Raw genomic sequence first — 72,089 nt, 5'->3', positions numbered from 1 at the left:
CTGTATTAGCAAATGCTGTTGAATAGGACAAATTACTGCTTTATATAACTGTAATCAGGCATTGGAACCGGGAAAGCATTAAAGCTAGCAGAATTTTAATTAGGAAGGCCTAACAGCTTAGGGAGAGCAGAGAGTAATTTATTAGTAATTGCTACCAATTAATCACTGACTATCATCCCGCAGCACTTTACTTGAATTATTTTATTTGCGTAACAACCGTACGAGAGTGGGCTTCTCCCCAAAGCCGCTCTGTCTCACCCAAATAAAAATGGGTTATGCTGGAGTTACTGGAATGTTAGAGGTTCTCTCTCTGCTTGGCACATCTTCCCCACTCTCTTTCAAGATCTGGCTCGAGACTACCTTCACCAAGTGGCAGTGCACAATCGTCCTGGTGTGCCCTTACCAGAGGCCATTCCAGCAGTGACCACTTGGCACTGTCGTCAGAGGCTTCTGCCTGACTCCAAGTACATGGTTTACCCTGCCAGGACCTGGCCAGGATGCCAGTAAGTAGAGGCTCAATTACCACCCAACACCTGTCGTCTTCTAGATTTCATCGGTGCAGCACTATCCCACCCCTTCTCTCCTCTAAGTGCTTCCCTGGCCCCAGGAGACAAGCATTTCCATTTTACAGCTCAGGGGAGGGTGGTGGACACATGGTTAAAATGACCTCTCCAAGGCAGTGCCCAGCCTCTGACTCATGTGCCATGCCTCGCCCAGGCCGACGTCTCCAGAGCTGGAGGGGGATTTGGATGCTCTGTTAAGATCTATCTGCCTTACTGTTAGCTTGGAACAGCTCCACTCCAGGATGTCTAGCTTAAGTTTGGGGACTTAATGTTCGTGAGAAGAAAAAAATAGATTTTATTCTTGAGATGAGTTTTAGATTCAGAGCAAAACTGAGCAGAAAGTACAGAGTTCCCAGATAGCTCCCTGGCACCCTCCCCCCGAAAACAACCACCCGCACTATGAACATCCCACACCAGAATGGTACAACGTTTTCCAACTAATGAACCTACAAGGACTCATCCTCATCACCCAACATCCGCAATTTACGCTTGGGCTCACTCTGGGAGTTGTGCACTCTCAGAGACTGGACAAATCTGTGACAGCTACCCACCATTATCGTACCACACAGAGCAGTTTTGCTAACAAGTGCTGCCCCCCAAAACCCCGTGCTCCACCTCGACACCCCTCCCTATTTCCAGCTACCCCTTGGCAACCGCTGACTTTCTAATTGTCTCCTTAGTTTCACCTTTTCCAAAACGTCATATTGTTGGAATGATGCGGATGTAGCCGTTTAGGTTGGCTTCTCTTAGTGTGTATTTAAGTTTCCTTCCTGCCTGTTTATGGCTTGATAACTCATTTTCTTTTAGTCTATTGTCTGGATATACCAGTTTACTTATCCATTCATTTACTAAAGGAAATGACATCTTGGTTGCTTTCCCATTTTGGCAATTACAACCACAACTTACAAACACCCATGTGCAGGTTGTTGCGGGCACATACGTTTTCAACTCATTGGGGTAAATATTAAGGAACACAATTGCTGATTCACAGGGTAACGGTATGTTTAGTTTTTTGAAGAAACTGCCAAACTGTCTGTACCATTTTCTCTTTTCACCAGCAACAAATGAGAGTTCCTATTGGTCCACATTCTTGTCAGCTTTCGAAGTCAGTGTTTTTGGACATTGGCCACGCTAACAAGTGTGCCTCATTATTTACATCAAGCATTTTAGAAAGCTTAAAAATTCGTGGTAAGATGAGTAAGTTCTGGGGCTCTAGTGTACAGCATAGTGACTACAGTTAGTAATACTGCATTATATACTAGAACTTTGCTAAGAGAACAGATAGCTCTTCAATGTTCTCATCACACAAAAAAGTTAACTCTGTGAGGTGATGGATGTGTTAATTAGGTTGATTGTGGTAATCATAATGTATACCAAATCATCACCTTGTACACTATAAATATACATAATTTTTACTTCAATAAAATTGGAAAAGAATTTTTTTTAAGTATAACAAATGAATTAAGAAACAATGGGATTTGAGAGCTGGGAAAAAAAACCTTGGACCCTAATCTACTTCCCTCTTTCCCTCTCCTCCCCACCTCTATCACCAACACACCCATTTTATAAATAAACAACAGAGGCAGAAAGAACTTACTGGTGGTGGCAGGACAGAGCTCAGAGTTTTGAACTGGTAATCTTGTGCTTATTCCACATACAATAGTGCCTCTATTCTCTCATTTGCAAATTACACTTTGTGAAGTGGGGGGTCCAAGACACAGACCATCAAGGTTTAGCACCGGGTCTCTGTGCTCATACAGAGCTGGTGCTCACATATTTGTGGAGTGAGTGACCACGGTCTCTCTGGGGGCCTCGCTATGCTTTCTACATTAACGATGAACTGACAGGGTCCTCCAGAGGCAGGGGAACTGTACCCCTAAAGAATCAAGTTCCTTGCACAGAGGGATTGAAATTTGAGTTGCACTCCAGGAACTTCTATCAAAATTAGCAGATACTACTGATTTTTTTTAGACAGGGTAATTATAATTTGTTCTTATTTACCAAAGGATATCTCCTTTCTGGGGAAATATACCTTCTCCTTCTTCCTATCCTCTTTTTCCAAACCTGTGGGTCTCCCAAGCCAGTTTACCTGATCTGTTCAACATTCCTTGATGTTCCCACCATGAAAAGTTTGTGGTAGAGGGTGTAACAGTGAAATAACCTTGAAGGGTCTTTTTAAAAAATTGTTGTTCAAGTACAATTGTCTCCATTTTCCCCTCACCACTCCCCCTCACCCCACCCATCCCCATCTCCCACCCTCAATCTTACCCCTGTTTGGCTTTGTCTATGTGTCCTTTATACATGTTCCTTGATGACCCTTCCCCTTTTACCCCATTACCCCCTCCACCCTCCCCTATGGTTACCGTCAGTTTGTTCTTTATTTCAATGTTTCTGGTTGTATTTTGCTCGCTTGTTTGTTTTGTTGATCAGGTTCCACTTATAGGTGAGATCATATGCTATTTCTCCCTCACTGCCTGGCTTATTTCACTTAGCATAATGCTCTCCAGTTCCATCCATGCTATTGCGAAGGGTAGGAGTTCCTTCTTTCTTTCTGCTATGTAGTATTCCATTGTGTAAATCCTACAGTTTTTTGATCTGCTCATTTACTGATGGGCACTTAGGTTGCTTCCAACTCTTGGCTATTGTAAATTGTGCTGCTATGAACATTGGGGTACAAAGGTTCTTTTGAATTGTGTTTCAGGATTCTTAAGGTATAATCCCAGCAGTGGAATTGCTGGGTCAAAAGGCAGTTCCATTTTTAGTTTTCTGAGTAAATTCCATACTATTTTCCACAGTGGCTGCACTAGTCTGCATTCCCACCAACAGTGCACTAAGTTTCCCTTTTCTCTACAACCTCACCAGCACTTGTTGTTTGTTGATTTGTTTATGATGGTCATTCTGACCGGTGTGAAGTGGTATCTCATTGTGGTTTTAATTTGCATCTCTCTGATGGCTAGTGATGTTGAACATCCTTTCATATGTCTCTGGGCTCTCCCTATGTCCTCCATGGAGAAGTGTCTGTTCAAGTCTTTTGCCCATTTTTTAATTGGGTTGTTTGTCTTCCAGGAGTGGAGTCATGTGAGTTCTTTATATATGTTGGAGATCAAACCCATGTCTGAGGTACCATTTGCAAATATATTTTCCCATGCGGTTGGTTCCCTTTTCATTTTGCTGATGTTTTCTTTAGCAGTGCAGAAGCTTTTTATTTTGATGAAGCCCAATTTGTTTATTCTTTCCTTATGTTCCTTGCTCTAAGGGGCATATCAGTGAAAATACTGCTGCATGGAATATATGAGATTTTCCTGCTTATGTTCTCCTCTATGACTCCCATGGTGTCACAACTTACATAAGTCTTTTATCCATCGTGAGTTTATTTTTCCATATGGTATAAATTGGTGGTCGAGTTTCATTCTTTTGCATGTAGCTGTCCAGATTGCACAACACCATTTATTGAAGAGGCTCTTTTTCTTGCATTTTATGCTTCTGCCCCCTTTGTTGAATATTAATTGAGCACAGAGACTTGGGTTTATTTCTGGGCTCTCTATTCAGCTCCACTCATCTATGTGTCTGTTTTGATGACAGTACCAGACTGTTTTGATTACTGTGGTCTTGTAATATAGTTTGATGTCAGGTACTGTGAACCCTCCTACTCTGTTCTTCTTTCTCAAAACTGCTGTGGCTATCTGGCATCATTTATGGTTCCATATAAATTTTTGAAATATTCTATATTTGTGAAATATGCCACTGGTATTTTAATAGGGATTGTTTTGAATCTATTAATTGCTTTGGGTAGTATGGACATTTTGATGATGTTAATTCTTCCAATCCATGAACACGGTATATGCTTCCATTTGTTTGTGTCTTCCTTAATTTCTTTCTTCAGGGTTGTGTAGTTTTCTGAGTACAGGTCTTTTACCTCTTTGGTTAGGTTTATTCCTAGGTATTTTATTTTTCTTGTTGCTATAAAAAATGGGATTTTTCCCCCTGATTTGTTTCTACTTCATTGTTGGTGTACAAAAATGCTTTCAATTTCTGGATATTGACTTTGTATCCCACTGTTTTGCCAAATTCACTTATTAGGTCGAGCAGTTTTTTTGTGGAGTCTATAGGATTTTCTATGTACACCATCTTGTCATCTGCAATGGCAGTTTTGCTTCCTCCTTTCCAATTTGGATGCCTTTTATTTCGTTTTCTTGTCTGATCACTAAGGCTAGGGCTTCCAATACCATGTTGAATAGAAGTGGTAAAAGCGGACATCCTTGTCTTGTTCCTGATCTTAGTGGGAAAGCTTTTAGTTTTTGCCCATTGAGTATGATGTTGGCTGTAGGTCTCTCATATATGGCCTTTATTATATTGAGGTATGCTCCCTATACTCCCATTTTGCTGAGTGTTATCAGAAATGGGTGCTGTACCTTATCAAGTGCTTTTTCCTCATCTATTGATATGATCATGTAAATTTTGTCTTTGCTTTTGTTTATATGATGTATTATGTTTATTGATTTGCAAATATTGTACCATCTTTGCATCCCTGGGATGAATCCCGCTTGATCATGGTGTATGATCTTTTTAATGTATAGTTAGATGAGGTTTGCCAGTATTTTGTTGAAGATTTTAGCATCTATGTTCATCAGTGATATTGGCCTGTAGTTTTCTTTCTTTGTTGTGTCTTTATCTGGCTTTGGGATTAGGATAATGCTGGCTTCATAAAAAGAGTTTGGAAGTCTTCCCTCTTCTTGGATTTTTTAGCTCTTCCTTAAATGTTTTGAAAATTCTCCTGTGAAACCGACCAGTCCAGGGCTTTTGTGTGCCAGGAATTTTTTGATTACTACTTTGATTTTACAAGTTGTTATCAGGCTGTTTAGGCATTCTACTTCTTCTTTATTCAGTTTTGGGAGGTTATATTTTTCTAGAAATTTGTCCATGACACCTAGGCTTTCAAATTTCTTGGCATATAGTTGTTCATAGTAATTTCTTATAATCCTTTGTATTTCTGTGGTATCAGTTGTAATCTCTCCCTTTCATTTCTGATTTTATTTGGGTCCTCTCTCTTTTTTTCTTGATAAGTCTGCTTAAAGGCTTGTCAATTTTGTTTAACTTTTCAAAGAACCAGCTCCTGGATTTATTGACCCTTTGAATTGTTCTTTTAATCTCTATGTTATTTAATTCTGCTCTTATCTTGGTTATTTCCTTCCTTCTACTCGCTCTGGCCTTTGTTTGTTGTTGTTCCTCCAGTTCTTGTAGATGTAGCGTTATGCTGTTTATTTGATATGTTTCTGTCTTTTATCGGTAGACCTGTATTGCTGTGAACCTCCCACTCAGGCCTGCCTTTGCTGTGTCCTGTAAGTTTTGGACTGTTGTGTGTTTATTTTCATTTGTTTCCAGAAACTTTTTGATTTCTTGTTTGATCTCATTATTAATCCATTCATTATTCAACAGCATGGTATTCAATCTCCACGAATTTGAGTGTTTTTGAGTTTTTTTCCTTGCAGTTGGTTTCTAGTTTGTCTCTTGTGGTCAGAGAAAATGCTTGATACGATTTCAATTTTCCTGAATTTGTTGAAGCTTGTTTTGTGTCCTGTCATGTGGTCTATCTTTGAAAATGTTCCATGTGCATTTGAAAAGAATGTGTATTCTGCTTCTTTGGGATGAAAGATTCTATATATACCAGTTAAGTCAATTTGATCTAGGACATTGTTCAATGCTGCAATATCTTTGTTGATTATTTGCTTGGAAGATCTATCCATTCTTGCCAGTGTGGTGTAAAATCCCCTAGTGTAAGTGTGTTGCTGTGTATATATTTCTTGAAGTCCCCCAAGATTTTCCTTATATATTTGGGTGCTCCTATGTTGGGTGCCTATCTATTTATAATGTTTATGTCTTCTTGATGGATTCTTCCCTTGAGTATTATGAAGTGTCTCTCTGGGTCTCTTTTTACAGCTTTTGTTTTGAAGTCTATTTTGTCTGATATAAGTATTGCTACCCTGGCTTTTTTTCCTGTTCATTTGTCTGGAACACTTTTTTCTAACCCTTCACTTTCAGTCTGTGTAGGTCTTTTGTTCTGAGGTGGGTCTCTTGTAGGCAGCATATGTGCAGGTCATGTTTTCTTATCCATTCAGCTACTCTATGTCTTTTGATTAGAGCATTTAATCCACTTACATTTAAGGTTATTACTGATAGGTTCTTATTCATTACTATTTTACCCTCTTTGTAACTGCATTCCTCTCCACTTCAGAGCACCGCTATCCTGCACAGCTGATCCTCCACGGAAGATGGAGGTTAGTTGTCAGTGGTCACAGCCAATCCTTGCAGCTGACTGGCCTGGGTAAATCCCTCCCACTGACTTGCCAACAGCAACCAGGGCTCAACTACAAGCGGAGGGTATACTCAGCCCACACGAAGGTCACACTGCAAATACCCAGTGTGGGTAATAGGGGAGGCTGTGCCACTGGACCCTACAAGACACTTACTACATCAGGCCACACTACCAAGACATGGAGTCAAAGCAGCCCTACTTAATAGATAGAAACAAATACAGGGAAGCTGCCAAAATGAGGAGACAAAGAAACGTGGCCTAAAAGAAAGAACAGATCAAAACTCCAGAAAAAGAGCTAAATGAAAGGGAGATAAGTAATCTGTCAGATGCAGAGTTCAAAACACTGGTTATAAGGATGCTCAAGGAACTTAGTGAGGACCTCAACAGCATAAAAAAGATCTAGACAGAAACAAAGTATTCACTAACTGAAATAAAGAACAATTTACAGGAAATAACAGTAGAGTGGATGATACCAAGAATCAAATCAATGATTTTAAACATAAGGAAGAAGAAAACAACCAATCAGGACAAGAAAAAAGAATCCAAAAAAATGAGGGTAGTTTAAGCAGCCTCTGGGACAACCTCAAGAAGTCTAACATTTGCATCATAGGGGTGCCAGAAGGAGGACAGCAAGAGCAAGAAACTGGAAATCTATTTGAAAAAAATAATGAAAGAAAACTTTCCTAATTGCCAAAGGAAATAGATATGCAAGTCCAGGAAGCACAGAGAGTCCCAATCAAGATGGACCCAAAGACCACACCAAGACACATAATTAAAATGCAAAGGGTTAAAGATAAAGAGAGAATCTTATAAGCAGCAAGAGAAAAGCAGAGAGTTACCTACAAAGGAGTTCCCATAAGGCTGTCGGCTGATTTCTCAAAAGAAATCTTGCAGGCGAGAAGGGGCTGCCAAGAAGTATTCAAAGTGATAAAAAGCAAGGACCTACAACCTAGATTACTCTATCCAGCAAAGCTATCATTTAGAATGGAAGGGCAGATAAAGCGCTTCCAGACAAGGTAAAGCTAAAGGAGTTCATCACCAAGCCCTTATTATATGAAATGTTACAGGAACATATTTAATAAAAAGAGGAAGATCAAAACTATGAACATTAAAATGACAACAAGCTTACAAGTATCAACAATTGTATCTAAAACATAAAAACAAAAACAAACTAAGCAAACAACTAGAACAGGGACACAATTATAGGTATGGGGATCATGTGGAGGGTTATCAGGTGGGAGGGGGTGGGGGAGAAATGGTGCAGGGATCAAGAAACATAACTGTACAAACGAAAAGACAGGGATGTTGAGAATATTACAGGAAAGGGAGAAGCCAAAGAACTTACACGCATGACCCATAAACATGAACTAAGGCGGCAGATTGGAGGAGGGAAGGGGGATACCGGGTGGAGGAGGGCAAAGGCAAAGAAAAATTGGGACAACTGTAACAGTATAATCAATAAAATATACTTTAAAAAATTAAAAAATAAAAATATATGAAAAGTACTTAGTGCTACATGCAACTGATGCTATTAAATGGTAGCTATTACTTGGTGACTACGAGGCTCATGAGGAGCAGAGTGGAACAGTCCTTTTCTCCAGGCTCTCGTCACTCCTTTACACTTAGGAGGGGGAAGTGGGAGGCACTTACCGCCATAGAGGGAAAGACATGCATCAAAGTTAGGTGTGCAGTTGGTGACGTGAGTACATGGACCACCTGGGTTGAGGCAGGTGTAGCACTGCAGACTATGACCTAGAATCAGGAAGAAAACCCATGAGACTCTGGCAGACCAGCACTGACTTGCCCTCCTGGCTGTAGGAGAAAGCCCACCACCTACACGACGATGGGGCAGAGGTTGGTGGCCTTCCATTCCCACACAAACCTGCAACAGGTAAGTTTCTCCAAGCTCAAACTATAGTTCCAGCAACATTTTTTGGACCCTGATGCAAGTGCAAAGGCAATTCCCATCCCTGGCTGGTGTGACTCAGTGGATTGAGTGCTGGCCTGTAAACCAAAGGGTCGCTGGTTCGATTCCCAGTCAGGGCACATGCCTGGGTTTCAGGCCAGGTCCCCAATAGGGGGTGCGTGAGAGGCAACCACACACTGATATTTCTCTTCCTCTCTCCCTCTTTCCCCCTCCCTTCCCCTCTCTCTAAAAATAAATAAATAAACTCTTAAAAAAAACCCTCACACTTCCTAAAAAAAAAAATTCCATATTTAAAAATCCATGTAACTATTCAATGAATCATGTCAACTGGCAGTAATTAATCAGCACTAACATGATATAGTAAAAGGAAACTACCAAGAGAACAAGCTAACAGAATTCTATAAAAGCCTTCCAAGCAGCAAATGTGCTCTATGAAATCACATTCTTATGGACTAATAACCAGTATTTGGCAGTTGCTCTCTATCTGTGTGGGAAGACATTTCCAAAGATGAAATACCTAAAAATCTCATTATAGATCAGCATTAACAGATGGAGAAGACTTGTAACCAATCTGAGGCTAGGGAACACTAAATTTGAATCCCAGGTAAGCGAAATGTTATACTCCCAAAAGGAATAACTAATTATTTATAATTATCTGAATTGTATTTATTTGTAATTCAGATCTTCTAATTCTTCCCATTAGTAGATGTGAATTACAAATAATTGTGCTCAATCATAGTATTTCAAATTTTGTCAATTAAAAATTGGTAGAAATGTGTTTTCTCTTGTTACTTGTATAAAAGCTTACATAATATCCTGGGTTTTGTCTCTTGGCCTGCAAAGCCTCAAATATTTACTCTCTGGCCTCTGCAGAACAAGCTTGGTGATGTCTGGGGTAAGGTGTCATCACTGAGGCTGCTCCCTGCTGAGGGACTGACCTGTCACCAGGATCATGCAAAATCAAGGGACAGGCAGCAGCCGGACACCTTGAACGCAGGCAGGTGCGGCAGCCAGGCATTAGCAGTGACACTGAACACGAGAGTCAGGGTACAGCAGATGCAAATCGCCTCTGGTTCTCTGACTGGAAAATTAATTCTGCTCCCATTCACGTTCTCATGATTCATTTCTGCTAGCTAGGCTCCAGGCTTTGCTGGCTTAGTTTCCCTTCTCCGCTTTATATTGACAGTGATGAGAAAAAGATAGGTCATATTTCACATCTGTTACAGGGAGAGGCAGAGAGATGTAAGAGTTGCAAGACAATTTTCCTGATTCACGTAGACACATCTTTTCCTAATTAGAGTTGACCTTCTTCCTGCCACATGCCGTCTGATGGCACGTAATGTAATGAGTATTCGCCACGCATAGGCAGGGCTCCTTTATCCCCCTCTGCCTCTTCTCCCCAATGTCAGTGTTTGTTACGGCTGTGGGATAGGGGAGCCACAATGAGAAGGGACAAGATGCAATTTTTCTATTCTCTTCCCTGCTCCAGATGTGTGTACATGCTTGAGAGCAAAGAGTGTAAGAGGGAGGTATCGTTCCAGCCCAGGTATTTGTGAGGGCCATTCAAATAGGCTGCCCATGGCAGTGAATTTTCTCTTGGCTAGAGCCAGAGTCATCTGGCTTCTTGACAAGCCTTTATACAGACAGAGGAGCCGAAGCTCACACCTAGAACTTCAGCGGGGCAGAAATGTTCAGCACTAACACATTCGTTCCGTGTTCAAACACCTGTGCACCTATGAGCGAAGCTCTTCACCTTCACAGGATTGTTGTAAGAGGTAGGCTCAATGGTCTCCGTTGCCGTTTTTCAAGAGAAAACTGAGACTAACATGTTAACTAACTGGTCTGAAGTCACACAGCTACTGAGTAGGAGAGCCAGGACTCAAACCCAGGTTGCTAGTTCGGCCCCCCAAGTTTGGTTTAGCCAGGACATTTTTCTAATTGTCCTGAGTGGGAAAGAGAAGGAAACAGCACAACAAAAGGAGACCCAGGGCAGGGACTAGCCATAAGTCAGCAGTCAACTGTTCGATATTCTTGCTACTACGTCAGGGTAGAAGGATCTGCTTCTGATGCCAACTCTCGAGGAGGGGAGGGGCCTGTCACAGAACAGCTGATGGCCCAAACCCAGACCTGCTCCATAAACAGACTGCTGGAAACTGGGCACGGCCAGATTATTCTAACCACAGAAAATACACTGGGTAGAAGAACTCAGACACTGTGTTACGCAGTGTTGTAACAAAGGTAAACCAAATTACAAACCTACCCGGGCTAGAATTAACAGAAGTGGGAGGGAGGGGAGTCGGGACTTCTCTTTTTCTCTGAAATGGAGAGCATATTCAAATGTAACCTCGGGCTAGTTTTTTCTTTGCTGCAGTTTCCTCAACCACAAAAGCTGGAAGGATTGAGTGAGACCTGGCTGGGCACAGTCCCTAGTATATAACAGGCATCAATCAATGGAAGCCGCTAAAGCTACTTACGTGTAAGAAACGCTCCAACCTGGCAGGTAGCTTTTTTGTTGTTCACTGCATTGCTACTTCTTTCTCCGCAGCCCCCCTCCCCCCCAAAATGGCAGTGCCAATATAACACAGGCGGAAAGTGACATTTGATTGTTATGATGAAGCAAAGCAAGTCACACTGGTGTTCCTGGTGTTACAGAGGTTAACATGCAGGAACACACAAACGCCTCCAGGAGCCAGGGAGGGGTGGCCCGGTGGTGAAGGAGTTAAAAGCAGATGCTGTGGCACCAGGCTGTTTGGGTTCAAATTCTGGCTATGCCACTTTCAGTGGGATATTTTACAAGTTATTTAATCTCTATGGGTCCCAGTCTTGTCACTTGTAAAATGGTGATAAAAACAGTGCCTAATCCATAGGGTTGACATGAGGATTAAATGCGTAAAGACCTGTGAAACGTTCCGCGTAGGGAACAGTGCACAACCGCTGTGAGCAGCAGCTGCTCCTGCTATTACAGCATCACCATCCCTACCGTCCCGCAGGAGAAGCGTCAGGGCAGAAGGACTGAGTCCAGCACTCTAAAGATGGTGCCCCCAGCAGCTTATGGTGAGAAGGGCAAAACTTAAGCGGCTGAGTGTACCCCCCTGCCCCATCCCCCGAGAGAACAGCGCTGTAACCCAGAAGAGCTGTAACTCAGGAAGGCGCTCCACTGAGGGCAAGGCTGTAACGTAGGAAGGCCTTGTCACACAACCCTGGATGTGTAACATTGGAAGGCAAGAGAACCAAAGCCAGGCTGAGGCCAGCGACATCAGCTCAGTCTCTCTGAGGCCTAAGAAAGAGGAAGCATGTGGCCAAGGGTGCCTAGACAGTCCTGACCCGCACTCCCCTGGACCACTCACCTGAATGGCAAAGGACAGACAGGATGAGCAGGAGCCCGAGCAGGATGAATCCTTTGCTTCCCATTGTCTACGGAATCTGGAAGGAAGATACACGAAGAATCTCTTGAACCAAATAATGACTGACCACTGACCGGCGATCTCAGAAACCAAGAATCAGAAGGCCTAGGGGGCTTCAGGAGACACAGGGAAGGAGCTAGCAGAGCAAGAAAACAGGAAACGTGCCAGGCTGGGGTGCCATCACCCAGGGGTACTCTCGGGTGGGGCAGCACTTGGTCCCTCCTCCTGCCCCCAGACCTCCGCGTACTGGAGAAGGGCTGTTGATCCTGGTGAGAGGGGCAGCTGTGAGGAGTCAAAGCACACAGGGCCCAGAGTTGGGCTACCCGGGCCCCACCCTAGCTCTCACCTCTAATGGCCCCTCTCTCGCGCAGTGCAATTCTCGCTCTGCTGTAATTACACACTAAGCTGTTGGCTGGGCCAGAGCCTAGTGAAGGCCACTTCTCCAGGCCATGCCACTAAAAGGCATCCGAGCAAAGGAGTGACCCTGGAGGGCACAGACATGCATGCATTCAGCAGCAGAACAGAAGCACTGACTCAGCGTGCTTGGAAGCTCTGGTCCCCCCACTTTGGCAAGAATGATGAGGACTCGCCTTAGTTCACCCTGGGGAAGGAAAGGGGGTTCCAGGTAACTCTGACGACAGTCTGCATTACATTCCTACCTAGGTGCACAGGAGTGAGCATGGGGAGGGGGGGCAGGGGCTGAAATCCTCCAACCCTCCTTCTGTCTGCTAAGCAAGTCAAGATGCCGGGAGGCTTTAAATTGTCTGTGGATGAAAAGAGGGCCACAAACCAAGCCGACAAGCTCAGCAGAGGCCAGCATGGCGGCCTTACATAGCACAGTCTGAACATAAAACTTCCTAACTAAAAGCAGGTCTTGGCAGGTAGTCACATCCTAGGTGGGCAGCTTCCTTGACAAAGGTCAGTCTTTACCTTAAGGAGCCTGTCTTCTTGTTGTTATTGTTTGTTTTGTTTTTTGTTTTTAACATATCTTTGGAACTTCAGAGGAATTCACAGTAATCTCCTTTTCCAGAGCCCTCAGGGCACACCTATGACACCAGAGCACAGACCACAGAACCCTGTTGTTACCGAGTTCCCTGAACACCATCTCTATGTGCTGTCGACACGACCTATGCTGAACCCACCCATGTAAAAGAAGTGCATCTCTCCATTCTACTCTTTACCCAATCTCAGAGATTTCCCCACTTTGCTTTCTTCTGCCTCCCTAACCTACCACCAATGAATCCCATGTGACCCCTTTACGTCTCCTTTGAGTCTAGTGTGTAAAATAAGCTATAAAACTGCCATTCTCTGGAGCATTTTCTCAAACCATTGAGATTTTGCTTCCTGGCAATTGTTTTCAGTTTGGTTCGAAGTCATAAAAATTCTTTAGAGGTTTGGTCATTTGTTACATCAAGTCTAAACCATGCATTTAGTAACAGGTCTAGGAAACCTGTCAACCCCACCCTCACCTCCTTGAGCCCATCCTGAAACTAGGAGACAACAGCCTCTCTACACCGGGGGCTCCACAGTCTATTGAGTCCCACAGGCCAGGGGGCAGACAGACGGGGCTCTTCGTGGGTGAGGCCCCGTCCTCCTCTGGGTTAGGAACGTCATCTCTCACAACTTCAAAGGTCATCTGATGCTCAGGAATTGGCTGATGAAGGCCAGGAAAAGCTTGGGAAGCAGAAAGGGCAGAATCTGATTAAGTAAGTAGGGGCGTCTTCTCCTTTTAAGGGCCCACCTGATTATACTGTGCCCACCGTCACTGAATGCCAGCCTGCAGGCAAGATGACCTTTCTGTAGCAGCTTCCAATTTGTTAGCAAATACTAGAGCCAGTTGTTTGGCTGCACACTATTGATGTCACCTGTATTTAATCCTCATACAATGCTGCAAAATGTTTAAAGATTTTATTTTATTCTTAGAAAGGGGAAGGGAGGGAAAGAGGGAGGGAAACATCAATGAATGTGTGGTCGTTTCTCGTGGGCCCCCTACTGGGGACTTGGCCCCAAGCCAGGCACGTGCCCCAAACTGGCAATTGAACCCTCAAACCTCTGGTTCACAGGCCAGCACTCAATCCACTGAGCCACACCAGCCAGGGCACAATGCTGCATATTTAATCTCCACCTCCATTTATAAGGGAACTGAGGGCTGAGGAGGGGAACTAATTTATACAACTGTTGGAAGGTAGAATAAATAATGTCTTTCTTGCCCAAAGGTGTCCATCTATCTGTGAATACAGGAAACTTTACATTTCAAGTGACTTTGTAGATTACTTTAAGCTTCAGAGAGATGTGAAAACAGAGGAGGCAAGAGATTCAGAGTGAGACTGACTTCACTAACTGCTGATTTTGAAGACAGAGATAGGGGGCCAGCTGAGGCAAACAGGTGGCCTGCATAAGCTAAGAACATCCTCAACCGAGGATCAATTGTTCAGATAACCCAAAGGAGGGAAGGAAACGGACTCTCCCACAGAGCCTTTAAAAAGGATAACGGCCATGGGGCTGTGGCAGCTGTCTCAATTACAGAATTGTAAGAGTAATACTCTTGTGTCACGTATAGCAATAGAAAACTAACATACCAACCTCAGAACTGGTTGGCGTATTACAATATTTAAAACCAGGGCTGAGTTCTTCAACCACACTTAAGCTCTCTGGTGGGGAGACTTCTTGTGCACTCAGGTTTTGAAATAAATTTGCTAAGCGTAGGCCACCAGAGAAGAGAATTTACATTGGGAGATTCACGGATGCCCATGAGTAAAGTTACAGCTCCCGGGAGCCTGGGGCCTGAAAGGCTGATGAACAGTAAGCCTAGAAGTATCCTCAAAGATAAAACCCAAAGTTCTTCTTTTAGAGGAAATTAATGGAGGCCCCCAGGGTGGCGATGGGGAGATGGGGAGAAGTTGTTACCTTTCCCAAGGGAACAGGTTTGTTGCAAAGCCACATTGCGTGGATCACACTTCTATTTACCAGGGTTTGGTAATTCACGAGTACCGGTAGCTTAACATTACCTGGTGACTAGTAGTGTCAAGGGCTTGGAGGTTTGCCTCATCACCTCATAATACAGTGCCTGCTGCAGCCAGGCAGGCCTAAGCAAAGACCAGTTATTTGTTCACCAAGGTAACTGCAACATCAGCAGGGAGAGACAAATAGGAAACCACATGCATCACAGTGAACGGCCCCTCCCACTCTGAGGTTCCACTGCCAGAGTCAACCACCTGAGACTTCCCTAAACCACAGAAACCTGCAGCTTCCCTTGGCCGCCTCTGCAAGTCCACTTTCCGCAGGGCCTGTCATCACATAGAGTGGACTCACCACCCTGCCCTTGGAGATTATAATGGCAGAGCCAACGTTTAATGAAGATAATTCACAAAGCTCTGGGGCACAGGCCAAAAAAAACAGTCTTCTCCTTTGGGAAACCTCAAGCAGCTCAGGGTCTGGGTTTGTTTGTGGCAGTCTGGCTGAGGTTCTTCAAGAGCTGGCCCAGAACTTTTAATGCAATCTTTTTTTAAGAGTTTGTAGTTGGAGCTGTCAAAGACCAATACCATTAGCTACCCGCTTTCCTCACCCTAAAATCCATTTTATTTGGGCTTTTGCTTCTGAGCCACTCAGCCTAATGGGATGTTTTCTTACAGGAAAGTTCAGCAAACAGTCTCCTGATTCTACTTCAAAAATACAGAAGCCACAAATCTTAGGCATGTTGAGTCCACAGTAAGGCAACCTATCTGCTTTGGGATCATAAATTTCCCAGCATACTGGGAAATGTTGCCACCTCCCTCAGTTAACATTCTGAGCCCTGTGTGCCTGCCTTAGAGAACTGGGGGTGAACATGAAGAAGGCGGATCACAAGGGTACCCCAAATATTAACCACCACCATTTGGTCTCCACATACCAGGTGCCAAACCGAGCCCTTCCCGTGAATTATCTCATTTAATTCTTATAAGCTCTACATTTTACTGATTAAAAAATGACATCTAATAGTTCACTCAGGGCCCAGTGTGAGCTTGGGCACGGGCAAGAAAAAGTTTTGAAATACATTTTAATGGAATTAAACAAACAAACAAGGGGGAATCATTAAATCTCAGAGTTTCATATTGTTTTTGCTTCCCATAACACATCGGAAGACACAACAACCTGCCCACTGCCTGGGTTTTAAAGGTCTTAATCTAGCCCTGGCCATGGGTGTTTTACCAACCTGGGCCAGCAGCCTGGGCAGGGGTGGGGCCAGCCGAAAAAGCCATTTTGTTCTTCCTGACAAAGTTCGTATGTGTCAGGGGTGAGAAATGGAATATGTGAGTTAACACATTTCCAGGAGCCTTGAAGGGGCTGCTTCTCCTTAAACCATTCAAATCACTATTTAACATTTCTTCCAAATCCTCTGTCAGACTCTATGAAGGGCACAGCCCAAGCCGGCCCAAGAAAACAAAACCTCACACCAAACTTGGACTTAAAAGGTCTGTGTTTCAGCCCTGCTTTGTTTATTCAAGTTCAAAATTTACACCCGTAAAGAGAACAATGTCCTTGACCATTTGGGGGTGGCGTTAACCTCCTCTCATGGCGCGGTACCTTTTCCCTAAATTGCCCAGAGCTTCCCGTCCATGGTCAGGGTTCGAGGAAAATATTCCCGAGGGAATGGAGGGCACGGCCCGCGAAATTTGGGGGCTCGCTCTCCCCTTTTTCTTTGTCGTAAACAAGGTAAGTCGGAGTTGTGCCGACCTCTTTGGATAGCTTACAGCGAGCGACCGGGGGCCTCCGGTGCGGGGAAGGGCAGGGCGTCGGGAGGACACCCCAGCCCAGGGGTTCGGGAAAGGGCCGGGGTCGCCCCCAGGGCGCGGGGGCCGGCGGGGAGCGCGGGCGAGGAGGAGGCACGAGGGAGGCGTTCAGGTCCCCGGAGGCCCGTGCCCAGCCGCCCGCCCCCGGCAGATTCGCAGCGCAGTCCGGCGCACAGCTTGGCCTTACCTCTCGGCGGGCTCGGTGTCCGACTTCCCCGGTTGCGCAAGTTGCGCCGTCCAGGCCGATCGGCGGTCTTTATAGCCCGGACTCGGGAGCGCTCGCCCCCCCGCCCTTCCCCGCCGCTCGTCCCGCCCCCTCCCCGGCTCCCGCCCCGCCCCGTGCGCCGCGGGCCGCGAGTCACTGCACACGGCCTTCCACCCCGGTCCCGGGGCTGGGCCGCAGCCTCCCCGCGCCAGGGGAGCCAGGCTCCCGCGCCAGGCTCCGCAAAGCCCCACGGCCGGGCTTTTAAAATCCAGGCCACGGAGGTTGGTGGTGTCGTCCCGTTTGGTACGGAAACAAAAAACATGGAACCCCAAGACATAGGATTTCCTCTTTTTTGTTTTAGTTTTTCTTAAACATTAAAATGTATTTAAAAACTTTTTTGTGCCCACGCTAAGCTCGCGCTGGGCCCGGGTGTCGGGTTTATCCTGCCCTGTTGCAGCCTGGGGCTCCTTTCTGCTCTCAGGGTCTGGAGCCCCTCAGTGTCCTTCAGTCACAGCCATCCAAGCCTTGTGTTTTGTTTGGAACTAAGATAAAACTCCACAGAACCACCATTGAGGACGTTTTTACGTGAAAACGTAATTTTAAGTTTTTGTTTATCACTTGGAAAGTGTCTGGCGCCCACTGCAGAACTGGCTTCAAGAACACCATGGGGAGAGTGGGGGACAAAAGGCCATTGTACACGTCTCTGGCCTCTGTTGGAGACCATGAGACACTTTCCGGGGATCAGGGTGAGAAAATAATACTGCATCTCACGACTGCTTATGCTGAATCGAAAGGGGAAAGCAAGCAGGGCAAATCATAATCGATCATGATGTGCTTCCCACCGTGATGCTCTGATGGCTTAGAGATGTTGGGAAATGAGTTTCATTTGGCGTCTGCTTAAATCAGCTAAACATGCATTTCCAATAACAGCTTGTTTACAAAGCTCTTTCAGATGCATTATCTTATATGAATCTTATTAGCTGTTCCCTCCTTGAAACTCTCCTGGATTCTGAGATGCCAATCTCTCCTGGTTTTGTTTCCAGTTCCTTGACCTTTCAGTCTTGAGATTCTTTCCCACTACTCATTCATAATCTGCATTTCCAGGGTGGGACCGAGAATCATTGCTCCATGTGCTTCCTGGGAGACTACAGTGCATCCACGTTGTTTTAGCTTGGAGATACGTTTGTAGATGATTTGCAAATATTTATTCTCTAGTCCTGATCAGTCCCTCAATCTTCATATTCACATCCAATTATTGCTGGACATTTCCACCTACATGTCCCACAGACATTTTGAACTCAAAATATGTCCAAATCTGAACTCATTTCCAATGATCCACTGCTTTTTTTCTTCTTCCATAAATGAAACCAAAAACCTGGGAACCAACTTTGATTTTTCTCATTCCCTCACATCTAATCAACTCCTGCCTACGTCATTTGCTTATCTCAACTTCAGAACCTCTTCTACACCTGCCACTGCCCTAGTTCAGGCCTGCAGCATGTCTTACTTGGACCTTTTGGCCCTTACTTCGTACTAGGTTTCCATGCTGAACACATTAGTTCCCGAATCCTGTGCTCTTTCTCTACCTGCTGGAGCCCTGGGTGCTTCACCTCTTGTCTGATTTTATTTCTTATCATCCTTCCTGGAACAGTATGACTGCAGCTTCTATTTTGCAACCATGGGGTGACCTTTAAGACTAGTCTTGAGCTAAGGATAGCATAACAGAAAGAGGGAAAGAAATCTGTAATGTTGACACAACTGGGCCACCGTATCAGCCTAGAATTAGTCACCTCTGATTTATCTCAAGAGGAACAAAGCCCTAAGCTGTTTAAGCTATTTAATATCAGTTTCATCCTGACACATCAAGCTTTAGACCAATGGCTGGGCGTTCTCAAGAGACCTCAAAGCCAGCAATGGCCTTAAGTCCGTCCAATAATTAGATCCCCTTTATGTGTGAATACACATTTTTTGCCAATGAAATAAAAAAAAAAATTGAGCTTGTTACCAATACCTTCACATGAGCTAGAGGTCACACATCCAACATGCTAAAAGAACGTGAATTTTGATGAGAGGATAAACAAGCCTTAAGCATTCTGAGCAAAACTGGTGGGGTTGCAGGGGAGACTTGGGGCTGCGTGGGTGCTCTGGGGCTGCGTGAAAGGAGAGGTCATCCAGAAAAGGGACGCATGCAATGCATGGCATGGGATCCTGGGGCCAGCTTTAACTTGCAACATTAACTAGTTTTAAATTATTGCTTTACTGGGAAAATTTTAAAGATCAGTGCATTGATTAAAAAGAAGAGATAGGCACAATAGAAGGATTTGGCAACCTGATAATACTCTATTAAAAAAAAAAAAAGCAGGAAAAACTGCTCAGTCCATTTTGAGAACATTTTGACACGTGCTAATATGAAAAGGTTAAGTCTGACTTCGTGGTCTCTGATGGCAGCTGTTTCACCCCAATACCCTCCTCTTCCTAGTTTTCAGTACAAAACAACTATTCTTGGCGGAGATGGAAAGTGGGGTGTCTGACTGGTTATAACCAAAGCCAGAAAGTGGCTTTCAATGTGTCTCTAGCAACAGGCCAGAAGATTTCACCTCCTCTTTCATTTTAAGAGCAAAAGCTTATTAATAAGTTGATGGAAGATGGGCAATTATACAAAATGCAGCATCAGAACCAAAAGTTGTTTTTAAAATGTGAGTTTTTGACACTTGGAGGACTTCATTCCAAACTCTCAATAATATAATTACAAAAAAAAATCCATGTTTCAGGAAAACATACTTAATCTTAATATAAAATTCATGTCACTTATCGCAAACTTAAGACAGTCAGGTGTATAAAGGAGAACCAAAAAAAAAAAAATGTGGTATTCACAAATTTAGACTATGTAAGACATTGTGAAGAATTTTTGTTAATAAACAATACATACTTTTACACTCTACATTTCAAAAATGCATCTGTGAACAACAGTGATGTTGATGATTTTAATTAAATTCAAGGTGTCATGTTGAAGATGTTAAATTAAATTCAAGGTTGGGAGAGTTGAAGACTAAACTCAAAGTCAAGGTCATAAAGACTTTAAATTCAAGGTTATAGTGATAAAAACTTTTAAATTCAAGGATAGATTGTCTAAGAAAGGACAAAAAGACTAGCATTCAACCTATTTAGTCAATTAGTTCCCTGTGAGTACAAAATATATAGAAATCACTAAATGGATTAACCTAATTACAAATTATGTTCATTTCTAAGTAACAACTGCGAGAAGTCTCTTCACAGAATTTTTCAGTCACATGGTTTCTATCCTCGGGTAGGTATTTCTGCTATATTTTAAACCCTTATTCAAACCAATTCCCTCCTACTTCCATATTTTATAAGTACAAAACACTTTCAAACAAAGAAATGTCCACTCCTTAGCTAGAGAACTATTCCCTCATTGACTTCTAGAAGAGAAAAAAAAAAAAAAGATTCTCATTTCTTCCTCAACCTCAAAATCACTAAGTAAACTCAAACAATCCAATTCCTAATGAAGAGTCGCATAGAATCCGGAGCCCAGGACAATATTTCATGCTAGTTTTTCTTGCTATATGCCAAGAACAATTTAGGTATTTACATTATTGAGAAATCTATTTAACAGGGTGGATTCATTCCAGTGGTTCCATTAGCAGAGGCTTGCTAAAACAGGCGTGAGTAGCGGCGTCTGCGAATGGGAACATCAAAGAGTCTCCTTGGCCTCCCTTCCTCCTCATCTTCATCAGATTCATCCATATCTGCCGAATCATCATCATCGTCTTCCTTCTCTTCTTCTGTCTCTTCCATCTCTTCATATTCATATGAAGATGATTCGTCTTCCTCTTCGTCTTCTGCCTCTTCCATTTCCTTGAAAGAAAAAATAGTCTTTTGATGAGAACTTCCATCAGTTTTTTCATACTTATTTAATGCAAATTCTGATTTATCTAGAATCTAAACAACCAGACTGCCACATATGAATTTTTATAGACTTGAACAGCACATTTTCAAAATGCACACGCTGATGCAAGATTCCAGAGCGTATGTTCTAATAGATGTTTAACAAAAACGCTCAACGTTATTTTCGTGGTAAATATAGCTCATCAGTACAGCACTCGTTTTCTAACGTGGTCGTTGTTATTCATATACCGTGTAGCAAGCAGACCACTCCTAACAAGATAAAGCTTTACTGAGTTTATCATATTGCTCTATTAAGTAACAATTCCTTATTAATCTATATGCTTACAGAAAAGAGGATGTGAGAATATTGATAAAATATGACCTCTACTGGTAATTTGTATGTACTGTCAACAAGAGGTCTAAGCTTTCTACTGAGTTCCTACTATAAAGGCACATCATTTCAACCACCATTGGTAGCCTCTACTTGTAAATTAACTGGTTGAAGGCTCTCAGAATAGGGAAGTGGTGATGTTGGATACACAACATCTGAACATCTGCTGGAAACTTGCTCTTAAGCAGTGTCTCTAATCAAGTCTTGACTTACTCTGCTGTTAATTTTCTCTTTCACTTTTGAAGATCCAAAGAGGGGAGCTGCTACATTGGACAGAATTCTGAGCAGCAAGGTCCTAGTTCATAATGTGGGAAATGTTGGGAAACTTGGGCTGTGATGGCAGCAAAAGTCCTTCCACTGGGGCGTCTACGACACTTCGCGAAGCAGCACCTCCGTTACCCTTCTGATCTCTCCAACCACTCTCCCCTTTGCCCGCCCTGCAGGACAAGGGCATCCTCGCAGTTCTTCCAGGCACGTCAGTGTGTCAGGGCCTCTGTACTTGCTGATTTTAGCTTGGACACTTCCCCCACATATCCAAGGGCTCTTTCTAGTTCTCTCAAATCTCAACTCAAATTTCACTGAGGCCTTTCTTGACACATCTTTATATTATACAACCCAACAGGACACTTCTTATTCCCTTTCCTGATTTTCTGCCAGGGCACCTTATTGTATTACTTGACCTGAGGACAGAGTGTTTGTTTGCTACACTGTCTCTTCTACCTGGAATGTAAATTCCAAGGCAGAGATTTTAATTGTATCATTCACGGCATTTTCCCCAGCGCCTAGTAGGTACTCAGTAAATATTGGTTGAGGGAGCAAATGAATTGATTTGGGAGAAAGGTATTGTTCTGTAGGAGGATTTATCAAAGAAATGGTCACTAGGATTTATGACACAAACAATAATAATCAGAGAAAATATACATACATGTGATACTAGATATTCCATTATTTTTATCTCTAGATAGATTTTTTTTTTTAATATAGGGAATGAAGACTTTGAAATTCAATAGCAAATTCAAAAAGGGAAGGGGGAAAGGATTAGGAAATTCTAAAATATTAAATACAGATAGTATACTATTAATTATCTTAATGAAGAGGAAAACAGAAAAACTGTTAAAGAAATCAATATGGCTAAAGAGGGAGACTGCTCACGGTCACGGCTAAGATGTACACACATGAACGGCAGAGGGAAGGAGGGACAAAGGTAACAAAGGATATAAAATACATCAGCAGCAGGTGCCTCTAAAGTGTCTAACAACGAACAACAAACCACCTAGATCAACAGAAGGTTTAAGACCAACCACAGTGTATTTTAAAATGGCATCAAAGTATAAAGCAAAAGGAGGGGTTAAGCCTCCTAATTAATCATATTGCTAGAGGACACAAAAGGAGAACAATTCAACTTCCACATCAAGAAAATAAATACTTAAACAGGAAAGGCAAACACAAGCACAACACGAACAACCCCCACTTCCTCTTTCATGTTGGTTAGAAATAAGTCCAGAATTCTCATTTATTTTTATTGATGTCTCATCCTCAATAGAGAAAAAATATTTTCCACAAGGCAGGTCAACATTTTGTACTACTATTTGTGGTCGGGAAGACACTAAAACTCTAAATAAGAACATAATTAAGAGAGAGTTGAACATGTAATGAGTTTATTATTGTAATTTAAAATTATAAATTTAAAAATTTAAAAAAGGAATAAGTAAATATTATAAAACTTCTCGGTTTTAATTTCTAACATAATAAATATCAATATAACCCACATAAGCAAGAGTTCTTTGGAGTCCTCATAACTTTCTTTTAATTAGTTGCCACACAGTATTATATTAGTTTCAGGTGTACAACAACGTGGTTAGACATATATACACACACACACGTTATGAAGGTTTAAGCACAGTAAGTCTGGCACCCATCTGTCACACACACAGTTATTACAATGTTATTGACTCTATTCCCTAAGCTGACATTACATCCCTGTGACTTACTTTGTAACTGGCAGTTTGCACTTCTGAATCCCTTCACCTTTTTGCTCATTCTTCTATCCCACTCCCCTTTGGTCATCATCAGTTTGTTCTCTGTATCTGTAAGTTTATTTGTGTTGTTTTGTTTGTTCATTTGTTTTGTTTTCAGATTCCACATGTAAGAGAAATTATATGGCTTTTGTCTTTCTCTGTCTGACTTATTTCGCTTGGCATAATACCCTCTAGGCCCACCCATGTCATTGCAAAGGGCAAAGTTCTATTCCTTTCCACTGCTGGTAATAGTCCGTGTCTCTCTCTCTCTCTCTCTCTCTCTCTCTCTCTCTCTCACACACACACACACACACACACACACACACACACACACACACACCCCACATCTTCTTTATCCACCCATCTGTGGGCGGACTCCTAGGTTAATTCCACATCTTGCCTGTTGTAAATACGGATGCAATGAACATAGGGGTGCATATATTTTTTATGATTAGTGTTTTTTATTTCTTTGGATAAATACGAGGTGAAATTGCTGGGTCATATGGTAGTTCTATTTTTAATTTTTTGAGGAATCTCCAGTAGCTTTAGAGAACTTAAAGGGGTCATGAAACCAAAGAGTTTGAAATGACTGTTCTTAATTAAGTAATGACTGCTTTACACACACCCTAACAAACATTGCAAACAAGCCTCAACAGGATCAAGCAGACCCGATAATATCCAACTGTCTGCCCCAATAAATCGCGACACTCTTTAGACTTTATGTTAGGAATGGTACCAACTTTAGGACAAGGAATATTGTCAAAGATAGAGATTTCATAACAAAAAATACAAGCACGTCATTAAAAAGACAGCACAATCCTAAGTATATTTGCATATAATTATAGTGCTTCAAAACACATGAAGCAAATCTGATAGAATTAAAGAGAAACAGACGAAACTGTAATTATAATTGGAGATTACAACAATGATCTCTCATAGAACAAAGACAAAAAATGATCGGTAAATATATAAAAGACTTGAAAAACAACCAGTTTCACCTGTCATTTATAGAATATTCCCCAAAATAACACAATACATTCTTTTCAAATACAGAAGGATTATTTACCAAGATAGACCATAATTCTGGGCCATAAAACATTTGAAGGGATTGAAATTATACACAGTGAGTTCTCTAACCATAACAAAACTAGAAATCAATAACCAAAAGACAACTGGAAAATCTCCAAATGTTTGGAAATTAACACATTTCTAGAAAAGTCATAGATCAAAATTAAATTACAACAAAAATCTGAGAATATTCCGAAGCAAATGTTAAAGAAAACATAACACATCAGAATTTATGAAATGTAGCTAAAACAGTGCTTACAGAGGAAAAAAGGTCTAAAACCAATAATCTAAACCTGTACCTTAAGAAGCTAGAAGAAAAGTAAATTAAACCCAAAGTAAATAGGAGGAAATAAAGATAACTGCAGAAATCAATAAAAATAAAAAGTGAGCAAAAAACAGGAAAAAGTCAAGTGAAACCAAAAGTTGTTCCTTTAAATGATCATTGAAGTGATAACCCCTCGCTAAACTGATGAACAAAAGGGAGGATATAAAATGCCAATATTAAGAATGAAGAGGAGGTGTGGGTGCCGCTTCGGCCTCCCGACCCAGGAGCAGTGGGGCGGACCAGCAGGACTGGGCGGGAAGGGCCCCTGGTCAGGAAACCAGGAAGGGAAGGGGCAGGGACCAGGAAGAAAAGAAAAAAGAAGAATGAAAGAGGAAGAGCACATGTGACTATAGCACTTGCAGCCATTAAAAGGATTATCAAAGGGATACTGTGAATAACTTTATGCCAATAAATCCAACATTTAGACAAAATGGACAAATTTGTGTCCTTGAAAGACACAAATTACCAAAAGTGAATCAAGAACCAGAAAACATGAATATTAAAGAAATTCATATTTCAAAAGCTTTCCCAAAAGAAAATCCCAGCCCCAGACGACTTCACTGATAAATCACATCAAACATTTAAGGTACGGCAATACCAATGTCATACAGAGTCTGGACTAGTCAGAATGGAAGACTGCCGTGGAAGCAGCGAACTCCCAGTCCTGGAATTGAACAGGAGAAGGCATTCCTCCGCCGAGGGGCGCTACACCACTTCCAAACCCAGGCTGTAGACTGTTTTCACCAGACACACGAGTGTAATGAATGGCCTAAAGTCTCCACATCCTCTACAAATTGGATTTGTGAATGTGTCAGCTCCGGCCAGGTTTAGATCCTGTTCACCTTCCCAGATGTACTTTAGACCCACCTGTCAGGGTTATCCCAAGAGCCAGAGGGTTGTTTCTGAACATTTGATGCTTACAACTCAATTACACCCTGGGTATACGATTCACATTTTACTCCTATCGTATAACTGGAGCTTCGCCATTTCCTCTAATCATTTCATAGCTCATAAGAGTGGGATTACTGTAATACCTGCCATAAGGTAACCCCTAAAATGAGATTAAAAAAATATACCTAGTTGACTTAGGAAATGATCCCAAAGAGAGACTACTAAAAGTAGAAGTCTAGCCATTAAATCCTCTTTGTAATAATTTCTATAGGATATTTGTATTATTTTACAAAATTGGGAGTTTTAGCAAAAACACCAGAAGAAATTGTTTTCCCAGTCTTAATGAAATAAAATAAAGTAGATATTAACTGGTCTAGTGTAGTGTTTCTCAGTAGGCAATTGATGTACTTCTGGAAACAGTAGAAAAGAGGCTGACACTTGAGTAACTACTCTCTATGATGCTATGATGGTAGACACATGTCATTATACACATGTCCAAATTCACGGAACATATACCACCAGAGCGAACCCTAACGCCACTGATGGGGTGCAGGTGGTAACGATGGGTCGGTGTAGGTTCAACAGTTATAAAAATGGTACCACTCTGGCGGGAGATATTGTGTAGGGGCAGGAGGTATATGGGAAATTTCTGTACCTTCTGCTCAATTTTTCTGTGAATCTAAAACTGCCCTAAAAAATAAAGCGATTAAAACAAACTAAAAACCAAAAACAGATAACAGAGTTACTCTGATTGAAGAGTACAGAGCTTAGTTCACCTACTGCCCACCTCCCCAACAAAGCCTAGCCACATATCCCACCCCACCCCAAGGTACCTCCCTCAAAACTTCTAGGGTTCTCTGGAACACAATTTATAAACTATTTGTCTGGTTAATCAACAAAGACCCTCTGTGGAATTAATTCTAAAAAGTCATGTAAATCAGCACCAGAGGAAAATTTAACCTACCAATCGAGCTATAGACACCCTGAATGTCGGACATGCCATATGGAATTGGGGAATGGCGACATTAAAGATCTTGTCTTTAAAGTAAAGAAAGTGAAAGGTGTAATATCCTTCCATATATCCCGATGTCGTAGAGAATGTGGTACAACTTGTGTATTCATACACCCGGCCAGGGCTGATGATTGGAAATTCACCTGCAGAGAAAATAGTAACAATAAAGTATAAAATTCAGTTCTTCGTCACGGCAAATAAGATATGCCTCTAGGGGATTAGGTAAGTTATGTTAAAGTAAATGCACAATTCGAAACAAAATCTAAAAGGCAATACAACAAAATGTTAACAGTGATCAGGTTATGAATATTTTGACTTTTTTGTAATTCCTCTATATTTTGTGTGTGGGGGTGGGGTAAGGGATATCTAGTAGAATAAAACAAAATTAAAAAAGGAATATTTTCTTTTTCAAAATGCTCGGAGGCGTCTTAGATGCCATCTATAAATAATAAAAAGTGTCAGGTACTAGTTTAAACAGCAATAAGAATAATCTAAATGTTTTAAATAGAAGAGACTAAACCATAAAATTCTGAGGATGCAGCTTAGGCATTGAGCCCAGACCAAATGGCAGTCACAAGGGACAGTTCTTACTCAAAGGGACCAAGTGACTGAAAAAGAATTATGACTTTAATGAAATTGTTCAGCACTAGATCCCCAAATAAATTCAGGAAAAATTCCTTAAATAGACATGTGGAATATGACTTTATTTATGGGAATGAATTAGAACAATTTTATTTATTTTTTATATTTTTAAAAAATTTATTTTATTTTTTAAAATATTTTATTTATTTATTTATTTTAGAGAGGGGAAGGGAGGGATAAGGAGAAACATCAATGTGTGGTTGGTTGCCTCTCATGCGCCTGCTACTGGGCAGCCTGACCTGCAACCCAGGCATGTGTCCGAGACTGGGTTCAAACTGGCGACCCTTTGTTTCACAGGCCTGGTTCGCAGGCTGGCACTCAATCCACTGAGCCACACCAGCCAGGGCAAATTAGAACAACTTTAATTAAAACTGAATTCTGCATATGCTTAGGACCAAAAACAGAAGTGCAAAGATTAAATAATGTTATTTTTCTGAAGCACAAACACAAAATCCGAAGAATCTAAGGGTTCAGAAATGTAAGGTAATGATAATTTTTTAAAAAGCTGAATGTCAATAGAAATCAAGCTAGAGATGACTGAAATCCAAATAAAAATCTGTTCATTTTAACATTTCTCCTCAAATTTCAATTCTTTTCCCTTTCTGCCCTATGCCTACATAGTATGACAATGAATGATTGTTCAGCTAAAACAAACAAACAAAAAAGGAACTGAAGAAGAAAAGCAAGGAACTCAAATCATCCACAGAATGAAAACTCAATCCCTGAGTTTGCTTCAGTTTTAGAGAAGTCCACGTTTAAGGTACTAAACTGACAGGATAATGACCTTTACACACTGTATTTATGAGGCAAAGTATTAGAGTTAGGGGCAGCCCAGAATCTATGATACCTCTCACACTGCAAACCAGCCTTAGCCACTAACTGCATCATGCATTTCCCAAGCCGTGTCACAACATGCTCTCCAAAATGTCTCAGAAGCAACTGATATATTAACCCATATCTTGTGTTACGTACCAACTACTCCAGGTCCTTGAACTTCTTCTACATCACCTTTAGCGTTTGTTATTCTCCAGTAGCGACTGTCCAACTGACAAGCCTTCTCAGGAAGTGCATCCTTTGACATCTCGATCCTGGAGAAGGAAATGAGGCAGTGGAGACACACAAATCAGGTCTTTTTTTGTTTCTTTTGTTAAGAGCTACAGTATTTGGGCTAAGACCATGAAGGGGATTTCTGAAGGAAGTCTGTGTGAATCATCCATTTCTGGAAATTCTCAGACAATGGCCTGAGCAGCTGAGCCTCCCGTGGGAGTGCTGTCAGGTGACCCCGCCCAGACCCTCAGGGAGGGAGGGAGATATAGAGGGCCGCACAGAAATCCAGGAAGACAGTGCTGACCAGCGCTTTTGCTGCTCAAATGAAGATCAGTATGGGAAGCACTTTCTAGAATACAGTGCCATGAAAAACCTTCTGTTTTAGAACACTGACAGTCTTTTATTTACTACAAGGCTATGCAACCCATCTCTCGTTTTTCCATTAGCTTCTAGAAAGCTCAAAGCAAAACGTCACTGTTCTGTTACTGGGATTACACCTTGACTCTGCTCCCCACTTCCTCTGGGAATGTGCTGTCCCTCATTTTCATTTTCCGTCCCCCAGAAGCACACGTAGGTATCGTTATTTGAAGCATGTTTCATCCTAGGAAAGATCTAAATCAAACCACCAACATTTGTGCGTGTGTTAACGTGTACAGAAATGTCTATCAAAGGCTTCACACGATACCAAATCCTACGATGCTCCTGCTAAGTGTATATTATTAAAATATTTCCAGTACATATATATACACACACACACATATATATGCATGTATATTTATTTCTGAAATATTATATAGATCTTAAAATATACAAAAACTATATGTAAATATAAAGTATCCTTAGTCCCTTCCTTAGGGCAATGAGCTATCTTTATGTCATAGCGCAGAGTATTTCTAATTAAAATGAGTTAATATTTGTTTTTTATTTAACCAAATCTAGTGCTTCTCACCATGTTTGATAACCAGGCAGTGCTCAATAAATATTTATTAGATTTTAACTGAATCCACACAGGCTGGATGAAAGTTAAAAAGCATGTTCTGCCTTGGGCAATTACATAGCATCTAGAAAACATTACAGCTCTAATTTTGACCTTTCACGATGACTACAACTTAGTGGTCCACCTTGTAAAGCACCTGGCACAACACTTGCATTTACAAGAAGTAACTTAGAGATTAATATAAACTCAAAGTTCTTTATAAACACTATATGAACTTTTCCCGTAAGTGGCCTGAGGTAACTTCTGCAAATAGTTCACTATTCATCTGACCCAGAAAACCGCACAAAATCATGCAAATCAAGAAGTTCAAATCTCCATGTTCACTCTAAGAACACTCCTGAAACTGCCCAGGCCATCGAAGGTGTGCATATCTGAAAAGCCACCCCGTCTCTGAAGGATGTCACTGTACAGAAGCCATGTGTGGCCCTCCACTGTTATAAGGGTGGAGCTGGTAGGTGTGTCCAGGCCTAACAGTGGGGCTGCACACCGGGTGGGTGGCCCAAAAAGAGTCTGAATTTTGCTACACGTGCTTAAAAATAAAGAGAGTAATGCTGAACGTAAGGGAGTAGATGCAGGTTCTCTGGTCACTGAGCACATCTGGGTGAAAAAAGCTCGCAAGATGCGGCGCAGAACTCACAGAGCTCACGGCTGGATGAACCCACACAGGAGCCCTCCCTGCCACTTTGAAATGATCCTGACCGACAAAGAGCACATTGTTCCTAAACCAGAAGAGAAGGTTGCACAGAAGAAAAAGATTCTCAGAAGACACTGAAGAAACAAAAACTTAGGTCCCGAGAGTAAATTAAACATCAAATAAATGCAAATAAAAGTAAAAGCAGAACCCCTACCCCTGCCGACTACACTGTAGGAAATTTTGTTGTCCACTTTCCTCCACACTTCAGCAAGAAGCTGCCGTTCAAAATGTGTTTTATGTATCACGTCAAATGGGGCAGCACAACACCTCCACAGGGTACATCCCATCACTAACTGAAAGGCAGCCCCATTTAAAATTCTCACCTGATCCGGTACGTGAAGAAATAGTGGGGCGGATGCACAGAGCTAAGTTCTGGCAGAAACGACGTGGAGACTGAAACGGTAATATCCCCAGTTGTTGCCACACACTCCGGGTCATGGACATACCTAGGCAATTAAAAAAATCAATTCTATAGGATAAAGAGTTTAAAGATACAATGCAAAATAGCTTATACTTCACTTTAAAATTGAAAATTTAGATCATACAAGGGACCTTGAAGGTATTATAGTCCTATTAAGCTTAGAAGAAAACTAGAAATTACAAACAAACCAGAAAGCTTTAACGATTCTGGGTCAGTAACAGTCGCAGTCAAGGTTCAATGATCAGTGGTTCAAATAATAGAGCAGTAATTAACTTGGAAACTAAAAAGAGCTCATCTCCATTTTCAGAGCTAAGGAAACTTTGCGGCAGCTGAAAACCCAGCTATGCCCTATACAGTGGCTCTGACAACAAAAATGTGTTGGTATGTTATTCTAGGGCCTCTAATATATATTTAATCTATCATTTCTGCCAAGCAGGCTACTGTGAAGCAATATTACCTCTAATACTACCTACAATACCTGGATGTTCCATTTAGAGATAATAAATATTTTCTAGGAGTTAATAGTTACTCCGTTGCTATTCATACTAAATCTACTATCCGGCAAACAGCTTTATTTCCCCCCGCAAAGAAACTATACAAATACTAATATAAAGCCATAACTTCTAAATCAAAATCAGTTTTTTTTTCTTAATTCTTCAAGGTAAGAAAAATACTAGTTGTTCAAGTGTTTGAATGTTTTGGCTTTAAAGTGAGAATAAAATAGATTTACGATCCTGAGAGGTTCCATTATTAACCTTCCTGGGAAACTTCTCCTGTGATACGTAACCGATGGTTTTTGCTGATTACAGTCATTCTAATCTAATCTAAAGAGCCGCAAGAGAAATAACCTGAAAATTTGGTCTCTGATGATCGGGAAGCCACCGGATACAACATTGTTGACATAGGAAGTAAACCAGTCAGTGAAAGTATCACCTATAAACCAGAAACAGGAAGAAAAGGACAAATAGTTTTTGTAAAATCTATACAAGAAACAAGGAAACAATTGTACTTTCTCTTTGCATAAGGTGTGATATCAAAACTAGAAACATTGCTAGATATAATTCCATTAGTCCTTTATTAGGTCAATTGCTAGTCTCAATTGTATCCATCTTATTCCCAACTACTTGGCTAGGGGTATCTTCCAACTAATTTCAAACTACTTTTTACACTTACAACTAAATAATAGATTCTTTTTTTTTTTTCAAATGGTGAAACTTAATATTTATTTACAAGACACTGTAAGATAGGAAATTCCACATAGAAATAAGAAACTCATTGAAAGGAGAAGTTTCATACAGTATGTACAGTTTGGAACTGTTCAAGTATAGTTTCATAATAATAGATTCTTAAACTTTAATTTGTTCTGGTACAAGAATGAAAAGCCTTCTGTCTATAATTTCTTGAGCAATGGAGAGACATGGCTATGTTTAGGAAGAAACTGCAGGAAAAACGTCAGCACCTGTCCTCAAACAGTCAGGGTCCACCTGGGGCCAGGTACATTCTGACTGGTGCTCAGCCTGGACACCTGACAGGAGGACGGCCCTGCGGAGTTGCGAGCACCAGACAGGCCTAGTTGCACTACTACGGATTCAAATGCAGAGCGGTCCTCCGTGTGCTCAGTGACCAGCTTGAAGCAGAAAAGAATGACTGAAAGAGTCCAGTCCAGACCATACATCTGTGATCTAGTGACTGGGTCAGTAACAAGCACTTACATGAATTCTGTTTGTCCCCTCTAGTAATAAACATACCTTCCTCAGCCCCCTTACTGGTAACCATCTCAGTGCCCAGCGGACATTAGTCCCTTAATCAATGCTGCCCAGTGAATTTTTTGGTAAACTTTTATTAATCCAGTCCCTGCACTCTGCCATGCTTAAGGTCAGATGCTAAATTTACAGTATTTACTTAATATTTTATTTTGAGAATGACAGAAGATACAATTTAGGCTTGGATCTGAGGGTATAGAGCTTAAAATTTTAAAGGCATCATTTGAGAGAAAGTACACTACAATAGTTGGCTCTTTCCCTAATCCATTGACGGCCCATTCTGACCCCTTATTTATTAAATGCTGTTGTATTCAACATGAGCACTGATCATCCGTCTGCCTGGAGCAAGATATTAATTAAGAAGCCTATCTTTAATGACATTGATGGTGCCATTAAAATTCATAGAGGGTACAATTTTATGTTTTGAGAACTAGTAATTTTCCTGTAGAGTTTTAAAACGAACACTTTTTTATATTTCATGGAATGAAATTTGTTATGGTTTACAAAAAAAAGATATTGACACAGTCTATTTCAATGCACCTCATTTATTATATTACACACACACCAAAGTGTGTTCTTTAAAGTGAGGACAGAATTTTCTATGCGGCCCTCACTACCAAATTTATCTGAACAGAGAATCTAGTTTTCTTAAATATTTATTAATAATGCACCGAATACCAGGAGATTTCATCTTATGTTTTACCAAAAATTCCAAGAAAGTCAAACTTAGTGGAATCAAGATGTCATTTATATTTCTAAGGCAGTTTATATTTTAAATTAAGCCTGTATCTTGGAGTTTCTTTGATAGTATTTCCCTTTTTTAAGGTGGCTCAACGGAAACTGCTTTCTCCTCTTTCCTCTCAGCGCTAACTTCCCATCTCATCGCAAATCTTTCGCTTTGCTCTCTCATTCCAGGAGAAATCCCTCCTACGAGAACAGCATTATTGGACCGCAGTGCTCTGCTTTAGTGGTGGGGGTCTTCCCGGCCATGTCAAGCCGTCAGCAAACTCAGAGTAAGAAGCTCAGAGAGCCTCGCAGGCAGCCTTTCGAAACCCCTGAGTAGCGCGCCTGCCCTGCAGTCATGATCAGCAGCTCTGAAAGCATGTGCTACAGGAAGATGCCAAAGAGGGCACGGAGCAGGAGCAAAACCGCAGCGGTACTTAACTTGGAAACCACAGACCACATGAGTCAGGGTGAACTGAAAGCCAGGGGCCAAGTGTGAAAGCTTTTTATAACTGACTACGTAGGAGTGAGAGTGTCTCGATATTGTGAAACATGCCATGAAACCTAGAACGTGACACAGGACAGAACGTATGCTCTGTCCAAGCTTCCAATTAGGAGAAATAATTAAGTACAGACACCTTAGCCTGCAAGGCCCATTTACTATTACTATATGGGGATGTTTAATACACGCATTTAAAAAGCCAGATAAGTAGTCAGAAGCTTGTCTTAAGTGAGCAAAATCTAAACAAAACAAGACTGAATGAATAGCAAAGGGGTGAGCAGCACTTGCATACAAACTGAATTGTTCTCAAATCCTCTGAGAAATACCCTTTTAAGGCCAAAGAAAAAACTAGCTGTGCCAAGGAGTTTATAAAGCCCAGTTTATACTGGTTTTCAAAGACTGCTGTTTGAGGTCTCTAGTGTGACTTATCAGTATTTTACTGTAGCACTGGCACCAAAAGAGAAAAAGTACAAAGTAGTTTTTTATATATCTATATCTCTCGTTATACAGTAATATGATGTGCATGGGAGGGAAGCCTGTACTTACTCATAGTGATGCTGTACTTTAGAAACCAGCAAGCCTTAAGAAATACAAGTATAAAATTGCCAGCTGATTAAGTAACCAAAAATTTTCTACCAACTTAATTTTTTTGACCAGCAGGAAAAAAAAAAAAAGGAAAACTGTTTTTTCTCCTACCTATGATAAACATGTCAATAGCAGCTGGATTCTGAGCCATTTGATCCTAGGTGAGAAAAAGAATATTATAATTAAGAAAAATACATTTTACTTAATTTCCTACCTATACTCTTCCCTGAAGAAAAGGCAACACAGATCAAAATAACTCAGGAGCTCTAACCGATACCTGGACATTCCTCACACTTTTTCAGTTCCTGCTTCACGATTTTCTGCATTTAGGTTCTTTCTATGAAGTCCTTAGAGGAGAAGTGCCTGGCGCTTCTCAGTAAGTTAAATGCTCATATACTTCTATTACTGTTACAATGAACTAAACACTGTCCTTCAGGAAAAGAAATTATCCTTGAAAAAAAGGGCTTTGGATTCGGTCAAGAGACCTGAAGAATTCTAGGTTAAGTCACTTTATAAATAAATAGACCAGCCCATTATCCAACAACCTTTATAGAGGTCATCAAGCCAAAAAAAAGAGATAAAAGGTGTGAAAATGCTTGGAAAAAAATTAAAACCTATGAAAGCTCTTAAAATATTTTAAATGTTATATGGCATCACATGTCCAGATAACTATGTAAAGTATTTTCTATTTTAAATTCCTCATTTTTTTAGTCCTTACCTGAGGACATTTTTTTCATTGTTTTGACAGGGAGAGAGAGAGAAAGGAAGAGAAACATCAACGTGAGAGAGAAACACTGACTTGGTTGCCTTCTCATATGCCTCTCGACCTGGGATTGACTGAACCAGCAACATGGCTATGTGCCCTGACAGGAATCGAACCTGTGACCTTTTGGTCTATGGGACAATGCTCTAACAACTGAGCCACACTGGCCAGGGATTGAATGCCTCTTTTAACTTAAAAGTTCACAGCTAGGTAAAAATGAAGGCAGAAGTTTTGCAATTGAGGAATTATTAAGAACTGAAGAAATAAGACTGAAACCAAATACCATATTTTCTGATTATATTAAAATCATAACAAAAGCCTTCTGAAAAGGATATTTATTTTTCAACAACTCAAATACCTACTGAAGAGTTTTAAAAGTTCCTACTGCACTTGGATCAAATGATGTTCCAAAGCTAAATTTTCTAAGTTAGAAATGTATATTACAATTAATTCCTTCAACAAAAAGCTCATTAGTTTTCCTTAAACTTAAAATGCCTTCACACAAATCATAGCTTTCCTTCTGCGTGTGCCATAGTTTGCATTGTTTGTCCACTGGTAAAATCTTCCTTTGGCATTCCATGCCATTATGTCTATGATAGGCCTATCATTAAGTTGCATAGTGCTCTATACCCATTCTACAAGCCTGAACATTCCCAACGCACACACGTATCCACTCAGAACACGTCCTAAAGCCACACTTAAACACGTGTCTGACTTACTGGACATTGGTAGAAAACTTCATTTTTGTTGCGGCCCTCCGCGGCTTCCACTGCTATGTACTGACTCAGACCAGTGTGGATGCAGAAAGTGAGAGGCAGGCAGTACTTCAGGCCCTGTCTCTGCTGGAAGCCCCCCGCCGCCGTGTCCACGTCCAGCAAGTCCTCGGAGCGGTAGTGATTAGACAGCGCCATGCTTCCCAGCAGCCTGAGAACAGACTCACAAAGGTAATTAGGTGCAGTGCCAAGCAAACAGCTGCTCCTTTTAGTGAGTAATGGCTTCACATTGACAACTGTACAAGAACTGGCTAACATGTTGATTCTAAACTGGGAATGCAGAAAACACTACGATTTATATATTAAATTCAAATTCTTGACTTGAGTGGAAAGATTCTAATTTAATTAAAAACCTAAAAGTCTAAAATGTGTAATGTCAGCTTTACAAAAAGAACAATAGTTTAACTGCTTTCAAGAATTGCTGTCTTGCCATGATCAACTGATTTGCTGATGTTTGCTATGTATGCATGACTAATTCAATGTTTAAAAAAGTTAAATTCTCACCGATACTTTTACGATGTTATAGCTTTGGCTCACTCTACCCTACCAGACAATACGAATGTTAATCAGCCTAAACCTTGACCAAATTTTCATCAACTTGGGATACTTGGCACCTAAATTCCTCCCACTGCACGCGCATGAGAACCCCCCACTGTGGGGCCTCAACGAGATTCCTGTCCCGAGTCTCACCACTGGGCCGTGAGTAGATAAAAATCCCTCTGCTGGAATTCAGGACCTTCTTGTCATGTCAATTCTGGTCAGCTCTTTTAATAAAGTCCTCTACTTTATTACTTGAAGTGTGACAATTTTTCAGTTTTGTCAAATTTTGATTTGACAGGAAAATAGACCAGGACCCCCCCCCCGCCCCCCCCCCCCCTCATAATTGAGGCTTATTTGGTGCTAACCGCCCAGAGTTTCAATTCTGATTCCCCCTTGCAGTCTCAGCGTGGTCGCCTCCGAGACCCTGTGTGCGCTCAACCCTGACCCGGAACGGCAGGTCTTCACAAGGACACGCCACGTTCCGTTAAGAATACTGCAAAGTTCTCCCTAAATCCCTATTCGCATTTCACAAATGCAGTGTCTCTGAAATAGCTTAATTTCACACAAGAACAAAAGTAGACTTGTCCAGAGCCTACAGTTTTTAAAGCTGTGAGTGAATTTGACAGCTGCTACGTGGTCTGCTGTTCCCAAAAGGTTCCACAACGAATACTTCATCTTTTAGAAGTGTAAAGCAGGCCATTTAATTATAGGCTATGCTTGAATAGGACAAAACTGTACTTTCTTTACATCAGCGTGTAGCTCTGAACAAACCATTGCTTTTTACATGCATGGTACACAGCACGCGCATCAGGCTCTCTAAACCCAATCGCCTGGCCTCTGACAAGGCGAACACTTCAAGTTAAAATATGTCCCATAACTCCCACACCCAACCAGACTCCGTTTTCCCTGTAAGGATGCGTTGATAAAAATAATGTTTTTAAAGGGCATATTTATTTTGGTAAAATCAAATTTAAGCAGTAGATTTTGTCCTATGGATGGCTACCAGGAAGAAGGGGAAATTCCTATACTCCTTGAATCTATTAAGAGTAACTATAATTTGTTTATTTTCCTTCTAGAAAATAACTTGTATCACTAAAAATAACCAAAACAGCAAACATCTTACCCAGGAACCACTAACTTCTGCCCATTGTGGATACGATATGAACATCGATAATCGTCAGGAAGTTTGCAACCGATCTGGGCTTCCACAGCATCTAGGTCTTCTTCTCGAGCACCCTCTGCAAACGTACAAAAAAGCACATTATGCAGAAACAATAAGCCTTAAATCTAAGACTAAATATAGTCTTCCCGCTAGCCAGTGAAACAATCTTAGAGCAAGTGAATTCTGTCCAAAATGCATTGCTGAAATATAGGAAATGAACTGGAACTCAGAGACTGGCTGACTTCTGAAGCACTGAACGAACAAAGTCCTCAGTTCCCTCTCAGTAGGGAAAACAACGGCACTAAGTAACATGTGGAACGTACGCACCAATAAAATCCACAATAATTTTTTCACACTACAATGCAAACATTAGGGCATATCTCATTTTTCTTAATCTAATATACCCACACTTCTCTATTAAAAAACAAAACAAAACAATCTCCAGAAGCTCTCTAAACCAACGTTGTTGAAAAGTCTTAATGTAGTCTCTTACTGGGAAACACAGGAGTTCGGTGTAGGTTCATGCCGTGAGGAAGCCCTTAACCTGAATTCAATTTTGCATGGTGGTAAGCCTGCCATACATTCTACCTTTAAAAGGTGGGAAGCGATTACAAACACCAAGAAAAGATGTTGACTTCCAGCAATGGTCCACCAGGTTGCTGGATCAAACTTCTGGCTGAGAACTAGGAAAACGGAACAATAGAAAATTGGTCTCCAGGCTGTTGGAGAACCTCCGAGACAGTGAGCCATGGTGAGGTGAGCGGTCCAGAACAGAGAGACTGAGAAGCCAGCCGGGCCTCCAAAGGGGCCACCTTGGCTTTGAGGCCATTGCTGACTCTAAAAGCAAATGACTGAGAAGCTGAGCAATGCTTTTAACAGTATTGCAGGACTGAGTGAGTTCTCCAAAACTGATGCAAACACCAAACCATAGGTTCAAGAAGCACGATAAACTCCATGAAGAATATTTACAAAGAAAGTTGTATCTAGATATATTATTGGAAAACTGTGGTAAATCAAAGACAGAACAATTTTAAAAGCAGCCAGAGAAGGGGAAAAGCCATGTAATCGCCTTCAAAGGAACACCAGGACTGACAGCAAAATTCTTAACAGAAACGACAGAAGCCAGAAGTGGTGTCTTCAAAGTGCTGAAAAAAAAATAGCTACTGACTAGAATTCTACATTCAGTGACTATGCATCAAAAGTGAAGATGAAATAAATCCATTTTTAGACATAAAAATCTGAAAAAAATTCAGCAGTAGTGGTCCCTTATTAAATAAATACTAAAAGGAATTCTTAAGAAAGTTTTTACTTATTTATTTATTGATTTTAGAGAGGAAGAGAAAGGGAGAACAAGAGGCAGAAACATCAATTTGTTGTTCCATTTATTATGCATTCACTGATTGATTCTTATATGTGCCCGACCGGGGGATCAAACCCACAACCTTGGCATATTGGGACGATAGTCTAACCAACTGAGCAACTTGGTCAGCGCCCTAAAAGGAACTCTTCAGGCAGAAAAATAAATGATCCCAGATGGAAGCATGAAGGTGAAGGAAAAAAATGAAGAGTAACAGAAAAGATAAATCTAAGATAATATTGAATATATAAAACAACAATAACATTTTCAGGGATATAAAATACATTAAAAATTAAAATCACAAAAACTATAATACAAAAGGCAGGAGCAAGGTATTTGGAGTTAAACTATTCTAAGATTCTTTCATTGTTCAGGAAGTGGTAAACATAGTAATTAAAACAGGCTTTAATTAAATAAAAATGGGGTACAGAATTAAAGATAATTAAGAAGAATGCAAAATAGGAACACCCACTCAGGTGGCACAAATAAAAAAACAAACAGTATATCTAAACTCAAATATATTAGTAATCACATTAAACATAAAGATTAAATAACCTAATTAAAAGACAGACTGACAGACCAGATAAAAACAAAACGTAAGAGGTACATCTTAAAGGTGTAGATAGAGAAATGAAACCTATCATAACTCCACTGGACTCACACAAAACAGAATTTAGGTAAAGAGCATTACTAAAAGTAATGGAGGAATTTTTATAATGACATAAAGATTAAATTCACTACAGATATAATTCAAATTTTGTGTACCTAATAAGAGCTTCAAAACATATTTTTTAAAGTGAAGAACTACAATGGAAAAAGATACAACCATATCCACAGTGGGTGTGTTAGTTTTCTGTTGCTACAATATCAGCAGTTTAAGAACACTCGTTTATAATCCCACGGTTTCTGTAGGTTAGAAATCTGGGCACAACTGAATTGGACCCTCTGCACAGGCTCCACGAGGCTGAAATCACGGTGTCACCCGGGGCTGCCATTTCATCTTATGCATCTCATGTTGGGGTCCTCTTCCAGGCTTACTGGTTGTTGGCAGAATTCAGTTCCTTGCCATTGAAGCTGAGGCCCTTGGCCTCTATAAGCTACCTGCCATTCCCTATCACCTGCCCTTCTCCACACATGCCAGTGTACAGATTCAAGGCCAACAGGAGAGGGACCCCATACTTTGAATCTCTTGACTTCTGGAAGGGCCCAGAAGTCCTCTCAAGACTTACCTGATTAGGTCAGGCCCACTCAGGATAAAGTCCTCAAATCAACTAATTTGGAACTTTCATTAATTACATCTGCAAAACCCCTTCCTGTCACATAACATGACCTAAGCACAGGGCTGAAACCAGTTCTACCCAGAGTCCACTCACACTCAAGGGAAGGCTATTACTATACCATGCATGGACAGCAAAAGTATGGGAATCTTGGGAATCATCTCGGAATTCCGCCTGCCAAAGAGAGAAATTTTAACATACCTCTCTTAGTCACTAGTAGAACAAGTTGTCCAAAAAATTAGCAAGAGTACAACATGATTAACAATTTTTGCCTAATTTTACATACCCATATTTAAAAAATATGTATATATGTATGCTCTGAAAAAGTCTAGTCATCGTTAATATAACAACACGATTTGCATGACATCCGTATAACCTGGCAGCCAAGGGGTGTGGACTGGAATGTGCATGTGTGAACAATGACGATTTCATAGTACTAATCAGTGGGGACAGTAGATTCTGTTAAGTGACCATGTGTAGTGTGTGGCCATCACATTCAAAATAACTGAGCAAGTACAGCAATGAATCTGGATACTGGAGGTATCCTGCTATGTGATATGAAAAACAGAGACATTTATTGAAGAAGATATAAGAAACATTGTACACAGGACAATGACACCTCAGTCCCCTTCAAAGTAGGCACCTTGGGACCTCACAAAATTCTCCCAATTGCCATCAGCTGCCCCATCATATTTTCCTGAATCTCACTGATGGTCTGAAATCTCTTCCCTTCCAAAGGTGATTTTAGTTTTGGGAAAAGCCAGAAGTCACAGGGCACCAAATCTGGGCTGTAAGGAGACTGAGTCATGTGGGTGATTTGATGTTTCACAAAAAACCGCATGAGACATGATGCATGAGCAGGTGTGTTGTTGTGATGAGGCTGCCAATCACCAGTTGCCTATAGCTGCAGCCATCCAAATCATCCAGATAGTTTCTGCGGAGGAATGTTCAAGCTTAATGCAAAATTTAATGCAGATTCATTGCTCTACTCACTCAGTGATTTTGAATGCAATGGCCATATAGTACACATGCTCACTCAATGTCATCTACCACCCCCAGTGACTAGTACAGTGAAGTGGTCATTGTTCACGCATGCGCATTTCAGTCCACTCTGCTTGGCTGCCAGGTTACACGGATGTCTCACAAACCACTTTCATAGTTAATCCCCACACTGTTGTCCATGTCCATGGGTTCTTCGTGTATGTTCTTTGACTAATTCCTTCACCTCTTTCAAATAGCCCCCACCTTCTCCTCCCCTCTTACGGCTGTCAGTCTGTTCAATGGTTCCATGCCTCTGGTTCTACTTTGCTCACCAGTTTATTCTGTTCATTAGATTGCTCTTATAAGTGAGATCATATGGTATTTTGTCTTTCACTGATTGGCTTATTTCACTTAGCACAATAATCTCCAGTTTCACCCATGCTGTCACAAAAGGTAGGAATTCCTTCTTTTTTCCTGCTATGTAGTATTCCATTATGTAAATGTACCACAGTTTAATCGACTCATCTACTCATGGGCAGTTAGTCTGTTTCCTACTCTTGGCTGTTGTAAATAACACTCCTAAAACCCTCTTCTTAAACTACTAGCAGAAGGTACTTTCTTCAATTTGATAAAGTATCTACAAAAAGACCTACAGCAAACATCATCTCTAAAGGAGAAGTGTTGAAAGCTTTATTCCTGCAACCAGAAAGACAAGGGTGTTCACTATCGTCCTATCTGTGCAACACTACTGAAGGCCTTCACCAGTTTAATAAGGGCCTGCCCAGTTCAATAAGGCAGGAAAAAGAAACCAATGACATGTAAAGATTGGAAAGCCAGAAATAAAACCTTCACTAGTCTACATGCTCCAGGAAATGCAAATTAAAATCACCACTGCACATCATCAGAAAGGCTAAAACACAAAGAATGACATTAAAGTGCTTGCAGGAATGTAAAGTGGCAGACCTGTAACCATGCAAATTGGGTTTCGGCCACCTGGCACCTTGAATCCATGTGACCCAAGAAATTGTATTGAATGAAACAGATTTTTATTAACAGGATTCCTACCTTGGCGGGGGGCTGACAGCACTCCTGCTTGGAGCCCTTCTCTCCCACAAGACCCAGAACTGCCCTTGTTCCCCAAAAGGCTGTAAGCCAAAACCATGCCCAGAAGTTCTCCATTTCCTTATCTGTCCTTAAGCAGGTCTCACAAAAATATCTCCGTCCTCTCCAGCACGTGCACCTGTGGGTTTCGGAGTCACCATCCTCCCGCAGCAGCTCTCCCCTTCAGGGTCTGTGGTACGCTGCTCCCAGTCTCCATGTAGCCGCCCAGAAACCATGTGCCATGCTGCACTGGGTGATGGTGTCCCAGGTGCTGGAGCCCAGGGAGGCACACGTCCCTGCATGGGACCCTGCCTCCAGGAGTGGCCTTCCATCCTCTGTGGGGTCTAAGTCCCTGGTAGGCCCTGCATCTCCTGGTCCCATGAGTGCTCCTGTCCATGTGGGAATCAGGGCCAGAGGCTCAGAATGTCCAAATGCCAAAGCCCAGAGGGCGAGAGCTTGCACCAAGCTCCTAAGTCCCATACCAAGAACCCCGATACCTAGTGCATGAGAGAGAGAGAGACAGACAGACAGACAGAGAGCACCTTGCTGCTATGTCCTGCTCTCTTTAAAAACACCCCAAAAAGATTAGCCCTGCCTCCCTCTGCCAAGCCAGACCTGTTTCAGAACACGCCATTCAACAATACTATCCTTCAGAAATGCAGAAGTCTGCAGCTCAGCATTCCCGGTCACAGTTCAGCTCCAGGTATCTCTCAGGAGTCTGTGTGCACTGGCCTGAGTCCTTCTCACAGCATCAGTCTCTCTCCTGCAGAGCTGCCTTTACTCCAGCCATCAGCTCACCAGTATATCTGTGTGCTTGCCAGGCTGGTCCCCCACAGCATCACCAGCTCTGCCACGGTCTTCTGTGTGGGAAGGGCACTGAGGATGTTTCCAGTGGACCTCCAGGCCTCTAAACACACAGACCTCTGATAGATTGGACTTGTACTTCTCGGCGTGCTACAATTTTAAAGCCTTGGCTCAGAATTTCCTGCGTGGCCAAATATCCGGTCTTCTATGGTGCGTTAGCTACATTTTTGTAGCTCCCCAGTGTCTCTGACCCTCTTTAGGCTGCCATCTGTAGTCAGGGCAAGGGTTTCCAGCCATTCGCAGGCACCCAGCATGGGCATCCAGCCCCGCAGCTCACACAAGGGCTGGATGAGCTCCCCATCCGCACCCCAGGCTATGTCACGAGTCACACTGCCAGCGCTGCCTATGCTGTGACCTACTCCATTACAGAACCACTTTGAAAAATTAACAGGTTTTTAAATTTAATATATAAGTACAATCTACAACACAGCAAACTCAATCCTAGTTATTTACCTGATATTATACATGCTTGTATGTACACCAAAATGATTTCCATTTGTATTATTTACCATTGTTTTACACTCGCATTATTCATAATAGTCAAAAACCAGAAATAACCCAAATATCCATCAACAGTAGAATAAATATATAAAGTGTAGTCTACTCATATAATGGAGCACCACACTGCAACAAAAATAAACTACTACTACAGAAACACTGTTGGATCTCACAAAAAAAAAGGAAATAATTCACAAAAAATACATCCTGAATCATACGATTAGATCAGAAAGAGAGAAAACTACTCGGTGTTATTAGCCATCAGGAGAGCGGTTACCCCTGAGAAAAAGGGAGGGTCTAGGTGCAGACTGTCGCTCTACCCCTTGACCTGGAGGGTGCCCCAACACGTGTGTTCACGTCTGATAACTCACCGAGCTGCACCCTTACGGTCTGGGCACATTTCTGTAGGCTAGCTCACATCCCTGGCGCCAGCGTGTGGCTACCACACCCACAGATAAGCGACGCGAGGCGCACCATGCCTCTGCGGTAATCTTTCTGCAAACCCACTACCCCACCCAGTCTAGTCACGAATAATACTTCAAAGTCAGTCCGAGGAACATTCCACAAAATGCCTTCCCAGTGCTCCTTCAAACTGCCAAGGGCGTGAACACCAAGGACAGACAGAGAAACTGCCAGAGACCAGGGGGCACTAAGGAGACCCGACAGCTAAATGCGGCGTGGTCTTCTGGATTGGGTACAGGAACCGAAAAGGATGTTAATGGACAAGCTGGTGAAATCCGAACGAAGTCTGGAGCGCAGCTAATAGCAACGTGCCGATGAAGACGGCAGTTCTGACAAACAGCCTAGGGGGCAACATTTCCGGGGAAACTGGAACTGGGTAAAGGGTGTGCTAGAACTCTGTACTATTTTTGCAACTTTCCTGTAATCTAAAATTACTCCAAAATAAAAGCTTTATTTAAAACAGTTTAGTACAAAACATCCTGAGTAACTGCCTGAGGCAGAATTTGGATGACTAGGGAAACTAATATTTATGGAGCTAATACTACAGGTTGGATATTTAACATAAAATATTGAGAAACTAAGAATTTCTCAAGAGGCAGCTAGAGAGAAAAAAAGAAAAACAAATGTTGTGAAAGAGAAAATATAAAGAAATGTATGCTTACAAAACAGTAAATCCAGGTTTAAAGTTTTTAATCCTCACCCAAGGATATGTTTTTATTAATTCTAGGGAGGGAGGAAGGGAGAGAGAGAGAAACACTGATGTGAGAGAGAAAAGTCCATCAGTACCTCCCATACATGCCCCGACCAGGTGTCGAACCTGCAACTCAGGTACGTGCCCTGACCAGGACTCAAACTTTCAAACTTGGGTACACAGGACCAGGCTCCCACTGAGGCATCTGGCCAAGTCTAAAAATCAAGGTTTAGAGAGGCATCTCCTACAGTAGAATTTGGGAGTCAGACCAGGTGAACCTTAGCTCTACCATTTATTGACTGATTCCCTGGCAAGTTGTCTCATCTCTTTAACCCTGTTTTGTCTGTGAAATGGGAGGATTACACCACCGGCCTGGAAGGATTACAGTGAGGATTAAATAAGTTTCATGAGCTTAATAAAATGCTTTACTGGTGCTCAATAAATATTCATTTATACTTTCCTTGCCCCTTAGCTTACTTGTATGAGGAAAAGGTTACTAGGAGCCAAGAAACCTAGATTAAGAGTTCTTTGTCACTGACTAGTTATGTGACTTTGCATAAACCACCTAAACTCTCTGAGCCTGTCCCTTCACCTGTAAAACAAAGGCAGTGGTATAAATCAGGAATCAGCCTGCTGCCTGTTTCTGTAGTTAAAGTTTTCTTGGAAAAGAGCCACCCCCCCCGCCATTTGCTTATGTATTGTCTATGGCTGCTTTCCCACAATAATAGAGGAGTTAAGTAGTTAAAACAAGGTGTCATCGGTTCCTCAAAGTCTAAAATACTTACTGTCTAGTCATTTAAAGAAAAACTTGCTGACCTCGGGTCTACCCGATCTCTAAGGTCCCTTCCAACTGTAAGACGTTAAGCTAACGTAAGGTAAACATGAAACTTGAAGACACTTGAAGACTGTTAGATCAGTGTAAGATATCTTAACACACCATAATTTCAAGACACTTACAAAAACTTCCCCAAGCCCAATGCCTATTTGCTTTCTGAGTTTCCTTTCTAGCTGCCAGCTCTGTAACCTTTCAATCTAAGCCAGGGACCAAGCCCACTGAGGTGAGTAGCTAGGTCCCTGACTCAGTCCTAAGACTCACCGCCTGGCCCTCCCAGAGCCCCAGCTTTCTAGATAGCAAAGAGCCTTTATCCTATTCCAGCTCAGGGCAAAGCCCCCAGAGAACTGACACCTGCGAGTGAAACCGGGGCTGTCAAGGAATTCTCTGACAACCGCGACCTCACTTCCAATCACTAGGTCCAGAACAGTGAGCGGGGAGGCCTGGGAATGCGAAATGGAGTGCAAGGCAAAAGAAAGAAAAAGGAAAAAAAAAAAAAAAAAAAAGAGGAGCTACAACTATGTATCCTTAGTTTCTTGGTAACTGTCCCCCTGAAAGGAGAACCACGCCTACATTTGCACATTCCGAATGTCCGAATGTCGGACTAGCTCTCTACAAGTACTAAAACTGCAATAAAGTAGGACAGGTCCCTTCTCCCTGCAGCTGCTGTTGAGACTATAGCCCTGAAGTCAGCCTGCCATTCAAATCCCAATTCTGCCCTTTGCTTTGCGATGGCAAACCACTTACTTAGTGTCTTAGGTAGTTCACCTATAAAATGAGAAGACTAATAACCTACCTCAACAAATTTTGGCAAATTCAATGGAGTAATAAAAAGTACTCAGTTAAGTGTCTAGCTTCGTGTTTAATAACTAGTAACTATTATAAACCTCTTTTACTCATCACCACCAAAGACATATTTTCAGAATTCTTTCCCTCTTCAAATTATTTAATCTCACATACCAAGTGGATAATATTAACCTTCTCTTCCAAGGAAAAAGCTGTTAAAAATATCTGTCAAGGGTACTTTCCGTCAAAGCTCTTACTCTCTCTGCTGAATCCTTCTCCCTTTAGCTCCCAGCAATTCAGTTTTAAGCACCTGTGTAACCCACCCCCACTGTTCTTTTCACATTGTTTCTGTAAGTGCCAACCCTGACTAGCGTGTAGCTTGTAGATAAACAGCATGTTTGCAGAAGAACCTTAGGAACCTTTGGTACACAGGACAAGGCTCCCACTGAGGCACCTGGCCAAGTCTAAAAATCAAGGTTTAGAGAGGCATCTACTATAATAGACTTTGGGAGTCAGACCAGGTGAACCTTAGCTCTACCACTTACAGGCTGATTCCCTAGCAAGTTATCTCATCTCTTCAAAAGACACAGACTCCCGCCGTCAGTCATCCCAGCCCTGGGAGACTTGCTGACCTTCAGCGGTGGGGCAGGATGACAAAAACCAGGATGATGCACACAGGACCACGGCTTCGGAGGCCCTTATCAGAACGGACTGTGCCGATCTGCTTGTACAGAACTGTTCAACCCCCGCCCCGATCCCTCTGTCCTGCCTCCCCCTCCTCCACCCTCATAAAAACCTCTGCCCGCACTGAGATGTTCTGATGGGCTTTGGGACGTGAGCGCCCCATCTTCTCAGGTGACTGGCACCTGATAAACCACATCCCTTCTCACTAGCACCTGTCTCATGAGTTTGGCTTTCATTGCAGCAGGCAGCTGGCCCTGCGTTTTGATTACAGCTGGTCAGGCAATCATGGTTTGTATGAAATTTGCATCTGCATGGGACGTTGCGGTGGAAATGTGAAATGCAAAAGGAATGGTTTCCACAGAGACCTCAGTTCAAAAGGAATACACACTAGTACAACTCACCCCCATTTCAGTTTGGCAAAATGGAAACATGAATAAAATTTCTTTTAGTGGAGAAATTTGAAAAAACTTGAAGGCTAAAACATGTAAGCAGCAATATATCTGTCATCTATTTATGCACTTTGGGGGGCATAATTTAAATTAAAACAATCAAATTAATAAGAAATACCTTGTTAACATTTCTTGCCAAAATTGGGTAATAATGGTGTAGTAGAAAGAGCACAGATTCTGGGGTCAAATAGAACTCAGTTCAAACCTAAGTTTTCACTATTCTGTAAGTGTCAAAATAGGGAGAAAAGTTTTCTTTCCTCTGCCCTGGCCAATGTGGCTCAGTTGGTTGGAATGTCGTCCCAGAAACCAAAAGGTCATGGGTTCAGTTCCCAGTCAAGACACACAGCTAGGTTATGGGTTCAGCCCCTCGTCAGGACGCATGCGAGGGGCAACCCATCTACATTTCTCTCTCACAGATGTTTCTTTCTCTCTCTTTCTCTCTCTCTCTCTCTCTCTCTCTCTCTCTCTCTCTCTCGTGCTCCCTTCCCCTCTCTCTAAAATCAATAAGCATGTCCTCAGGTGAGGATAAAAAATTAATTAATTTTTTAAAAAGAGTTTTCCTTCCTCTGTTATGCTGCTCTAATAGTCTTAAAGATCCAGGTCTTTATTATTTAGTCTCTTCCAAATATTACACTGTCAAACATTTACTTGTACTGAAAAAAGGAAAGACGATTGTTGATTGAGCAGTTTTTCAATTAAAAAAATTATTTTAAAAGAAATCACAATACTTATCTTCAAGCAATCTTTGCATTACTGGTTTGTTTACATAAAAGACATATAAGAACGTTCCCTTTGAATAAGTAATCACGTGGGACAGGAGGTGGGCTAAAATAGGGCAGACACTACAGCAGGGGCCCATTTAGCAACACAGGCTTTCTAGTTCCTTGCCCGAAAGTGAGCGGCGAATCCCAGACAGTGCTGGATTAGCACAGACTGGCACAGATGACGGAGACCCAAAGGTACTCAACCTGTTTATACTACCGTAACCACAACGCGACGGGAGGCCCTGCATTCCCAGTACCTTTCAGAGACAAAACCATCCGAGGACATCTGGGCTCCAAATACTTCTTGAGATCGTCCCAGGCCTTTTTAATAGCAGCATAATGGTCAATGTATCTTCCTACATCGGAGTAAGTGTCAATGAAGAGAGATTTCCAACACTGATTCTTCTGTGCTTTCTCTTCCCTAAACAGATTACGAAAATGAGATTAAATTTTTTTTGAAGTGAAATTCGCATGTATTTTAGATACTTACAAAGATTCTTTATTGGAAACTTGTGGTTACTTTTGCCTTCCATTTCATTTATTTTTGCCACAAATGAAAACTAAATAGCAAGCAGGGACACCAAAAAATTTAACAGGTGTTATTGCCGACATGGTGGGATTATGACACTTATTTTCTTACTTTCTATTTAATTTTTTGCTAAGTTTTCTAGTCTTAATAAAATATGTGAAGGGTATATGGGGTATGAAATCTCAACCTGCCCCTAAACACACACCAATTATAAAATTTAAAAATGCGTAGGTACAGTTGACCTTTGAACAATGCGGGGACTCGGGGTGCAGACCCTCCCAACCTCCCCCACCCCGACAAAAATCCGAGTGGAACTGCTGACTTCCCCAAACTTCGCTACTAACAGCTACCGTTGACTGGAAGCTTTACCAATTATAAACAGCTGATTAACATATATTTTGTATAGTATATGTTTGTATAGTTATATGTTGAATTGTTACAATAAAGCCAGCCAGGGGAAAATGTTAAGAAAATCATAAGAAAAATACATTTACAATAGTTATTGGAAAAACCCCACATATAACTAGACCCATGGAGTTCAAACCCATGCTGTTCAAGGGTCAAGTGTAGTTGTTCTATTTTTAGAAAATATTTAGAATCTAACAATACAGTAATATTAATCTAATTTATCTACATTGGATTAGCCAGAGAATCATATAGCATCGAAGTAATCACATGTTTCAACATCTGTGTTTGCTACAATTCCACAAATATTTATTTATTGTCTGCTTAGCCACTTGAGGACGTTAAAAATAAGGCTCATCTTTTGCCTTCTAAAAATGCATAGTCTTATCAGGAAGAAAGAATGAAGTATAAATTTAAGAGTCGGAAGTGATACAAGAGAAGGCAGCCACAAAGCCTTGAGGCCATACGAACGAGCTTGGACCTCATCCTGTAGGAAATGAAGAGCCACTGAAGGGTTTTAACCGGGTAGCTCTTTCAAAGAGTGGAATTGTGGCTATGGTGCTGGAGGGGTGCACACCAGAGGCTCAAAGGTGAGTTAGGAGGGTTTTGCAGTAGTTCTAGTAAGATGATGAATGCAACTAAAACTGGTAGCTTGATGAAATGAGTAGGAAGAGTCAACAAATATAGAGAGGCTAAGATCAGAAAGGCTCAGTAATTTAATAAATGGAGGATTGGGGGAGAAGGGAGGAAATGAGAGAGAAGGGGGAGGGAGGGGGAGAGAGAGGAGAGATCTGGGGTGATGACTGTTTTTGGCTTAAAGGCCCAGGCGGAAGGGATGGTACTGCCTTGAAGACTGCAATGCAGGAGGATCAGGTTTAAAGACGGGGAAAAGAACAATTCGGGGTGTTGTTTTTTTTGAGGGGGGAGATGTTAAAAGGAAAGTACCTTTTCATTAATATTAATAATACATATTTATCAAAACCAGAAAAATACCAAAGAACTTATAATGAAAAACTAGCCTCCTGTTCTAAGTCCAACCCCTCAAAGTAAACTAGTTATTTCTGGAAGTTTATCTCTATAATTCTAAATGTTTATGCCTCTAGTTCTTGACTTTTCAATTTTACATCTTTCTACTGATACCCTCAAATAAAAGATCAGGATATAGCAATACTTAAAATTCTCTCTTCCCTGTTTTTCCTCCTCCCAATGTTTAATAGCTCTGTTATTAATTTTTAGTTCTACTGAGTAGCTTACAATTTTCAGTAATACACTTAAACCTCCACTTCCTGCTTCACAACTTCAGTCACTGCCCCATTCCCCTCAATCTAAGAAAAAGGTATCAGCAATCCTACCCTTTCTTTTGCCTTCCCAACTCCCGCCTTCTGTTACCCACACTTTTATTCTAAATTTATTAGCATGTACTGAATTCGGTGAACCAATGCAAATGGTCACCAGACACTAACGCAAACAAGCCTGGAGCTCAGTGGGCTCATCGGGGATGGACAGACATTCAGGGCCGGAGTCAGCAGTACACAAGCAGTCACTGTGAACCGCAACAGTGCGAGCAGGAGAGTTCACAGAAGGAAGAGCAGTGGGTCGAGGAGAGAGGCCGGGAGGACACCGGCATTTACTGGCAGGCACAAGAAGAGCCCCCAAAGGAGACAAAGATAGGAGGAGGGTTATTAGAGAGGAGAATCAGGACAGGCTGGTGGTATGGAAGCCCAGGGCCAAATTTCAAGAGTACGTATTTCCCGAATACTCACTCAGATATCAGCCAGTATTTTTTGCAATGTCTTCTCCACAGAGGGTCATGACTTGATAGCTGGCTAAGCCTTCGACTGACATAGCAACAGCTGACAGTAACCAGAGTCACGGTTGGGACGAAAGAAAACAAGGAAACAATTTAGAAATAAAAATGAAAATATTCACGTTAAGTTTTGTTCTATTCCTTTTGCTTTTCTTAGTTTCCATTCTCTACCCTTATAATAGCAAAACGTTATTTTCAAAATCTTTTTCACGTGTTAGCTAGTATAATTATCTTTGCGAACTGAGATCTTACTATTTGAGTTCACAAATAAGCCCCAAACCTGTAAAACTGTAACTTTCATGTGAAAGTCTATGAAACATGTGAACCACTGGAGTCAATTTCAAACCAAAGAGCCTTCCTGCACTCCTCATTGTGACAATAATCATTTCTGCATACAGGCAGAAACATTCTTCAGGTATAAATGGTGTTTTGCTTGGCTTTTGAAGATCTGTGAGACATTTGATATTAAATACAGAGGAATTTTGTTTGCTTTGTTCTAATTTTCTGTAAGAGATATAAATATTGCAGCCCAAACTACTTCTTAATTATACCAACGACTGGAGAGCCCGTCTATAAAAAGTGTCAGTCGTAACAATCCTTTTTCAGTCTCCATCCATAGCTATTCAAGTTAGTATCAGCTGCTCAAAAACATGTAATGTTAGAAACAAATAATTTTCTTATTACACAGAAATTTCGAATACAATAGCGCTTCCACCCTGTAAACCCTGCCCTACATAGTTAATTTGCAAAAAGAATGAACCGAACATTAAGAGAATGGATGTCTATCTTTTCAGAGAAGGAATCACAACTTACGGGAACTAGGTATTCAAACATCTCACTCAGGCAATGGCTGATCAATTAAGGGAATCATAAATCAGATGGGATTTGTCAAGGCCGCGAGTGGAGCATGTTAAAAACTTTTGTTCAATTTTCAGATTTTACACAAAAGTCATCCTCATCCTTTTCTGCCAAGCTCACGAGATGCCCAAGCTAACATCTGCAAGCCCTGGAACTCCCCCAGTTTGGGAATTCAGAGCCCCCTTTTCTTGATCCTTCCTCCTCCATTGTCCTAAGAGTTAAACAACATAAAAGGGTCTCTGAAATAAGCACCAAAGGTGATTTTGATGCACAGCAAGGATGAGAATTACTGTTCTAGAGATTCTGACTCAGTTGGCTTGGGGTGAGACCTTTAGCTCAGGGATGTATATAATTAAAAAGTGCCATGTGTAATTCTGATACACAGTGAGGGTTAAGAATGATTGGTACACAATAAATCACCCAGGAATGGAGAGGGAGATTTAAACTGTGCAGCTGGTATTACACGATGACCTTAATGGATGAATCCAATCCAACCCAATCCAGTTTAGCAAATACACACCAAAAACTTCAGAGCTACGCAATGAGCAGGACACTTGGCAAAGCTGGCTGTAGAGGGCAGGAAAGAAGTTGCCATACACCGGAAACTTTTCGGTGGGTACAATTCAACAGTGTTTGTGATGGTTAATTTTATGAGTCAACTTGCCTGGGCCAAGGGATGCCCAGATAGCTGTTTGTACATTATTTCTTTGTGTGTCTGTGGGGATGTTTCTGGAAAAGATGAGCATTTGAATCAACAGACCAAGTAAGCCAGATGGCCCTTCCCAACGTGAGTGGACATCATTCCACTGGGGGCCTGAATAGAACAAGGCAGAGGACGGTTAGGTCTGCTTTCTGCCTGACTGCTTGAGCTGAGACAGGGATCTTCTTTGCCCTTGAAGTTCCCGGTTCTCAGGCTTTCAGACCCAGACTGGAATCCACACCATCAGCTCTCCAGCTCTCAGCCCTTGGAATTAGACCACCAGCTTTCTTGGGTCTCCAGCTTGCAGAAGGCAGATACTCAGGACTTCTCAGCCTCCATAATTCATGAGCCAATACCTTTTAATAAATCACACACACACACATATACATACTCTTTTCTCTCAAGAACCCTGACTAGTACAGTATTTAACTCAGTTCACTTTTATAAATATGTATGGAGGGATCATGTCACATGTTTATAAAACTTTGATTATCTAAAGCATTTAAAATAAAATCTGGTCTCCTCACCTTGGCTCACAAGGTCCTGCATGATCTCACCAGTCTCTTCTCAAGCCTCTCTGCCTGTGAGTCACTCCCTACCTCCTCCAACACCAGTCTTCTAGCTCCTCCAACAGGCCACGCTATTGTCCAGTCAGCTTCTGAACACACTGCTTCCTCTGCTAGGACTGCTCTATGGCGTCCACACATGGCAGCTCCTTCTGATTTGAATTGATTGGCTCTCCCCCTCATTCCTTAACAATTGGTTTATTTCCTTCACAGCACACAGCATTCCTTGTATTATGTGCTCGTTTGTTTTCCGTCTTGCCCACTAGACTGTAAGCTTCATGAGAGGGGCCTTGTCTGTCTTGTTCACTATTGTATCCAAAACATTTAACAGGCTGGCACACAGCAGGCGTGCAAAAAAGTCTGTGAATAAATGATGACTACAAAGATAAACAAGACAATCTTTACATTTAAGAAAGGCACAATCCATCTGGCAAATAAACAGAAAAAGACAATAGAGGGAGGAATCAAGTAAGGGGGTCTTAAAGGAATTTCATCTTGCCAGGATGAGAAGTGGGGGGACTACGCATTCGAGGCAGGGTCAAGAGCTCAAGCCACAGAACAAAAGAAACACGAGAGTGTAGTATGCCAGCAAAAGTCTGATCTGTCCAGATTAGGCAGTGCCAAATGATAAGAGCCTTAAATGCTTCCAGAAATTAAGTTTATAGGCTGCAAACAAGAGGCATCATAAGTTTTTAAGGAGAATGACAGCAAGACCTATCTTACAAAGATTACCCTGGCAACAGTGTCGTCCAGAGGTCACAGGGTTTGTGTCTGTGTTACATTTTTAAGGGGCTTTCACAACAGAGTATTTCAGATGAATACAGTCTGCAGCTGGAAGAGCCTTTCCCAAAGAAAAGACAAACTTTACCCCTCTGCTTTGGTACAAGCCTGAGTAGAGAAAAAAATTATTTTTAGGAAAAAACAAAAGTGTTACAGGTACTAATATAGAGAGCGGCCAGAAACTGGAGTTATCGCTCTGTCACGGTTTAGCTAGACTAACCAACAGCTACCAGTAATTCCAAAAAGACTGTATTTCTAAAAGGTTCCCTGGTAACACAGGGCTCAATCATCAAATGGCTAGAATCCGATGGTTAATCCAAAACAAAAACAAAAACTCCAAAGAATCAAACAAACAAACAAATCTCGCCTACCTATCCTTAAGAGGGCGACTTAGACCCCTCTTCAATACGTGTGGTGGCACAAGAAAGACAGAGCCATGCCACCAGCTGCCAAGGGTATACACAGCGCCATTTCTCCCAACATTCTAGACCGTCTCGGAAGGAGCCGGGCCTTCGACCACCCTGACCAGCAACCGGTGTCTATTTTCGGAACAGATGCTGGTAATCTGGGAAACCCAAATCGTATGGGAGAAAGCGGTCCCCTGTATCGCACCAGCGGAAGTCAGTACCAAAACACAAAATGCATCATGCCACAGTGAGGAGGAAGGCTGAAAGCAAAACAGTGTTCCAGCATATGTCTTAAAGTGTGCCCTGCAAGATATCACGGTGCCACGGCAGTCGCACCTGCGGGTCAGGAGGTCACCGGGCTCCTTCTCTTCCGCTGCGCCCCACTAGCCTATTCCGGCGCTCGACTCCGTAGGCCCGGGGCCTAAGCAGACAAGAGCGCTCGGGCCAGAAAAGGGTTTTCCAAAGAGGCCAGGGCTGGGCCACATCGGGAGGAGACCGGGGGTTGTGGGGTGCCGGGATTGGCGGGAAGCAGTACCTCCCCCCCGGAAATGAGCCTCCCCGAGGCCTGGGAGAGGGCTCTCGTCGCTTCTCGGGCCTGGGCTGCGGACAGAAGACCTCAAGGCCTTTACCGCTCCCGTCTCGCCCTGACCCCCGGGTGACTCTACAGGAGGGAGGCCCTGATATCACCTTCTGGTCCACGCGAAGGTCCGGGTGCAGTCCGCGAGCCTAGCCCCATCCCTCCTGCCTCACCGTCTCCTCCCGCCCCCGTGACCCCACCCCTGACAAGTGCGTAGTCCCATTACTTGATTAGGTCCCGGTAGTCCAAGAAGGATAAGATCAGGAGCAGGGGATCGGTGGGCAGCGATTCTAGGGTCAGAGGCGCAGACTCGGGGTCCATTGCCGCCATCTTGCCTGGCCCGGTGCAGGCCCCGCCCCCGCCGCCAGCACCGGAGCCGCTTCTTAGCGACTCGCACAGGTTTGTTATGTAACCGATGAGGGTAAGCCCCGCCCACAGGGCGGGCCCAGGGGCGGCTCCGGGGAAGGGCCCCGCCCCCCGCCCCCCGCCCCCCGCCCCGGTGGCCTAGAGCTAGAGAGGTAGGAGCTGTCTGCTTCTTGAATTCCGGCTCTGCTAGATGCGCGAGCTCTGCTGGGTGCCCACGTGCAACACCGAAGATCGCTGGATCTCTCTCGTCCTATTTCGGTCCCTAAACTTGTCCAGCCTAGGCACCCTTTCAGTCTTTGCTCCTAAATCTTCAGCTTCCAGCACCCCATGAGAAATTTTAGACCCCGTATCCTAGGAGCCTGGTCCCAAATCTCAAGCTAAATCTTCTCTGCCCTTGGCCTCCAAATCCATTGCTTCTCTTCGTTTTCCGACCTATAAACCCTTCATGTTCCCCCTTCAACCTCCTCCCTCTCTCTGCTTGTCCCTTGCGTACAGCTAGGTGGCTCTGAGCCACGTTCCACTAAGCAGGGGCAGAGCTGGGAATCAGCCACAGGCGCTGGCATAGAGGCTCTTCTCTCAAACTGGGGAAATGATCATTCAAGGCATAATTTTAACCCCAAATAAAAAGGTATACAGGGACTGAATCTAAGGGTCAGCCGCTGTCACTTGGTCATCGTGGTTATTTTTCAGCCTATTAGGGCAAGCAACGTCTATAGTAAATGAATTTTTGTTTTGTTTTTGCCAAGGTTTACTCTCGGAGGGCTAAGCACCCATGTGTGAAGGGGTGAGCTGAATATCTCCAACCACACCCCTGCCAAGGGGGTAATCGAGGCATGAGGATGGCCACTCCTCAGCTTTGCCAAGGTGGTATTGAAGTGGAAGTGTGAGAAGTGTCATGGATTGTGAACTAAAGAATACATATCTTACCTGGTTTCTCCTTCTTTGCTTTTCTGAAGGCAGTTATGGTGTAAGGGTCTTTGGGGACTCCAGTCACACCTGTCATTTACCAGAAGTGAAATGGTGGGCCAGTTAAGAATGCCTAAATTCTATGAGCCTGTTTATTCATCTCTAAAAACCATCCCTCCCCCAAGGTGGTTTATGGATGGTAATGAAACTAGACCTTCAATAAATGTTAACTTTTCAAGCCCATACATTCATCCTTCTCTACATTTTCCAAACTCTTCCTTATCCTGGAGAAAGTTTCCCCCCAATTATTTGGAAAAGTGAAATGATCCCCACCCCCAAAATACTCTGCTTCATTTCCTCAGTTCACCATACCGTTAATGCTTTATGATTTTGTCTAAGATTAATAACCCCTCCCTCCTCTGTCCACAGGACAGTATTAACCATGTTTATTTTATGTATCTTACAATTTTGACATCCTAAAAGTCGTGCTGACTGGGATGAGACTGCCCTCCAGGGGTAGTTAATACCTGAACATGGCAGGCAACGTACCTGGGAGTACACCTCTCGTATGCAAGCAACCACCCCCTTTGTCTAATGCTCACACACCAAGCTAATACTCCCCCTGCTCTCCATCATCCCAGGGCCAGGCACCAGGCAACTAGAGATTGCCCCTACAGCCCAAAGCCCACCATCCATTGTTGAAACTAGCAAATTCTAAGCTCTTTGCTCCGCTATGTCCTGCCTTCCCAGTGGAAACGCCCCATAAAGGCTCTGGCCTAAATAGTCCCCTTGCTCCCACTTCTGCCTCCTGACTAAACCTAATGCTTTAAATACAGCCCTGTGTGGTGTGGTGTGCCCCTTCCTCAGGGAAATGTAAGTAATACAAATCTTTCGATGGCTTGGGCTTCGCCATGTTGTCACTCAGTCATCTCTGTAAATGAAAACCCCATGGACACAAATGAGACACCCCTCCCCCCCAAAAAAAACCCCCTTCTGCTTACATCTCTGCACCTCTTGACTATTTATGTACACACATTTAACACATTTATTGAATTGGATTCAGGTCAGTTGTTCCCTGCTTGTCTTCCTCACCAGACTAAACTCTCAGAGTTTTCTGTCCTTGTAACCCCAGGGCCTACCCTGGCATTCGACAAGCACGAAGTTTAGATTCGGGTTGAATAGATGAAGACAGAGAGGCACTGGCTCCTAATTTGTGTTTGTCTCCACTTCCTCCTCAGACGGGCTCCTTCACTTGTTTTAGATCCAAAAGCTGGTGAGTGTGGTGAGTACCCTGCATTTGCTTCTGCTCTCCTGTTGCATTTTCCTTTCCTTTGGGCTTGGTCCCGTTGTGGCCTAATGAGAAAGCTGAAAGTGTGAAGTTACCCTACTGTCATGGTCAGGGTTCAGATGAGGCCAAAGAGACACTTACCTGGGCACAAAATGTAAGGGGAGGTGCATGCCACAGAACCCTCAATAATCAAGATGAATACTATTTTAATGCAATATGTTAAAAAATCAAAACTAATGCTGAAAAAATCCATAATGAACAAAATACCAAAATCCTAAATAAAAAAAAATTTAAAACCCCCCCAGGATCCCATGGTACTGTGCAAGCCATATTGGAGCCTAAGGCCAAAAGAAAAACCGTGTACCTAAATACATGTTTTTATCTTTTCAAATGGTGATTCGCCCCCTCCCCCACCCCCCCAGGCCAGAAGAGATGTTCAGGTAGAGGACTTGCTTCTTGCCTGTGGCTGGACTCAGGGCTGCCATCCTCCCTAGCCTCTCTTTCCTAGGCTGCCAGTCTCTGCCACTTCCTGCCTTGGCAAGTGCCATCTGCTGCCAGCCCCCTCTGCAAGAGTCTTCCTGGGGAGGTGGTCTCAACGCAGCCTCCATTTTCCTCCCAACACCATATGAAGCAGGTAGAGGAGGTTGAGGGAGTAATGAGGGTGGCAGGGTCTAGGAGAGCCCTTTCCTGGGCTGCGGTTTCCTTACCCACCCCCGTATGCCCAAGAATGGCAGGAAAGAGGTAGGAAGAGAGAGCCAGGTCTTATCTATTTGGGTCCTCTGGGCTGAGGTTGAGGGTGAGAGCTCCAGAGTCTGTGCCTGGGTGGGAAGCCCCTCCAAGTCTGCTAATTGTTTTGGAAGCTAGTCTCTCAGGGGCATAGAAGGACTTCATTAAAATAGTATTTGCTTGCCATTGCTATTCCTATGATAGATCAAAAAGCACAAGGTTCTGAAAGGAGAGTTTTTATGTGGCATTTTAAAGCAAAAAGTTTGACTGTTCTCTCAGGAATAGAGATGAATGATGCCTAGGAAATGAATATACTTACATGCTCTCTTTAGCACCCCGGTGTCACCTTGGAATGTGGTGAGTAACCCTTGGCGCACAGCACCCTACCTCTAGGTCGTTATATCGTACCTTCGTGAGCTTCAAGGTCGCCATCAGCTATTGCAGTAAATCCCTCAGACACTTATTCATATCTTCTCCCGTGCAAGGGCCTGGGCTAGGGGCTGGAAGGAATCAAGATGAATATAGTGGTGTTTCTGCTTTGAAACAGTTATTCTTTGGAAGGTGAGAGATACAGTTGCTAACTGGTTGGGGGACAGACAAATCCATATGGCCCTCGAGTCTCATTTTCATGGTATAGCAACTAGCTGCCTCAGCACATCTGAGTTTGCTGGGAGGCGGGATAGGCAGGCACCACAGACTGAGCTCTGGAGGCTCCTGCTGACTGGTGACTGATGATCGCCCCGCATGTGAAGGCCATCACTTAGGGTCCCTCTCTATTGAGCTCTGTCTGGGATGTGTCCAGTCTCCTGCCCAGCCTCTCAGTGGGAGGACAGGAGCTGGAGCTGCAAGCAGGGATGGGGAGTGAGGTGGAGAGAGGGGTCCTGTGCACTCTCCTTCTTCTCTGCTTGTACCCCCCAACAACATTTTGTATTTATACCGAATGGCAGTGGTGATGGTAGCTGCATGAAGGTCACATTCCACTTTGTCTCTTACTGTTTTTGGCAATGGCCTTGCCCAGTTGGGCCTCCATGGGCAGGAGACATTCTTGGGAGATTCTCAGGGGCGTCCTGTCAGGTTGCAGGGGGGCCAGGGCTGGACAATGCAAGCCCTGGTGTTAGCTCTCCTGGTCGTGCTGAGGCAGTCTGGGTATCTGGGAGCCCTGGAGATGAGGGGCTAGCATGATGGGAAGGGTGACTGCCAGAAACCAACTTCCCCAGAGAAGTGCATCATCCAAAAGGAGGCCAGCCTCTGCAGAGCCCAGGAAAATCCAGGGGGATGCTTCTGCTTTATGGCTGAAAGCAGGGAGAAGGAGAAAATTATGGGGATGTGTGAAGATTAAGGGCTGCCAAAGCAGCACAGAGTGGCAGCTAGGCTGCTGGATTGATGCAAAAATCTGGGATGGATTTCGCTGCTCCTTTGGAGCAAACCCACAGACAAACCCTTGGCTGATGAGAAGCCTGGAATGGATAGGAGATTTAAAGGTACAGTTCCTAGTCATTCAAATTAGGTTCTGGGACATGGTCCCCTGCTTCTATCTTAGATGAGACTTATAATATCCCCCAATTTGTTAACCAAATGTCTGTTGTTTTGTTTGGAACCTGCTTCTTGTTTTCTTACAGTCTATATAACTGATATGAGCCTTCTGCATGGTGGAAAGCAGACCTGCCGATTGGACACATTTACAGCAACTGCTATTGGTAACTTCTAAAATGATGAATACAATGATGCCAAAATCGCATCATTGAAACAATGTCTCCTACCAAGGGCAGGGAAAATGTAGCGTTCTCATGCAAGATGTGATACAGTCCAGAGCACCATCCACCAATTCAGCAGCCTGCAGGGCTGGGGAAGCCCCTAGTGTTTGGAGCCTTACTGTGTCCTTTTGAGGACTGAACAGGTCAGTTTGTACACTGTTGTTCCTGCAGTACGTGACAGATACCATGAGCATGACTGAACTGGTAACACTCGGTGTGCAGGATGGGCCAATGCTGTTTCTGGGGGTGGGGTGGGCGGGAATCCTCTCCAGGAGGAAGGGAAAGGTCAGTCTGTGCCCTAGGTTCTGCCCTGTGCACCAGGAGGGCATGAACTGCTTTGTTTGGTTCCCGTGTCTCCTGGCTTCCAGACGGGTTCAGCCAATGGAAAGCCATTATAGGAGTTTGGGGAAGGGGGAGAAAAGAGAAAATAGGGCATCTAATCTCCACCCGCTAGGGGTTTGACTATGGCTATGTTTCTCTGTGGGATCCACTCCCATCGGTGCCTTCTTCCATATCTTTGGCTTGTCCAGCTCTGGTGACACGCCTCCCTCTTTTTGCTCTTTAACCAAGGGAATCAGCTCCCCTCTGTTGCTAATCCCTGGGCACCTCACCATTCTTGTGGGGTCCCTCATCAGGCTCACAGCTCTGTAAGTAATCTCCTCATTGAATTCTGTTCAGGTATGTCCCCTTGAAAGTTTTGTCTGCCCCCTTAGAGGATCCTGACCGATGTCATCTGCCTTCACCAACCCAGGCACGTGGGGCTGTCACAGCCTCCCCAGTAGCACATCACCTCTGAGGGAACTAATGCCAGCACAGTGAGAACGGCTGTTTGGGGACAGAGCTGCTACGACAGTATGACATGAGCCGTGAGTGTGGTGCATGCACCGCACTGCGTCCCACCTGGGAAAAGTGGGCCACAGGTGGGTGATGGGCGTGGGAGCTTTGGGAGGTGACGGGTATGTTTCCCACCTTGACTGGGGTGACGGTGTCACGAGAGTAGGTATGTGTCCAAACTCCTCAAAATGTGTGCATTAAATATGTGTGATATTTTGTTAGGTCTCAATAAAGCTGCACAAGGCTAAAGAAGCAATGATTCTGCCACTCGTGTGAACTTCCTGGGGGTTTCCTTTGCAGCTGCCAGCTAGTGATAGGAATGGAGGCCCAGACTTTGACTGCCCTAATTTGGAAACAACATAGGAATTTTACTACCGGCTTTACACACCAGACAGGCGACCCCACCTGAGGAGGGGGCTCCTGTGGGAAGAAGCTTGAAATCAGTCCAGCCATCATAAAGCCTGTCTCCTCCTGGAGACCCCCCACCCCCACCCCGTCTATGTCAGACACATGGAGTTACAGACGCCAGCGTTCACTTTCACAGCAGATTTGAGATTTTGGAAATGAGGCTCTGATTTCTTGTCAGCCAAGCCTGTAAGGACTGCCTTCTGTTGCCAAGCCTGGAACCAGCCCATTCTGGGGGAGAGAATGTCACTGAAAGGAGAGTGACTCTGGCACCTGACTCTGGCACCTGACAGTCCCACCTTGCATTGGGTCCTGATCTGTCTGAACGGAAACACCCAACAAGTGTTGCAGCAATATGGAAATGTACCCCTGACCACGGCCCAAGCCTGGTTCCTGACACCTTGCCCAGCTTCGGAAACAGACCCACAGACTGTTAAACCCAAGTTCACTCATGAAAAAGCTCGCTTCTGTGATATCAGCTAACCCCATGGGATTTCACAGCCATAAGTTGCTAAGACCCACAGCTAAACAACTGGCTAAGCTTCAGGTGTTATTGTGAATTTTAAAAATTGGTTTTATTTTACTTATTTTTTTTCTGACCACAAGTTTATCCAACACAAAATAATTCCTCCAACTTCACTGAGTTGGCTGACCATATCCACAACCAAATCTGCCTCTAAACTGGAATTCAGAATTCAGTTGCTGACCCAGCCTGGGCCTCAGCTTTCTCGTTGGCACCAGGGGGCTCAGTGCTCCACCTGTGAGTGTCTGTCAGCTTCCCTCCCTGTGAGTCTTGCAGGTCGCTCACCCTCTAGGCCATTGGGCCCTGGCCTGCCCATCTCAGGCTGGCCATGGTGCAAAGTGGCAGGCGCATCTCAGGGGGCAGGTGGAGGTAATCGCGGAGACACTGGGTGCCCTCGTTGGTAAAGTGCCAGTAGAAATGTCTCCAGGCAAACTGTTCCTTCACGGAGCCTGCCTCCTGGTTGGAGAGACTGCATGGCCGTCATGACGGGAAGGTTGTGCATGTTCTTGCCTGCCAGCTCGGGGGGTCCAGGCACGTGCACCCTTTTCTTGGCCAGCATCACTGTCTCCTTAAAAAGGAGTTCATACATGGCGATCCCATTTGTCTTGGGCATCGACATCGCAACGACTGCTGCGTCCCGGGTGGGAGCTGGAAAGGTCAAAATTGATCCGAGAGAGAGAGAGAGAGAGAGAAACATGGATTTCTTGTTTTACTTATTTATGCACTAGACATGCTGAACAATCGGCTAAACTTCAGGTGTTTGATTTTAGAGAGAGAGGATGGGAGAGAGAGGGAAAGAGAGAGAAACAGATTTATTGTTCCACTTACATGCTCATTGGTTGATTCTTGTATGTGCCTCGAGCAGGGGATCAAACCCACAACCTTGGTGCATCGGGGTGACGTTCTAACCAACCAAGCTACCCGGCCAGGCCAGGTGTTAATCTTGGCTGTAGGGCAGAGGGCTCCAAGATTGATGCAAACAAACCTCTATACAGTTAGGATCATCCAAGGATCCTGGCATTTGTCTGGAAACAAATGCCGAGAGAGGATTCCATTGGTGGGAGATGTATTGATGGAGGGGGGTGGGGCTTGTGAGGAATAGGAAAGGGGAGGAATGAGAGAGGAGGCAGAGACAGCCTTCAGACCACAATGCAGTTCTGATGCTGGGAAAGAGAAGGCGAAGGAAGGAGGGTTAGGCAGAAGGACCTCAGACGGGACTGCAGCTCTGAGAGTGTCTCACGGGGCCGATGAAGACTACTCGAGCCGAAGCTGCCCCTTAGAGAAGTCCAGGATTGGAGGCCCACAGGCCTGGCCCGCACTGATACTCCGACATGGTCGGTCACGGGCTGGGAGGAAGCGTGACTTCGATGCTAAAGCGAGGTGGGCAGCATAAGGAGAAGTATCCAGATTAATGGCATAAAATCGAGCGTCTAGAAAGAAACCCATTCACTTAAGGCAACAGAGTTTCAACAAGGATGTTGAGACAGTTCCATGAGGACAGAATAATATTTTCAACAAATGGTGCTGGGACACCTGGCTAGTGCCACGCAAAAGGATGAAGCTGGACGCTAACGTCACACCACATACAAAAGTTAACTCCAACTGGGTCAACTGTCTAAACATCAGAGCGAAAACCATACAACTCTCTGAAGAAAGCACACAGGTAAGTCTTCATGACCTTCCCAGCGGATTGCGAGGTGCGACACTAAAACCATGAGCAACAAGAGAAAAGGTAGATGAATTGGGCTTCATCGGAATAGAAAACTTTTGTGCTTTACTAGCCCTTATCGAAAAAGTGAAAAGACAACCCATATAATGGGAGAAAATATTTGCAGAATACACATCTGATGAGGGACTCATTTGTACATGTGCGTACACCTCGCCTGGACACGCCCTCTGTGCCAGGAAGTGGGGGCTGGGGAGGGGCTCTGCCTCCTCTGCTCCCCGGAGTCCCTGTGAACTCTTGTGCTTGTGTGTGGCCCTGGTGGGACATGTGTCCTTGTCCTCCTGCATGCCGGTTCCACGCGCAAGGCACATGTCCACCCTGTCTCTAATGTTTAGAAGTGGTCATGTCCAAGTGGGCCACCTTAGGGGTGGGGAACATTTCTTAGGCATTGTGTCAGGTCTCAGCAAGGGCTGGAGACTGGTGATCAGGATTTCCGGTGTCTCCAAGCCCAAGAGTGAGTGAGGCGGCCTAGCCTGGAGTTCAGGGATCTGGCCGCTTGGGGGGGTCTGCTCTGGGACCCGGGTGGGGAGTGCAGGGTTGCAGGGACTCTGCCAGCCCCTGGGGCCCCAAAGAGAGTGGGCCATTGGAAAAAAGAGGTAGATTCGCTAGAGAAGGGAAAACCTGGTATCAAGGCTACTCATCACCAGCAAACGAGGGACTGGCGACTGGAGGAAAAGAGGGTGGAAATGCCACCAGCAGCGGTAGAGGAGGAGGTTACCACAGCTGTCAGACTAGCAGCCAAGCTGATGGCTGGTAGAAAAACCTGGCGTGGATTTAGCTACTTCTTGAGGCTAAAAAACCCCAACAGGCCTATTGTCCACTGGGAAAACAGGAATGGCTCTAGGAGAATTACAGAGACTGGACCGGCAGGAACCAGGACTAGATGTGGGATTTAGTCCCTGCTCCCTTCCTCCTGGCCAACCGCCCTCCCCAGCCTTGCCCTTCCACAGAGAAGGCTCTAAATTTCATGGATTTGCTGGAGACCAGAGCTTAGGAGGCTGTTAGGAGTAGTACTAGTCTGGTCTTTGTCAGACTGCGTCATTGTTAAGCCTGATCTGGATCTTGGGTCCTGGAATGTCTGCACTGAATACATTCACAGTGACCCCTGCTGGTGACTTCTATGTTCAATGGACCAAGAGCATGGGCAAGAATTACCAGTACTCCTAAAACTTGATTAAATTGAATCATTCAAGTAATTTTATTCCTCTTACCAAGAAAAAGAAAAATCAGGAGCTTCTGCAGCTCCTGAAAGCTCCACTGTCCCCTTGTGGCTTTATAACTCCCTCCTTCCCCAGGGGGAGACCTGGCTCCCCCAGCCTTTGTACTGCACCTGTCCTCACCTGGGCAGGGTTTGGCCTTACCTGTTGGTAGGCCAGGGATCCCCTTGCTTTCTTCTTCTCTCCCAGGAGACTGACTGCCCACTTTTGTCTTCTTATTCTCAAAGGTAGGGGCTCATCTTAGACAAGGCTTTCTTAAAATGGGTTCAGGAAGTCAAGGAAGGGTCAGTAATTACCCTCAAGGGTCAACGACTATAACAACTTTGTATTTACTCAAAATTTAGTGTGTGTGTGTGGATGTTTCCTTGTGGGGAGGGTTGATGACTTTCAAAGGTGACCCCCAAAGGGTCAACAGGCTTAGACTCAGCCCCTGAGGCCACTCCTCAGAAAAGGCGGTCTTTGCTGGGGTCTCTGCCGAAGTGAGTGTCGGGTCAGCCTTTGCGGGTGTCCTCCGCTCAGAGGCATTCATTCTCTCCCTCCGTCTGCCTCTTACCCTGGGCTCCAACACGCACGTCGACTCACGAGCACTGTATTACAAGCAGCAGTATTTATTAGTGTTGTATCAGTCTTGGTCTTAAGTAATCTCACATGCTGTTGACTTTATTTTTCTTAAACATTCATCTTAGAAGAAAAACCTGAAAATCATTCTTGGTAATCAGACTAGACTGGAAGAGACTAAGCAGGTACCTTATAATCTAGATTAGGAGTTCAGTGCTGAGGTGGAGTTCAGAAATGACTCTTTTCTATCTAGGGGAAAGCAATTGATATGGTAGATCATGTATGTACATGGAAGGGAAAATCATCAAAGATCGAGCAGGAGGCTTGGAACAACCACCCCAGCGGTGATGGTGACCGCCGGCGCCTGTCCTGCATTCACCGTGCCCCGGGGCCACTCCACGAAGCGGTAGAGCGCGGGCCCAGAATGGCAACCGAGTTCTGTTTTGATTCATATTACATACTCTTTCACTTAAGCTGTTAGCCGGTAGAGGTCTTCAACAGTAAAAATGAGATTTAATGCTAAATCAAGAGATTTATATATGGTAGGGGTTTTGTCTATAATTTATTCCTGGGACAGGCCTGAGCCACAGTGAAAGACCATGTGCGCTGAAGAGGCTGTTTTCAAAGAATCTTGATCAGGCAGCTTTAGTGCTGCTCCTTAGCCGTGACTGCCTTTCCTTCTCCGTGTCTTCCAAGGCATTGATCCCTAGGTTCACGTATCTCTGGATTGTTCAATGTAAAAAGGGAGAGGGAAGAAAGGAACTGATCGGCACCAACTCCTGGGGAAGACGTAAAAGCTGACTACGGAAATACCACGGACCGTGTGGTGTTCCTTCACTTCTTGCCCATACTAGTGACATTATTCAGGGAGTTGCATCAGCTGGGCGAAATTCAGGGATATCTATCCTCTGAAAATACATTTGACCCAAAAGACAATTGTTTATAAACTCCCAAATTGGCCAGTTCTCAAGTTAGGTCTCCGGGGGACCCTTCTTTCTACAGGTTCCAAGAAATACTGTCTACCCATTTCTGCCAGCCTTGTGTTCCTTTGTCCCCAAATGAGAGAAAATGATGACCTCTAGTTTCACCTTGTATGTTAACTGTGTACAGTTCTGACAATAACAATGGTGATACTGTGAATAGTATAAAATGAAGGTAATGAAAAAAAAATAAATAAATAAAAATGAAGATGCCCAGCAAAAAAAATTAATAAATAAAATAAATAAAATGAAGGTAATGATATAAATGCACCCCATATGCTGCCTATTGAACTGTAGGTCACTCAGCAAGTATTTATTGAATTGTAATCATTTGCAAATCATTAAACAAATATTTATAAAGAGCTAGTCAATACGTGGCTTTCTGGCATCCTGGAGAAGGCGATAAACAGGCAGGGCCCCCACCCTCGCGTCTTTTGTGTTCGGTTGCCATTGTTGTTCCTGTTCCCAAAGGAGAGGCTCACGCACGTGTGACCGGCGATCACGACACTTCTTCTGGGTCAGAAGGCTCAGATGTCAGTTTTTGCTTTAATAGGGAGAAGCGTGATCTGGGACTAGTCATGTCTTAGTATTTTCTGAACAATTAAGATGGCTAACCTCAATTTCTACATTTTTCTTGTAAATATTATGGAGACTGCATAATGATGATAAAGTGACACCTTAAAAATATGGTGTTTTATGTTTAAAATAATTCCTAGTCTTTTCACACAATCAGGTTTGAGAAGCCCTGGCCCACATCAAATGGGCCTGAGGTTTGGACAGTCTGGAGCCTGTTAAAGTTCCAGGACCTCTGACAAGGTGCTTTGCCCACACAGGCCTCGGGTGTTCAGATAGTGCTGTGAGGTGGGCGGGGTCACCAGGCTCAGGGAAATGATCTTGCATAGAGTCCCCGTGATGGTAAAAGGATTAACTAATGCTAAGCACTCACATCACCTCAAGTCTTCACTTGGCTTTGCTCTCTCAGGAGCTCCTCTCTGCCTTTTCCCTTCTAAATTCCCCTTGCAGGGTCCAGCCTGTGGATTCAGAGAGATTTTTCACACTTCAGGCTGATAGATGTGACTTCCCCCAGGACCCAGTCTCTGGGGGCATTTCATTTGTTGTAGGGGAGGGAAATGCCTGTGAGCCTGAGTACCCTTGGATCATGGAGAAGCCAGGTTTCCTCCTCCTCCTCCTCCTTCCTCTTCTTTTCTTTATCTTTCCTCTTCCTCTTTGCTCCTCAATTAAATTTTCCTGCCCCAGGTTGAAACACTCAGATGCGGAGATCTGCCTGTAGTGAGCAATATGACCACCAGAGGGCAGCACGAGACCATAGCTTTGTCTATCTGACCAAGACCAGGTCCTTCCAATCAGCGTCTCCCTCGCCAAACGTGATCTGAGGGTCCCAATCCTGCCTGCACATTAGAATCAGCTGACAAACTGATTTTATAAAATTGGCTCGTGGTCTCCATCTCATGTCAATTGCTTTTTATATCCCTGGGAATGGGGCACAGGTTAGCTAGTCTTTTAATTTTCTTAGGTACACAGAGTTGAGAACCACTAATGGAGATTATTAAATCCTGAAAACTGTAAAAACTTTTAGGAATCACCTGGTCTTTTTCTCTAAAGAAGTGACCAGAGGGTAAGTTGTTTTCTCACGTGGAACAGGGGCAGTAGTAGGACGTGGGGACGCCAGCCCTGGCAAGCCCAAGCTCCTCCAACGCGGGATCCGTGTTGATAATTCGGGTTTAAGTCTTTGCCGACACCACCACCCTTTGCGCGCTCTGGGACGCTGTGAACAATCAGCTGGTGTATTCACAGATTCCAGATCTGTCCCTTTGGCATCTACTCTCTGTCAACTAGGAAGATTTGGCAGCTCTGGAAAAGGTTACCTTCTCAAGTTGGCATCATCGCTCTCTCTCTCCTTAGGGAAGATCTGGTCCCTTGGTCTTTCTGATTTCACCTGTCCTCAGCCTGGCTCTGGCCTGTGCCCTGTCATCTCTATAATCCTCAGAGAAACGGGCGCAGGCGTCCACCTGCGCTAGACTCGTAGTTGGAAGGGATTAGTCATAAATCTGTTTTCCATTTCTCTCAAAGCAGCTAAAAGTCTGCTTCTTTCTTCCCCTGATTTCTGTAGAGAGGGGCTAATCTAGGTCAAGGATTTATTTAATTGGGGTCCATGGAATCAAGGTACACATAGGGCCTCCAGGGGGTTGACCCACTAAAATTCACACAAGATTTTAGGTGCGTGTTTCTATGAGGGAAGATGAGGGAGAATTTTGTGCTGAGACATCGCATACTCCTCAGGGAAGGCTGGCTTTCCCCCTTAGGATGGAAACACGGCGAAGACGGAGGGTCTGCCCAGTTCATTACACACTGTGCTGGAGGTCTCGGCTAGTGCCAAACCGCACACGGATGGGAAGGTCAGGAGCAAAACTTCATCTGCAGGTGATATGATCATGCCTATAGAGCTTTCTAAGGAATCTTTCAAAGAAAACCTACCACTCCATTAAGTGAACTTGGCTAAGTCACAAAATTCAGCGTCAATATACACAAATCAATGATACTTTTATACACTAGTCATGAAAAATCGGAGAAGGAAATGTAAAAATACCATTTATAACAGCATCTAAAAGATGATAGGTACTTAGGGCAGTTTTAATGTGAAAACCATGTTCCCCGGAAACGATGAGGTGGTGCCCAGGGAAAGCCAGTGGAGAGGCACCTCAGGCCGAGGGACTGCAAGACTCGTTGTCCTCGGGTGGCCTCCCCCAGATCGAGCCACACACTCAGCGCGTCCCAACCAAACCCCCAGCAGGCTTATTTTTGTTGTAGAACTGGATACGCTGACGCTAAAATCTATACAGAAATGCAAAGGTCATCGAATAGCCAACAGTTGTTCAGAAAGAACAAAGCTGGAGAATGCAATCTGCCTGATTTTAAGACACTGTAAATATAGTCATGCAGTAGGTTGAAGTGTATGTAGATTTAATAGAAATCAGTGGAATAGTAGTCTAGAAATTGACCCCTATTTGTGTGTGAATTATTGGTTTTCATTTAAAATGCCAAGGGAACTGGGAAAATGAGGCTGTTTTCCAGATTGTTCTGGTCACATGGTATATCCTTTTGGGGAAAAAGAAGCGAGCTCAGCTCTCACCTCTCATCACACACAAAAGTTGACTTAAAATGAGTCCCAGGACTAAATGAGTCCCAGGACAAGTAAACAGGAGAAATTAGTTCAAACTTTAGGCTGCAAAGATTTCTTGCAGAGAAATAAAAAGTGTGAACTCTAAAAGAAAAAGTTGACAAGTCTGACTTCATTGAGATTAAAAGTTTCCGCTCTACCACAAACACCATTAAGAAGATGAAAAGGCGTGTTGGGGGCGGGGAAACATCTGCAGCATCGTGCTGGCGTAGGGCTCGTCTCCAGAGTGATTAAGTGCTCATGTAATGTGGTCTGGAGACAAACAATCACCTGAAATGAGTAGGGAGAGAAGATTCTGAGACCGCCCCTGCCCTTGTATGATTACCTCCCCGTGAGTGCAGTTGGGGCCTGTGACTACTAGGGGTGTCACTCCGTGATTAGGTTTCATTATATTATATGGAGGGATTAATAGACGTAATAGAGATTTGTGTGAGGGGCAGGTCAGGGTTTTGCAGGGTGGGCTCAGGTCTCACTCCGCAGCATGCGTGGGGGTGCGGGTGGCGGGTGGCTGTGCTTGGGGCAAGCAGGGGGCTCTCAGAAAGCAGGGCGCTTGGGAAGCTCAGGACAGAGGCCTCCAGGAATGGGAGTGACAAGGGCAGCAGCGGTGGGGGAAGTGCCAGGGCCCCTGGTGACAGGCACTAAGCTGAAGGAATTGGCCTGAAAAGCCCAGGGACAAGGCAGGAGGCCAAGTTGACAGGGCCAGAGACTTCACACAGAAAAGTTTGGCTTTCCACCCTCCCTCCCCGCTCTGGCCCTTTCTTCCCAGCACCTTCAAAAGTGATTCTGCAGTTGTGGCTGAGCTCACCTGTACTACTTCCCATCTCTCAGAAACCAATTCAGGCCATAGGCCTTCCACACATCTCTGCATCTCAACCCTTCCCCATCAGGCCCAGCAGCTCCTGCGCTAGAATCTCCCTGCAGACCCAGTGGGACCTGGACCTGGGTTTTCCCAGGGCTGCCAAGCATCCAGGTAGCCAGGGAATCTGACGGCCCATTTCCAGCAAAAATTTCACCCCACTGGTCCCCCTGCTAGAGGATGCTGACTCACTGCTTCAGCTTTGAGTCCTGTTATGTCTTATCCTGAAAGGACTCGCATGTCATCTACAGGCCGTCTTGTCTGTGTGGACACTCAACCTCCAGTGTCAACTCTGAGATTTGTGGCTTACAAAAAAAATACTCACCACTAAAGAAGGTCACCTCACCATGCATCGTAAGGAGAAAATGCCTACCTGTTCCCCGCAGCCATTTAGCTAACAGAGCTAGAATGCTATTAGAAATGAAGGGTTCTGAATAATTTTTTCTAATAAAAAAAAGTTCCCTGTAGAATTATTGGTCCACAAAGAGGCATGGGAAGCAAAGGACAGTAGCCCCGTGGTAGGGGGGACAGAGGGGTTGTCTCGTTCAAAGATGTCACGTTTCTCCTTGGTGCCAGGTGCTCTCCAAGCGGAGGTGGTGCGGGAGGCCAGGGTGGGACACACGTCAGCCCTCCTGCCTCCAAGTGTTCCAGGACAATTTAGCATCACAGTGAATGTCCCCACAGCCCCTCCCCCAAGTCACCTCACCCCTCCCAGGTGAGAGGCACCCAGGGTGCGTTCAGAGTCATCTGCAGTTTCTGAGCCTTCTCTCCGATTAGGACAGAAAAATGGGAGGGGCAAGGTGTCCCTGGTGTCCTCGCAGAGGGCGGTTGTCATGGTTCCTGGGACCCTGCACATTCAGGGAAAAATGAGGAGTCAGTGGAACCTGTATTCAAATATCTCCCCTCCCAAGAGCATTTTAAACATGGGCCTTAATATCAGAGGAGCTACCCGCAAACCACGGAGAATCTGCTGATTTAGTTAGTTAATCCCTACGGACTGGGCAGGGGAGTAGTTGGTGCAGGCATGGGGCCCAGCCCTCAATTAGCTCAGGGTGGTGGAGCCAAGTCGGAAGCACGGCTGGGCCTGCCTTCAGTGCTGGCATCCAACCTCAGTCTCCTTCTGGGCAGAGACCGTCTTCCTCCCATAAATCAGGGAGCCCACCGGGCCCTGGGTGCCCCCAGGAGGTGTGAGGTCAGAGAAAAAGTACAAAGTGGTCCTCTGGGAGAGGGGGAAGAGTTCGTGGTGCAGACTCGAGCTGAGAACAGTTCCTTCACGAAACAGTGAACTCACATGCTCAATGTTTGTTCCCTGTTGTCATCTGACCCCCTTCGCCCTAAAACCCTCTCCCCCCCCGCCCCCCGAGAACTTCAGTGATGTTGCCTCACTTCGACTCTGCTTCTGACCTCTCCAAGTACTCTTTCTTCTTCCTGCTGCTCTCAAAGCTGGCTAGCATCATTAGCACCCTTGCTAGGTACCAAACGATGTTCCCCACATTTTCACATTTTACATTATCGATTTGTGTAGCTTTCACTATAGGTGCTACAATGGTACCCATTTAACAGACGGACCTGTTAAGGCACAGAGAATATAACAATGGCCTGAGAAGACAAAACCAAGGAGCAGAAGCAGTGTTCCGGGCCCCAGGCCCCTTGCTTTTAACCAGCCCTCCCTCCTGCCTGCAGTTCAGAGAGCTCCAGGCTGGTCTTGGACAACTCAGTTCCTCTTCCTCCTCTGCCGAGGTTCCTCCTCGGTTCCTCCTCTCCCTTCCTTCATTTATGCATGAGGCTTTGTATGTGTATTTCCCAAGTCTCAGTTCCCATTCTGCTCTCTCCTCCTGCCCCATTTCTGTGCTTGCCTACGCCTCCTCCTGAGAACCTGCCTTCATCTCAGGATCAGAGAGCCCCAAACTTACTTCAAGCCCTGTCCTCTGGCATAGAGCAATGTCATTTTGCAGGGAATCTCTTTCACTCA

At 43.6% G+C, this 72,089-nt stretch overlaps 1 protein-coding gene, 2 long non-coding RNA genes and 1 pseudogene across 3 annotated transcripts; 2 read left to right on the top strand and 2 right to left on the bottom strand.

Annotated features, from left to right (window-relative positions):
* Positions 1 to 19,499: 19,499 nt before the first annotated feature.
* On the bottom strand, positions 19,500 to 55,174 carry FBXO3 (F-box protein 3). Its single transcript, XM_024558741.3, has 11 exons — positions 55,006 to 55,174; positions 50,848 to 50,937; positions 48,408 to 48,571; positions 37,366 to 37,480; positions 35,649 to 35,853; positions 34,278 to 34,323; positions 31,442 to 31,526; positions 30,496 to 30,618; positions 28,407 to 28,522; positions 26,745 to 26,935; positions 19,500 to 21,057 (listed from the first exon to the last, which is right to left on the bottom strand). Exons 1-11 carry the CDS (start codon positions 55,107 to 55,109, stop codon positions 20,854 to 20,856), a joined length of 1,443 nt encoding a protein of 480 aa, XP_024414509.1. The 5' UTR covers positions 55,110 to 55,174; the 3' UTR covers positions 19,500 to 20,853.
* Positions 40,160 to 48,383, top strand: LOC128780858 (uncharacterized). The gene is made up of 3 exons (XR_008426831.1): positions 40,160 to 44,320; positions 44,672 to 44,772; positions 46,801 to 48,383. It is a non-coding gene; the product is annotated as an uncharacterized lncRNA (long non-coding RNA).
* On the top strand, positions 54,514 to 57,454 carry LOC123479566 (uncharacterized). The gene is made up of 3 exons (XR_006655215.2): positions 54,514 to 54,907; positions 55,892 to 56,009; positions 57,290 to 57,454. It is a non-coding gene; the product is annotated as an uncharacterized lncRNA (long non-coding RNA).
* A 3,980-nt stretch (positions 57,455 to 61,434) lies between these two features.
* On the bottom strand, positions 61,435 to 62,200 carry LOC112303480 (small ribosomal subunit protein eS10-like; annotated as a pseudogene).
* Positions 62,201 to 72,089: the final 9,889 nt, after the last annotated feature.

Source organism: Desmodus rotundus, chromosome 5 (assembly GCF_022682495.2).
Source record: "Desmodus rotundus isolate HL8 chromosome 5, HLdesRot8A.1, whole genome shotgun sequence".
NCBI classification, from domain to species: Eukaryota; Metazoa; Chordata; class Mammalia; order Chiroptera; family Phyllostomidae; genus Desmodus; species Desmodus rotundus.
The sequence above is the reverse complement of the archived record's forward strand: the minus strand, read 5'-3'. Positions and strand labels throughout refer to the sequence as shown.

Excerpts from the sequence above, each read along its gene's own strand:
- FBXO3 (XM_024558741.3), bottom strand. The coding sequence starts at position 55,109 with ATGGCGGCAATGGACCCCGAGTCTGCGCCTCTGACCCTAGAATCGCTG. Across the intron at positions 37,481-48,407 it reads GATGGTTTTGTCTCTGAAAG|AGGGTGCTCGAGAAGAAGAC; the intron begins GTACTGGGAATG and ends GTACGTTTGCAG. Across the intron at positions 28,523-30,495 it reads TTCTTCACGTACCGGATCAG|GATCGAGATGTCAAAGGATG; the intron begins GTGAGAATTTTA and ends TTCCTTCTCCAG.